Source organism: Amblyraja radiata, chromosome 7 (genome assembly GCF_010909765.2).
Source record: "Amblyraja radiata isolate CabotCenter1 chromosome 7, sAmbRad1.1.pri, whole genome shotgun sequence".
Classification (NCBI taxonomy): domain Eukaryota; kingdom Metazoa; phylum Chordata; class Chondrichthyes; order Rajiformes; family Rajidae; genus Amblyraja; species Amblyraja radiata.
Genome location: NC_045962.1, coordinates 51,004,915 through 51,065,880, shown reverse-complemented (window position 1 = coordinate 51,065,880; position 60,966 = coordinate 51,004,915). Strand labels below are relative to the sequence as shown.

The 60,966-nt window shown below is 43.9% G+C and overlaps 1 protein-coding gene across 2 annotated transcripts; it reads left to right on the top strand.

Moving 5' to 3' along the window:
* Window positions 1–12,781: 12,781 nt before the first annotated feature.
* kiaa2012 (KIAA2012 ortholog) lies at window positions 12,782–60,323 on the top strand. Of its 2 annotated transcripts, none has more exons than XM_033024446.1 (24): window positions 12,782–13,293; window positions 14,388–14,651; window positions 18,655–18,820; window positions 20,325–20,522; window positions 20,704–20,891; window positions 22,241–22,406; window positions 25,426–25,568; window positions 27,993–28,176; window positions 29,521–29,751; window positions 30,515–30,688; window positions 31,571–31,690; window positions 33,892–33,960; window positions 36,285–36,353; window positions 36,449–36,537; window positions 43,303–43,354; window positions 48,948–49,307; window positions 51,751–51,865; window positions 52,286–52,436; window positions 52,773–53,058; window positions 53,238–53,560; window positions 55,615–55,832; window positions 56,470–56,639; window positions 58,443–58,650; window positions 59,354–60,323. In XM_033024446.1, exons 1-24 carry the CDS (start codon window positions 13,207–13,209, stop codon window positions 59,496–59,498), a joined length of 4,176 nt encoding a protein of 1,391 aa, XP_032880337.1. In that variant the 5' UTR covers window positions 12,782–13,206; the 3' UTR covers window positions 59,499–60,323. The 2 variants fall into 2 exon arrangements, with proteins under 2 accessions (XP_032880337.1, XP_032880336.1); XM_033024445.1 differs by having other exon boundaries at window positions 52,283–52,436.
* Window positions 60,324–60,966: the final 643 nt, after the last annotated feature.

Genomic DNA, 60,966 nt, shown 5'->3' with positions numbered 1-60,966 from the left:
ACCTCCCTACTCTTGTGATCAATGTCCCTACTCAAGCAGGCCAGTAGCCCAAATGCCATTGTAACCACATTATCTACTTTTACTGTCAATGATCTTTGGATTTACACTTCAGTTCCTCTTTACTCCCTCAGTCCCAAACATGTATTTCCTAGCCTCCCGTAATGCATCAGCTCACATTTATCAGGGTTTAATAACCATCAACCGTTTATTTCTCAGTTCATTGCACCAACACATCAATATCACACTGTAGCAAAAATCACTCTCCATACTATCAACTCCACCAATGTTCATGTCATTTGCAAACTAAGTGATCATGCCTCCTACATCCACATCCAAATCATTGATATATATCACAAACAGCAAGTGTCCCAATACCAAACCCTGTGGAACACTATTAGTCATGGGCATCCAATCACACAAATAACCCTCTATCATCGTTCTCTGTCTGAAATTGGTAAGGCAATCAAGAACATCTACTGAACTGGCCTCATCAATATATATTTTTTAGTTCTTCAAAAATTGTAATAATTGATCAGACAGTGTCTGATATTGTTAAATACAGTGCTGGCTACCTCTCATTAGTCCAGTCTTTCCAAATAGGTATTAATCCTGTCATTAATAATTTTTTTCCAATAATATCTTTATTACTGATGTTAGGCTCACAGTTGTGCAATTACCAGGCTTTTCCTTATTGCCCCTTTTGAAAAGGGGGACCACATTTGCCATCCTTCACTAATCTTGTACAGCCCTTGCAGTCAGCAAAGATTTAAGAATGTCTGGGCAGACTTCTTTTGCCTCCCATTCAAGCCTGGAATAAGAAGATGTGGGGATATGACAGAAACATGGTGTGGTGGTTGAAGATCAGCTCACGTTAGGTGGTTAAGGAGGCACAAGGGACCAGATCATTCACTCCATCTTATTTCTTATATTCTTATGAAATACCCCAGATGATGAGCTTTTCAGCATCTGCCTCAAATTTTATATATCAATGAAATAACCTCACATTCTCTCAATGATGAAATCAAGGTGATTAATCTCCCTCTCCTTGTCAGCAGCCCTCTGCACTTAAGGAATCAATATACACTCCTCTAGTCTTGTGCAAAAAAGAGTTAACTGCCAGAGACCCAGGATCTACTGTTACAGGCTGAGAATCTGGAGATGACTTGTTTACTCCAACTCTGCTTCCTGCCTGTTAGCTGATCCTTGATCCAGGATAATTATAGTGTTAATGCTTCTTAAAATGCAAATAAATGATGTTCACTTGATCTGTTTCCCTTGATCTGCTCTGCTAGTTCCACTATCAAATGACCCCACTATTTTGTGAATATTGTTTCCTTTTCATTAAACAGTGGTGAATCTGCTAAATACCTTGAGATTTTTCAGCTGTCCCGCTCCCACATCTTGAACAGCAGATTCTAATGTTTTCTTGACTGCTGGTGTTTCTCCCCCTCCTATAATGCAAGGCAGTTAGATTTGCTGCCTTCCAATCCAGAGAGACTGCTCTATAACCAAGGGAATTCTGAAAGATCAAAACAAATGCATCCAGTATCTCTTCATTCAACTCCTTTAAAACCATTAGATATTCTAAACATTTAGTCTCATTAATTTCTCCTTTTGCATGCATAAATTTCTAATTTACATTGGACTCTCTCTCTTGCCACACAATTTCTTGAATGTTTCATTTCAATGTCACATTAAATACCTGTTTAACATCCTTGCAGTTTACATAACCAGTCCAAGTCCAGAGGTCTCTGAAAGTGGCAATGTAAGTAGATAGACGGGTAAAGTAGGCATATTGTATACCTGCCTTCATAGGTCAGGGTATTGAGTATAAGAGTCAGGAAGTCATTCGGAATATTGCATGCATTTCTGGTTGCTCCACTACAGGAAGTATGTGGACCCTCTGGAGCGGGTGCAGAAGATGTTTACCAGAATGATGCCTACATTGAGGGGTATTAGTTACATGGAGAGTTTTGGACAGACTTGGATTGTTTTCTCTGGAGCACCAGAAGTTGAGGGGGGACCTGATAGAAGTATATAACATATATGAGAGGCATAGATAGGGTAAGCAGTCAGAACCTGCTTTCCAGGGTGGAATTGTCAAAGACTAGAGGGCATAGCTTTGAGTGGAGAAGGACAAAGTTTAAAAGAAATGTGCAGGTCAAGATATTTACACAAAGAGTGGTGGGTGCCTGCAACATGCTGCCAGGGGTGATAGTGGAGGCATAAGGGTGCTGTCAGGAGTGGTGGAGACAGATACGATAGTTGTGTTTAAAAGGCATTTAGATAGGTACTTGGATATGCAGAGAATTGAAGGATATGGACCAAGTGGAGGCAGATGAGATTAGCTTATCTTGGCATAGTTTTCGGCACAGACTTTGAGGGTCAAAGAGCCTGTTCCTGTGCTGTTCTATGTAACCCAATCATACCTTCCCTCTCTCTTCTGCATGGTCGACACGAGGTCGTAGGAGGTCTTCGTAACTCTCCTTCATGCTCAAGAGTGGTATCCGCGTACTCGAGGCCTCAGCTAGGTTGCGGCGTTTTTTTTCAATGTTAAAAAATGCCCGCGAGGAAAAAAATGGATGGAATGGAAAAAATGGAAAATATTCGCCATGGAAAAAATCGATACTTTTTTTACTCGTAGGTTTAGTCGTAGTAGGTACTTAGTAGGTCGGCATGTTAGTCATAGGTAATCGAGGGTAGTCGAAGGTAGTCGTAGATAGTCTTCATCATAGTCGAAGGGAGGTCGAAGGAGGTTGTCTTCACTCTCCACTATTCAGTGTCCAATTTTCCCGAAGTTAGTCGTGCTATGTAACTCAATTATATCTTCCCTCTCTCTTCTAGTAAGGAATCCACATTTGTGAACATCTTTTGTTAACCATTCTCTTTGTACAATAATGAAAACAGAAAATTCTGGGAATGTTCAGGAGATCAGATGACATCTATTGAGGTTGGTAAAATGGTGGTAAAAGTTAGCTTTGTGTCAGCCAAGAGATTTTGAAATGCCATAATAAGTACATTACGTGGATGTTGTGCATCACATTAGTCATGCTTAAGGCCACAAATGAAACAGAGCATGCATTGGACTTTGTTAACAATGAAAAGATTGACCCTAGTTGGGTGTGAGAGGAATGGTGGTTGTGGCCCTGGGGTATTGGTTTGGCAAGCAATGAGTTGTTGTTCAGATTTGGGCCTCCATTGGAATCTCACCAGTTTGCTGCCCTCAGGAGGGTGGGTGGGGATACATTAATTGGTGAGAGATCAATCGATGTGGTAAGATCTAAGGGATAAACGGTTTCTAGTGTGAAACAACTGACGCAGATATTATTGTTACCACATTTCATTCTCAGCTAAATACATTTTCACATAGTGACCTAATCGTGCTATGGAATCTAATTTCCAAACCAAACAGTTTGGCAGATGGCAAAAACAAACAGCAAATAGTTTTAATTTGGGCTCTTCCATTTGATTTGAATATGACAAATGTAACTCCTTTATTCAAAAAAGAGGGAATCAGAAACAAGGGAACTACAGGAATTTGTAATGGAGAAAATAGTACGATCCGTTTAGACTCACATGATTAAACTGTCAGTGCAGTATAAATCAATAGTTTTGTATTGGTTCTTTATTGTAATATGAGCTGATTTACAGTGAAAAACTTTGTGAACAAACTCTCGCACCTCATGTAGATACCTTTGATGGAGGGGAGGACTTGTTCCCATGTGGACTGGGCTGTGTCCCCACTCTCTGCAACCTCTTGCTCTCTGGAGTGTTGGAAGTGCGATATCAGGCCATAACGCAGCTAACACGATACTCTTTACAGTACATCTGTAAACGTTTGTTAGAATATTCAGAGACATACCAAAGGCTGGAGAGGTGATGAACCTTGTTAGTGTGACACGAATGATACAAGGTAAAGAATGTAGTATGAAAGAGTGGCAGCTCAATAGATGATTTAAAATAAACAAAGAATGACAACAACAGTACCTAGGAAAGGAAATAAGATTTGCAAAAAAAACTGGCTGGGAATATAAGAACATTTTTTGGGATATTTTAAAAAGAGCTAACTGAGTGATCCTTGGTCCAATAGAAAATGAATCTGGGGAATTAAGAAGATAGCAGATAAATTAAATAGCTGTTTTGCATTAGTCTTCACAGTGGAAGTGTAACTTCTCAGAAATGTGTATAAATCAGGAATTGGAAGGAAAATTGCAAATACCAGGGATTTGGTACTGAACAAATGCACAGTGATATGGGCAGACAAGTTTCCAGATCCTGAAGGGGTTCTTCTGAGAGTCGTAAAATAATTGGCCAATGAGGCAGTAGATGCACTGCATTTAATTATCCCAAATTCCTAAGATGTGGACTAGTTCCATTCAATTGGGAAAATAGCAAATGTAACTCCTTTACTTAAGGGAGGGAAACATAAAGGGAGGAACTACAGGGATTTGTATGATGGAAAATATACTGTACGATCCTTTTAGAATGTGGTGATAAACTGTCAGCACAGCTCAAATCATTGTAATGTTTTGATATTAGTTTATTATTGTATGTGTATCGAGATACAGTGAGAAACTTTGTTTTGTCCAGGTAAATCAAACATGCACAAATACAATAAAGCAATTAGGTTATGAGAAATCTGGTCAAGAGTCTGATAACAGGAGGGGATAAGCTGTTCTTGAAACTGGTGGTACTTGCTTTCAAGCCTTTGTATCTTCTGCCTGCTGGAAGAGGGGAGAAAGTGGAATGACCGGGTGATTGAGTGGTTCTTGATTATGTTAGTTGATTTCCTTAGACAGCAGGAAGAACAGATGGAATCAATGGGGGTGGGGGTGGGGGTGGGGGGGAAACTGGCTTGTGTGATGGACTGGGCTGCATCCACACCTCTCTCCAGTTTCTTGCAGTTTTGCGCAGTGTTGCCCATTCTCAGTGATATCACCAGCGAGCTGTGTGGGAGCGGGTGGGGGGGTGGGGTGGACGGGGTTGGGGAGGGGTGGTCTGGTCCATGCCTCAACTTACAATGTTTAGTGAAGTAAATGCAAAAGCAAAGCTCATGAGACATAGAAACATAGAAACATAGAAAATAGGTGCAGGAGTAGGCCATTCGGCCCTTCGAGCCTGCACCGCCATTCAATATGATCATGGCTGATCATCCAATTCAGTATCCTGTACCTGCCTTCTCTCCATACCCCCTGATCCCTTTAGCCACAAGGGCCACATCTAACTCCCTCTTAAATATAGCCAATGAACTGGCCTCAACTACCTTCTGCGGGAGAGAATTCCACAGATTCACCACTCTCTGTATGAAAAAAGTTTTCCTCATCTCGGTCCTAAAAGATTACCCCTTTATCCTTAAACTGTGACCCCTTGTTCTGGACTTCCCCAACATCGGGAACAACCTTCCTGCATCTAGCCTGTCCAACCCCTTAAGAATTTTGTATGTTTCTATAAGATCCCCCCTCAATCTTCTAAATTCTAGCGAGTACAAACCGAGTCTATCCAGTCTTTCTTCATATGAAAGTCCTGACATCCCAGGAATCAGTCTGGTGAACCTTCTCTGTACTCCCTCTATGGCAAGAATGTCTTTCCTCAGATTAGGAGACCAAAACTGTACGCAATACTCCAGGTGTGGTCTCACCAAGACCCTGTACAACTGCAGTAGAACCTCCCTGCTCCTATACTCAAATCCTTTTGCTATGAATGCTAACATACCATTCGCCTTCTTCACTGCCTGCTGCACCTGCATGCCTACTTTTAATGACTGGTGTACCATGACACCCAGGTCTCGTTGCATCTCCCCCTTTCCTAATCGGCCACCATTCAGATAATAATCTACTTTCCTGTTTTTGCCACCAAAGTGGATAACCTCACATTTATCCACATTATACTGCATCTGCCATGCATTTGCCCACTCACCCAGCCTATCCAAGTCACCTTGCAGCCTCCTAGCATCCTCCTCACAGCTAACACTGCCCCCCAGCTTCGTGTCATCCGCAAACTTGGAGATGTTGCATTCAATTCCCTCGTCCAAATCATTAATATATATCGTAAATAGCTGGGGTCCCAGAACTGAGCCTTGTGGTACCCCACTAGTCACTGCCTGCCATTGTGAAAAGGACCTGTTTACTCCTACTCTTTGCTTCCTGTCTGCCAGCCAGTTCTCTATCCACATCAATACTGAACCCCAATACCGTATGCTTTAAGTTTGTATACTAATCTCTTATGTGGGACCTTGTCGAAAGCCTTCTGAAAGTCCAGATATAACACATCCACTGGTTCTCCCTTATCCACTCTACTAGTTACATCCTCGAAAAATTCTATAAGATTCGTCAGGCATGATTTACCCTTCATAAATCCATGCTGACTTTGTCCAATGATTTCACCACTTTCCAAATGTGCTGCTATCCCATCTTTAATAACTGATTCTAGCAGTTTCCCCACTACTGACGTTAGACTAACTGGTCTGTAATTCCCTGTTTTCTCTCTCCCACCCTTTTTAAAAAGTGGTGTTACATTAGCTACCCTCCAATCCTCAGGAACTACTCCAGGATCTAAAGAGTTTTGAAAAATTATCACTAATGCTTCCACTATTTCTGGGGCTACTTCCATAAGTACTCTAGGATGCAGCCTATCTGGCCCTGGGGATTTATCGGCCTTTAATCCATTCAATTTACCTAACACCACTTCCCGGCTAACCTGGATTTCACTCAGTTCCTCCATCTCATTTGACCCCCGGTCCCCTGCTATTTCCGGCAGATTATTTATGTCTTCCTTAGTGAAGGCAGAACCAAAGTAGTTATTCAATTGATCAATTCACCCGTTTCTGACTGCAAGGGACCTACATTTGTTTTAACTAATCTTTTTCTCTTCACATATCTATAAAAGCTTTTGCAGTCAGTTTTTATGTTCCCTGCCAGTTTTCTTTCATAATCTATTTTCCCTTTCCTAATTAAGCCCTTTGTCCTCCTCGGCTGGTCTCTGAATTTCTCCCAGTCCTCTGGTAGCCTGCTTTTTCTGGCTAATTTGTACGCTTCATCTTTTGTTTTGATACTATCCCTGATTTCCCTTGTTATCCACGGATGCACTACCTTCCCTGATTTATTTTTTTGCCAAACTGGGATGAACAATTGTTGTAGTTCATCCATGCAGTCTTTAAATGCCTTCCATTGCATATTCACCGTCAACCCATTAAGAATCAATTGCCAGTCTATCTTGGCCAATTCACGTCTCATAACCTCAAAGTTACCTTTCTTTAAGTTCAGGACCCTTGTTTCTCAATTAACGATGTCACTCTCCATCCTAATGAAGAACTCAACCATATTATGGTCACTCTTGCCCAAGGAGCCACGCACAACAAGACTGCTAACTAACCCTTCCTCTTGACTCAATACCCAGTCTAGAATAGCCTGCTCTCTCGTTGGTTCCTCTACATGTTGGTTTAGAAAACTATCCCGCATACATTCCAAGAAATCCTCTTCCTCAGCACCCTTGCCAATTTGATTCACCCAATCTATATGTAGATTGAAGTCACCCATTATAACTGTTTTACCTTTGTTGCACGCATTTCTAATTTCCTGTTTGATGCCATCCCCAACTCCACTACTACTGTTAGGTGGCCTGTACACAACTCCCACTAGCGTTTTCTGCCCCTTAGTGTTTCGCAGCTCTACCCATATCGATTCCACATCCTCAAAGCTAATGTCCTTCCTTTCTATTGCGTTAATCTGCTCTCTAACCAGCAACGCTACCCCACCTCCTTTCCCTTTCTCTCTATCCCTCCTGAATATTGAATATCCCTGGATGTTGAGCTCCCAACCTTGGTCACCCTGGAGCCATGTCTCCGTGATCCCAACTATATCATAGTCGTTAATAGCTATCTGCACATTCAACTCATCCACCTTATTACGAATGCTCCTTGCATTGAGACACAAAGCCTTCAGGCTTGTTTTTACAACACTCTTACCCCTTATACTATTATGCTGAAAAGTGGCCCTTTTTGATTTTTGCCCTGGATTTGCCGGCCTGCCACTTTTACTTTTCACCTTGCTACCTATTGCTTCTACCCTCATTTTACACCCCTCTGTCTCTACGCTCACACATTTAAGAAACCCTTTCCCTTTAACTCAATCCTCCACTATCCCATTCGACACCCCACCCCCCTTATTCAGTTTAAAACCACCCGTGTAGCAGTGGCAAACCTGCCTGCCAGAATGCTGGTCCCACACCTGTTAAGATGCAATCCGTCCCTTTTGAGACAAATCATGATCCCAAATTGGATTGATTTCTCTGGAGCACCAGAAGTTGAGGGGAGACCCGGTGGAAGTATATAAAGTATATGAGAGGCATAGATAGGGTAAGCAGTCAGAACCTGCTTTCCAGGGTGGAATTGTCAAAGACTAGAGGGCATAGCTTTGAGGGGAGAAGGACAAAGTTCAAAGGAAATGTGCAGGTCAAGATATTTACACAGAGAGTGGTGGGTGCCTGCAACATGCTGCCAGGGGTGATAGTGGAGGCATAAGGGTGCTGTCAGGAGTGGTGGAGGGAGATACGATAGTTGTGTTTAAAAGGCGTTTAGATAGGTACTTGGATATGCAGAGAATTGAAGGATATGGACCAAGTGGAGGCAGATGAGATTAGCTTATCTTGGCATCAATTTCGGCACAGACTTTGTGGGACAAAGGGCCAGTTCCTGTGCTGTTCTATGTAACCCAATTATATCTTCCCTCTCTCTTCTACTAAGGAATCCGCATTTGTTAACATCTAATTTAACCATTCTCTTTGTACAATAATGAAAATAGAAAATTCTGGGAATGTTCAGGAGATCAGATGACATCTATTAAGGTTGGTAAAATGGTGGTAAAAGTTAGCTTTGTGTCAGCTAAGAGATTTTGAAATGCCATAAGTACCTTACATGGATGTTGTGCATCACATTCGTGATACTTAAGGCCACAAATGAAACAGAGCATGCATTGGATTTTGTTAACAATGAAAAGATTGACCCTAGTTGGGGGTGAGAGGAATGGTGGTTGTGGACCTGGGGTATTGGTTTGGCAAGCAATGAGTTGTTGTTCAGATTTGGGCCTCCATTGGAATCTCAACAGTTTGCTGCCCTCAGGAGGGTGGGTGGGGATACATTAATTGGTGAGAGATCAATCGATGGGGTAAGATCTAAGGGATAAACGGTCAGGTATGGAACATGCTTGAGTGAGATCACAATCCAGCATCATACCGCAAAGACATAGTTGGCTTTTCAATGCGTATTGATGGGGCCAAAGGCAATGTTGCATGGGGTCTGATGAAATCTAATGTGCATTTGTACTGTAAATCTCACAAACATTATCTGAGTTGGCAGGTGCCTGGTTGAACTTCGAGAGTGAAACAGAATGATCTGAAAATTATTGTTACTACATTTAATTCTGTAGTATGCACATTTTCAACCGCATCGTATTGGTATAAATAGTGTTATGCGATGTAATTTCTACACCAACAATACTTAAGCAAGTGCAGAGGCAAGGGATGCATAAAGTAAAAACCTAATTCTGGTGGTAACACTCAGCAGGTCAGACAGTAAGTGTGGTAGGACAAACTTCATTAACATTCCATGCTTAAGAAGGAACTGCAGATGCTGGAAAATCGAAGGTAGACAAAAATGCTGGAGAAACTCAACGGGTGAGGCAGGATCTATGGAGCGAAGGAAATAGGCAACGTTTTGGGTCGAGACCCTTCTTCAGACTGATGTGAGGGTGGGGGTGGCAGGAAGACGAAAGGAAGAGGAGGAGCCAGTGGACTGAGGGAGAGGTGAGAAGGGGAGGAGAAAGTAGGGACTACCTGAAATTAGAGAAGTCACTGTTCATTCCGCTGGGGTGCAAACTGCCCAAGTGAAATATGAGGTGCTGCTCCTCCAATTTACGGTGGTCCTCACTCTGGCCATGGAGGAGGCCCAGGACAGAAAGGTCGGATTCGGAATGGGAGGGGGAGTTGAAGCCGTATTGTCTTTTTAGTTACCTTCTGTTGATCTTTAAAGGTTTTCCCAATCCTCTGGCTTCCCGTTCATCTTTGCTATGTTATACATCTCCTCTTTTATTTCTAAACTGTCCTTAACTTCCCTTGTCAGTCACGGTCGCCTGTTACTCCCCTTAGAATCTTTCTTCCCCTTTGGAATGAAATGATCTTGCATCTTCTGTATTATTCCCAGAAATGCCTGCCATTGCTGTTCAATACCTGTCATCCCTGCTAGGGTCCCTTTCCAGTCAATTTTGGCTAGCTCCTCCCTCATGCCTCCATAGTCCCCTTTGTTCAAATGCAATACTGCCACTTCCAATTTTACCTTCGCCCTCTCAAATTAATTAAAACATCATATTATGGTAATTATCTCCTAATGGTTCCTTTACCTTGAGTTCCCTCATCAAATCCACAATGGACTACATTCTATCACAAACTTAGCCTGATGCCACTCTCCAACATTGCCTCTGCTGTAAAAGGATGTAAAGGTTACGAGTCTGAACTACAAAGACAATTGAACTACAATTGAGTGCTCCACAATGGGTAAAGGTGCAACTTGATATGCACCTGACGTGGAAACGATTTAATGTATACAATGCATGTTAGAAAACGCCAGGATGAGTTTCACATAGTGACCTAATAGTGCTGTGGAATCTAATTTCCAAACCAAGCAGTTTGGCAGATGGCAAAAACAAACAGCAAATAGTTTTAATTTGGGCTCTTCCATTTGATTTGAATATGGCAAATGTAACTCCTTTATTCAAAAAAGAGGGAAGCAGAAACAAGGGAACTATAGGAATTTGTAATGGAGAAAATAGCACGATCCATTTAGAATCAAATGATTAAACTGTCAGTGCAGTATAAATCAATAGTTTTGTATTGGTTCTTTATTGTAATATGAACTGATTTACAGTGAAAAACTCTGGGAACAAGCTCTCTCCTCTCGCAACTCATGTAGATACTTTTGATGCAGGGGAGGACTTGTTCCCATGTGGACTGGGCTGAGTCCCCACTCTCTGCAACCTCGTGCTCTCTGGAGCGTTGGAAGTGCGATACCAGGCCATAACGCAGCTAGCACGGATACTCTTTACAGTACATCTGTAAACGTTTATTCAGAGACATACCAAAGGCTGGAGAGGTGATGAACCTTGTTAGTGTGACACGAATGATACAAGGTAAAGAATGTAGTATGAAAGTGTGGCAGCTCATAAGACTATTTAAAAAACCCCAAAGAATGACAACAACAGTACTTAGGAAAGGAAATAAGATTTGCAAAAAAAACTGGCTGGGAATATAAACACATTTGTTGTGGATATTTTAAAAAGAGCTAACTGAGTGATCCTTGGTCCAATAGAAAATGAATCTGGGGAATTAAGAAGATAGCAGATAAATTAAATAGCTGTTTTGCATTGGTCTTCACAGTGGAAGTGCAACTTCTCAGAAATGTGTATAAATCAGGAATTGGAAGGAAAATTGCAAATACCAGGGATTTGGTACTGAACAAATGCAATTGTTCTGATATGGGCAGACAAGTTTCCAGATCCTGAAGGGGTTCTTCTGAGAGTCGTAAAATAATTGGCTAATGAGGCAGCAGATGCACTGCATTTAATTATCCCAAATTCCTAAGATGTGGACTAGTTCCATTCAATTGGGAAAATAGCAAATGTAACTCCTTTACTTAAGGGAGGGAAACATAAAGAGAGGAACTACAGGGATTTTTTATGATGGAAAATATACTGTACGATCCTTTTAGAAAGTGGTGATAAACTGTCAGCACAGTTCAAATCATTGTAATGTTTTGATATTAGTTTATTATTGTATGTGTATCGAGATACAGTGAGCAACTTTGTTTTGTCTAGGTAAATCAAACATGCACAAATACAATAAAGCCATACATGAATCCAACATGTTGTGCAAAAAGAGAAAAGAAACAGTGCAGAATTCAGTGTTACAGCTACAGAGAAGAAGTTTCAAGAGAGAGCTAGATAGGGCTTAAAAATAGTCAGGGGATATAGGGAGAAGGCAGAAACGGGGTACTGATTGGGGATGATCAGCCATTGAATGGCGGTGCTGGCTCGAAGGGTCAAATGGCCTACTCCTGCACCTATTGTCTATTGTCTATTGCAGATAAAAATATGCAAGAGCCGCAAAGAAGTAGATTGGAAGATTAGGAATACTTTGTTAGGTTGTGAGAAATCTGGTCAAGAGTCTGATAACAGTAGGGAATAAGCTGTTCTTGAAACTGGTGGTACTTGCTTTCAAGCCTTTGTATCTTCTGCCTGCTGAAAGAGGGGAGAAAGTGGAATGACCGGGTGATTGAGTGGTTCTTGATTATATTAGTTGATTTCCTGACGCAGCAGGAAGTACAGATGGAATCAATGGGGGTGGGGTGGGGGTGGGGGGGAAACTGGCTTGTGTGATGGACTGGGCTGCATCCACACCTCTCTCCAGTTACTTGCAGTTTTGCGCAGAGTGTTGCCCATTCTCAGTGATGTCACCAGCGAGCTGTTTGGGGGCGTTCGGGGGGGTGGGGGGGGTGGTCTGGTCCATGCCTCTACTTACAATGTTTACTGAAGTAAAAGTCAAAAGCCAAGCTCATGAGACAAATCATGATCCCGACTACAGGGACTCTTTCTTTGAAAGATTATAATAGAGGGCAGGGAGGATGTGAACAAATCCATTTGGAATCGGATTTAATTTTCTAAGGTTGGCATAGAAAAGAATGTGCGGCTGGCCTTGAACGCATCGGTGTGTTGTTTGTTCCCTGGCAGCTATGGCTTTCTGCTTCCAAGGCAACAGACTAACACAAAGAGAGAGAGAGAGAGAGAGAGTGAAAGACAGCAGGTTGTCAGTCGGGACAGCTACAGCAACCAGGCCCAGGTTCGGACCTGGTGCCGGGATTTGATGTGCTCTGGGAAGTCGGACCCCAGTTCCACCATTATTTAAGATTTTCTACGATTCAGAATTCAGGATCCTCTGGGGTTTGTTCCGCCTGGATTTAGAAAATGCCAGGGTTTGGAATCCCAGAGGATTCAGTTATACTGAAATTAAGAATCTGATGGCATTCCGTGCCACAAAATCTCAGGATCAACTGGGATTTTATTTCAGAAGGATTCCGACAATTCTGCTCTTTCTAAGGCAATTCGCAGAGTAAAAATCTTCCCATCTGGAGGGAAGTGAGGAAGGTCAGGCAGTGGGAACAGGATGTGGAATTTGTCCCTACTGAGCCGAGGCTATGGAGAACCTGTGAACAAGGACCACGAGCGTCTGGACGTTTATTTTGAAGCGCAGGTGAGGACAAATGAGTGGCTGTCATATTGGATAGGTATCTGTGGGCCACTTGCACACTTCTCCTATGAGGTCAGTGAGAATGGGCAGGAGACTGGATGCCAGCCAGAAAGTTAAAGCACACCTTCCCATAGCTCCTAGGGGCAGAGATGAGGAAGGGACAGATTTGCATTGTTGTATAACAGGGGTTGTATGAGGAACCCTAATAATGCGTCTGTGCCTCTCCCCTCAACCACTGACCTTGAAAGGTGTGGTCTGAGATGGGCCTCTGGTGAAACTATCATCCAATGGCCTCTCCTTAACCTAGGTACTTAATTAGGTCTTGATACTTGTGTCAAGGTGGCGATCCAGTTCATTATCTGGGATCCACTTGTTACTTTCCGATCAATCACATTTAATAACAAAAAAGAGCAAATCCTTTCTCAGGAATGATGACCCCTACCCAGGAATAGGAACAATGATAGAATTGTTAGCCCTCTAAGAATGGGACCAGACAGAGATGCGTAGGAGTGAGCTGGTAGAATTATGTCAGGAAGGAAGGGCCAGGCAGGATGAAGAGGAGTTGAGGGTCAGGCTGGCTCTCCAGAGATGACAACTAGGGTCTGATTCTGAGCCACATGGTATGTCAGGATCACATAAGCAAGCAAGGGATGTGTGATAGTGAGAGGAGTTTTACAGACTCGATGGAGAGAAAGTATTTCCACTTGCAGGTAAATACAGATTTAGGATGCACAAAAGAACCAGAGTGGGTGAAGAATATTTTTGAAAAGGCACGCTGTATGATCTGGAATGCAAGGCCTGAAGGAGCCCTGAAAGTAAACATTAATAATCTAACAAGTTACTGATTCACTGCTTGAAGAATAAAATATTCCCAGGTTGCAGGGAAAGTGCAAGGAAGAGCAAAGAGGCAGCACAGGGACGATAGGCTGCAAGGCTTCATTTGTGCCTAATCACATACTGATGGATTCTTGTATGAATTAATTGGTCAACAGCGTTTGAATACTTCCAATCTCTAATCAGTGTATCAGGCCCAGATGAACACTCTGTTGTCCTGAGATTGCATTCCATTATTTTAACTTGTTTACCTGCTGTTCTAGGATTATTTTAACTGGAGATCTTGGAGTAATACTGACAGTATCTCCCTCGAGCTGAATAATTCAAAATATTTCCAGCATGATTACAACTCAATAGTTTCCAAAACCTTCAGCACACGAAGAGGAGCCTTGGTCATCTACTCTGAGAATTTGGCCTTGCAAGCATGGCAGCGCCAGCATGGAGTGAAGTGGAGGCGAGCAACCAAGCTTCGACTCAGCACCCTGAGTGACCTGACCAGGGCTGTTCTTGCATATGGACAGCGAGAGGTGGGTGTGAAAGTATCAGTGGAAATGAGATCACCTTTATTCAGAGGGACAATTAACCGAATCGGCCTTCTCTACATAAATTAGGCACCGGTTCAGCCATTGCTTGAGAAACTAGACAATCATGCATTATACAGCAGATCGAACAATTACAGGCACCACAAATAGTGGCAGGTTCAGGGCATTTAGATGTGCTAGGCAGCCAACTGTCCATTGCTGAGCGTCAAGCAGCGGGACAGACAGGGTCCAGGCTGCTGGACAATGGATTGAACAGTGGTCAGACAGGTCAGCCAGAGGTACAGACAAACAATAGACAGGCTAGGAATCAGATCAATCAGATCTGGATATTAGGTAGTTGATCGGACAGATCTAGGTTAGGTGAGGGTACACAAAAATGCTGGAGAAACTCAGCGAGTGCAGCAGCATCTATGGAGCGAAGGAAATAGCCAATGTTTCGGGCCAAAACCCTTCTTCAGACCGAAACGTTGCCTATTTCCTTCGCTCCATAGATGCTGCTGCAGCCGCTGAGTTTTTCCAGCATTTTTGTGTACCTTCGATTTTCCAGCATCTGCAGTTCCTTCATAAACAATAGGTTAGGTGAGGCATCATCTATGACACTGGTACTAGGAAAGTGGGACAAAATAAAATAAATAAAACAGTAAACTGGTGATGCTATAAATCTGATATTAAAATATAAAATGATGGCGAAACATTGTCAATCTGAAATTTAATACCTGGTCCTATCAATAAAGTTGCGTTTAATGTTTCCTTTCTGGAGTCTCTTTGTAATTAAAACATTGGCTACTTGATTTGATTGTCATATTCATAAATGTTAATGTGCAAATTCATTTTTTTGAATGATTTGGCTATTCTTCTAACAGTCTGGAATCTATCTGAGATGGGGTATCGTCAAGCTTTCAGAAGAAGTGTAAGTAAGGAATCCAACTAGTTGAAAGACAAGTGCATTATAAGGTCATAAGTGAGAAGAGTAGAATTAGGACATTCGGCCCATCAAGTCTACCACCATTCAATCATGGCTGATCTATCTCTCCCTCCTAACCCCATTCTCCTCCCTTTTCCGCATAACCCCTGACACCTGTACTAATCAAGAATCTATCTCTGCCTTAAAAATATCCATTGAAATATTCTTAAAAATAACTGCCATATACCTGCAAAAGTGAGTCTTTGTCATAACAAGAATAAGATTGGATGAAAGGTTGAAGTGGTGTGTGTATAGGATAGAGTGAACTAAATTGAAAAAAACAGGGTTATAGATAAACTAAATATTGGGACGGTTCAGGTAAGAGGAAAATGTAGAAAGATTAAGAGAAAGGACAAACAAAAGTGCAGAGCAGCAAAATGGCTAATGACAATGACAGTCAGCCAGGAAGGGCCAGAACATACTAAAATAATGCACATCCACTATTAGACTCGTAGTAGGGAAAAATGGCTCTTCATTTGAATGCATGCACTATTGGTAACATCATGAAGGAATTTAAAGCACAATTAGAAATAAATAAGAATGATCCAATTCCCTTTGTGCATACAAGGTTGCAAAGTAACCAAGGTTGAGAATAATGTAGAAACAAGGAACTGCAGGTGCAGGTTTACGAAATAACATACAATTGCTGGAGTCATTCATTGGGTCATGCAGCGTGTCTTGAGACCGTGGACAGGTGATGATTCGGGTTGTGACTTTTGTGACTGTTCGAAGACAGACCGCAAGACAAAGCCTAGCAAGTGATAGGTGGATATAGGTGAAGGGGGAGGGGGGAGGGGGGGGGGGGGGGGGTGCATTGATAGACGGATGGTGTTGTTCTCCCAATTTGCGTGTGGCCTCACTCTGGCAATGGAGGAGGCCCAGGACAGAAAGGTTAGTGTCAGAATGGAAATGAGAATAATATATTCCAATGTTTAAGACGGAACTGAAGGAAAGGAGCAGGCTGGAAAATTGAAGGTACACAAAAATGCTGGAGAAACTCAGCGGGTGAGGCAGCATCTATGGAGGGAAGGAAATAGGCAACGTTTTGGGTCGAGACCCTTCTTCAGACGATAGTTCAGACAATCAGTTTGAAGAAAAGTCACAACCCGAATCAACACCTATCCACGATCTCAAGACACGCTGCATTACGTAATGAATGACTCCAGCAATTGTATGTTATTTCGTAAACCTGCACCTGCAGTTCCTTGTTTCTACATTATTCTCAACCTTGGTTACTTTGCAACCTTGTATGCACAAAGGGAATACATTCTTCAGAATATATTCCAGGATACCTTCAGAACACATAGGTGTTACCCTGATAATAAAGCCTAACATAAAAGAACTAGAGAAAAGATCTTATTTAAGTAAAATTAAATAAGCAGAAACAGTTTAAGTCAAAGTATGAATTAGTGAAATTAGTGACTGTCTGTAGGTCCATACTGAATACTGGTAAATAGCATGGTATAAATCGGATAATTAGATTCCTATGTAATACAGGTATTGCAGTAATCACGAGGGACCTTAATCTATGTAAAGACCACGCCAACCGAATGAGTGGGAAGTGTTGAGGACAAATTTGTGGAGTGTAAACAAGATGGTTTTCCAAATGATCATGTGAGGGACCAACTAAGAAATAGGGTATTTTAGATCTAATTGTGAATTGGAATCATTAATTATCTGGTGTTTAAGAAATGTTAAGGAAAGAATTATCATAATAGGATATAGTTTCATTTAAGATTGAAAAGCATTTAAATGTCAAACCATGATCCTATGTCTAAACAAAGCAAGCTACGAAGGTATGAAATGTGAGTTGATGACAGTGGATTCAGAAACAAAATGACATAACGGAATACCTTACTACCAATTGCTTCCCTCCCCAATCTTCCCCAATGATTGGTGGAAATTCCGTATTGGTGGATATGTGTCAGCCTCGATAACAATCAGCACGGGAGCACCTTAAGGCTGTGTGCTCAGCACCCTGCTGTACTCACTCTATACTCATGACTGCGTAGTCGGTCATAGTGCGAACTCCATCATCAAGTTCGCTGACGACACCATTGTTGTGGGACGTATCACTGATGGGGACGAGTCAGAGTCTAGAAGTGAGATCGACCATTTGACCAAATTGTGCCAGCACAATAACCTGGCTCTCAACACCAGCAAAACCAAGGAACTGATTGTGGACTTTGGAAGGGGTAGGATGGGGACCCACAGTCCCGTTTATATCAACTTGTCGATGGTGGAGAGGGCAAGAGCTTCAAATTTCTGGGCGTGCATATCTCTGAAGATCTCTCTTGGTCCGAGAACACTGATGCAATTATAAAGAAAGCACATCAGTGCCTCTACTTCCTGAGAAGATTACGGAGAGTTGGTATGTCAAGGGGGACTCTATCTAACTTCTACAGGTGCACATAGAAAGCAGGCTGACCAGTTGCATTGTGGCATGGTTCGGCAACTTAAGCGCACAGGAGCGGAAAAGACTGCAAAAAGTTGTAAACACTGCCCAGTTCATCATTGGCTCTGACCTCCCTACCATCGAGGGGATCTAGTGCAGTCGCTGCCTCAAAAAGGCTGGCAGTATCATCAAAGTCCCACACCATCCTGGCCACACACTCATCTCCCCGCTGCCTTCAGGTAGAAGGTACAGGAGCCTGAAATCTGCAACATCCAGGTTCAGGAATAGCTACTTCCCCACAGCCATCAGGCTATTAAACTCAACTCAAACAAAACTCTGAACATTAATAGCCCATTGCACTTTATCTGCTTATTTATGTGTGTATATATATATTCAATGGTATATGGTCACACTGATCTGTTCTGTATTTATTTATGCCTACTATATTCTGTTGTGCTGAAGCAATAGAAAGAATTTCATTGTCTGGGACACATGACAATAAATTCTCTTGAATCTTGATTCTTGATTGAACACACAGTGATCACTGTCAACAAAACCTCAACTGTAATCTCTGTGAATGGTTTGTCTACAGGAATTAATGTTGACTTGTTTTATTTCCCCCCGCCCAGGATGGTTCAAGTCCAAACCATGCCGAACCGTATCTACACTTTCTTGTTGGGCACAAGAATCACCCAGGGAACCGTAAGATCCATCCTGGTTACTCAGCGAAGAGGTACCTCACCTGCCTGACGGAGTCCTGTGACCCTAGCCTCCTGCACCGGCTGCAAGGCTCAGGTGAGTCTGATTCACTCTGTGCAGGTGGAATCAGAGCACCAGCAAAGGAGATCAACCATTCCATGTAATGGACCAAAGACTCGGCAGTAAACCCCAAGAGAAGGTTTCTAATCCATTCCACAGTTGGGTAAATCTCCTCCTTATGAGAATTTCCTTCCTTTCAATTCAGTTCAGATTTTAGATGTTGCTGAGAGCATGTTTCGTGACCTGTAGGTTGGGCATTTTGTTGGTGTGTAACCTAACAATATAGAGTGCAAAACCTGATCCATCTGATGAACCATTGTTGTTTCTGCTGCGGAAGAATGCTAACAGTCCCTTTATCCTTATTGCCAACTTCCACTGCAGGGGCAAAAATGTATGAATATTGCGTTCCAGTTAAAGTTCATGGGGGCCAGTTACACTTGTCTACCATTCAATGCAGCAATAAATAGAGAGTGCAATTCTCCATTGGCACGAGAAGCTGATAAAACAGATAACAACTGGATAACAATAGAAGAATAACAGATGTGTGAGGTTGAGTTAAGGATGAGATACAGTGCCTCTGTGTGAAATGATGGATGAGACACAATGCCTGTGTTGATAATAGTGGAAATTTGGTCGAGGTCCATTGTCACTGCTTAAGGATTGAGAAATGGTTGGAACACAGTGTCTATATAATTGTGGAAGATATTTGGGGATTCTTGATTTTTCTATGTAATGCTGGGGAGTGTGATGGGATATTGTGTCTCTGTATTTTCAGCTGCAGAATTGATTGGAATACAGTGTCTGTATATATGTCTAGTGGAAGAGATTTGGATGGGGTACAGTGTCTCTGTGCGAGATGATTGGGAATTCGACTAAATACTTTTCCTCTGTGCACAATGGTGTTACTTTGGGTTAAATGAGTACTTTTGCTCCCTGGGTGACAAATGCCTGACTTACGGACGTCCCATACATATGAACAAGCATTTGGGAGACTGGTGGGATGGATGGAGAAGGATCTGCTCAGTGCAGCAGGACTGCAGCATCTTCAACCTGGTGGGAACGGGACATTTCCATGTGCCTCCTCTCCCCAGCACATCCTCAGCCCTTTGAGCTGCAACAAACAGCAGCTGGGGGGAGCTGAACAGAGCTGGAAGCACAATGTATCTTTCAGTGTGGGAATTGGATGTGTTACAGTGTCCCTGTGCATATAATGGTGGGGAATTTGGAGGGGTAGAGTGACTAAAGGTGAGCGTTTGGATGGGATATCATGTCCCATGTTACAGTGTTAACTTGGTGTGTCTGTCTAAGGCTGTGTCTTGAATGGGATATGTTGTGTAAAGGGGAGTTGGATTGAGTACAGTGGACCTTTGTTTAAGTGTGGAGAATTGGATGGGTTGCAGTTCCCTGTGTGACATGGTGTGGAGCTGGGTGAGGTATGTGTAATGAAGTGACACCTCACTGAATCATATGGACTGAACGTGACTTGCTATTTTCTGATTTACAATTCTAACTAAAATAGACATTTATTTTATCCCCACAGGTTGTATCCGTGACCTGAGTTTACTCAGAGGAATTTCCTTCAACCCATTTCTTTTCCACCAGACAAAATGTGACCTTTCTGAGGTGCCCAGACCATATCTGGTCCTTCCCTGCCTTCCATTTTCTCTCCGCTACCAGAACTGGTCAGGTTTGGATGAGGAGGAGAACGAGAATGGGGAAGAGGGTGGTCTTGATGCAGGTAATGAAACCCCCTCTTCCAACAAGAGCTAGTCTGTACCTTGAATCACAATGCCCAAAATTCAACTGTACATGTGATATATCATTCCAGCGAATGTCTTGCACTACTTTTGGAATCTGCTGGAAATTAAGAAAGAACGCCAACTTTTAAATAAAACAAAGTGCTTTTTCTCCTCATGAAGGTGAATCTTGTCCAATCTCCCATGTTGAGGGAGCATTGCAGCCTGATAGCAGCAGGTCAGAAAAAATTGAGAGGCGTTTAAAGAGGGAGAATGAAGCAGAGGGTGTAGCACTTCATCATTCTGATGTTTATCTTCTGATCGCTTTGCCACCCAGTGGCGAGGAATTGGATAAAGAAGAAACTGAACAGGTATAAAGATATCTGATATCTGATAAAATATATTTTCCAGACATTTCCTCTGTTGAACTTTACAACCATTTTGCACCACTTTATTGTCCCTCATACCTCGCTGCTTCCACATTTATACACCTGATATCTTTTGCTATTTTTGGCAGCCTTTTGTACGCATCTGATGATCATGCATGAAATTCTTGTTTCCTCTCTACTCTCTCCATTCAATACTCTGTCCCTTCATGTTTTCACCCCAGCTGTGTTCCTTGAACACTGTCCACGGGATATTTTTAATCCTAGTGACAGATTATTACCTAACAGCAGAGTTGGGTTGCACGGTGGCACAGCTAGTTCAGCTGCTATCTCACCTCTCCAGTAAGCCTGTGATAAGTATAGACTTTACACATTCTCCCAGTAACATAGAAACATAGAAAATAGGTGCAGGAGTAGGCCATTCAGCCCTTCGAGCCTGCACCGCCATTCAATATGATCATGGCTGAACATCCAACTCAGTATCCTGTACCTGCCTTCTCTCCATACCCCCTGATCCCTTTTGCCACATGGGCCACATCTAACTCCCTCTTAAATATAGCCAATGAACTGGCCTCAACTACCTTCTGTGGCAGATAATTCCAAAGATTCACCACTCTGTGTGAAAAATGTTTTTCTCATCTTGCTCCTAAAAGATTTCCCCCTTATCCTTAAACTGTGACCCCTTGTTCTGGACTTCCCCAACATCGGGAACAATCTTCCTGCATCTAGCCTGTCCAACCCCTTAAGAATGTTGTAAGTTTCAATAAGATCCCCCCTCAATCTTCTAAATTCTAGCGAGTACAAGCCGAGTCTATCCAGTCTTTCTTCATATGAAAGTCCTGACATCCCAGGAATCAGTCTGGTGTACTGTGAGGGCTTCCATTGTGTGTGTCTGTGTGGGCTTCCCTGAGGTGCTCCAGTTTCCTCACTTCTCTCTGTACAGGTTGGTAGATCAATTGGCTGCTGTAAATTGCCCCTGCACCCAGGTGAATGGTAGACTTTGTAGGGAATTAATGGGAATGTGTTGAAAGTAAAATAGGAATGGTGTACATGGGTGCTTGATGATTGCCGTAAACTCGATGGGCTGAAGTGCCAGTTTCCATGCTGTATGACTCTATAGCTCTTAAAGGAGAAATAGGAAGTCAAAACCAGGCAAAGAATATGAGAAATATGATTCTTTCCAATTGTGGTCTGCTTTGTATTCCCTTCCTACTAGATCCTAATCATTCCCCATTATCCTGACAATCCAGTACGTTCCCTTTGTCTGCTCCCATTGCAGTTTAGTATTTTTCCATGAATACCATTGATCCTCACACTGATTTCTTCTCCCATAGCCACAGAATAGTTATCTGATTAAACGTCTGGATGCTGAAGGGAAGGATCATGGAAGGTGCAGCATGCTGGGTCAGCCAGTCATTGATTCCTCACAACTCTTCAGTCAGAAATCCAACGTGACTTATTATGGGGGATCAATGACTGGGTTGAGAAGAGGCTTGTGTGGTAAGTGTCATTAAAAAGGTTTTGTGTCCTGGAAATTGTTACAGCCCTGGGGATCTATTCATTGAAGGGGACAGGGCCGAGAAGCTAAGAATACTTAGGGTGGGAGCCACTGAACTACATGGAGGAGAGTGTGACTGTGGCACCCTTCCACTCTACCCCCTCCCTCTCTACCCCCTCCCTCTCTACCCACCTCCCTCTCTACCCTCCTCTCTCTCTAACCCTCCTCCCTCTTTACCACCCCTCCCTCTCTAGGGAGTGGTGAGTATTAGGACCTCAAGTCAAGTCAAGTGAGTTTATTGTCATGTGTCACTGATAGGACAATGAAATTCTTGCTTTGCTTCAGCACACATAACATAGTAGGCATTTACTACAAAACAGATCAGTGTGTCCATATACCGTAATATAAATATATACACACATGAATAAATAAACTGATAAAGTGCAAATAACAGATATTTGATTATTAATAATCAGAGTTTTGTCCGAGCCATGTTTAATAGCCTGATGGCTGTGGGGAAGTAGCTATTCCTGAACCTGGTTGTTGCAGTCTTCAGGTAGCAGGGAGATGAGTGTGTGGCCAGGATGGTGTGGGTCTTTGATGATATTGCCAGCCTTTTTTGGGCAGCGACTGCGATAAATCCCCTCGATGGAAGGAAGGTCAGAGCCAATGATGGACTGGGCAGTGCTTACTACTTTTTGTAGTCTTTTCCTCTCCAGGGCGCTCAGGTTGCCGAACCATGCCACGATGCAACCGGTCAGCATGCTCTCTACTGTGCACCTGTAGAAGTTAGAGAGAGCCCTCCTTGACAAACCGACTCTCTGTAATCTTCTCAGGAAGTAGAGGTGCTGATGAGCTTTCTTGATAATTGCATTAGTGTTCTACCCCCACTCCCTCTCTGCCTCCATCCCTCTCTACCCTCTCCCTCCCTACCCTATCGGTGAGTGGTGCAATTTTGCATTTGGGGACCAGCCCTCCCCTGTGACGCCACGCGTCACCACCCACCCCGCACCCCCCACCCCCCGCGTTGGGGGATGGGACCCAACGGGTCCCACTTGGTCTAGTAATTAACAAAAGTCTTACCACTCTGTATATTAAGTTCCAAACAGATCATACATATCTGATGTTCCGTCCTGAACTCTAACTGTTACCTTAAAAATAATTGTCTTGATAACCATGTGTAAAATATGTTGTATTACACTTTAACCTAAATACCAAATATTAAAGTTAAACTTATCACCTGTTAAAAAGGTTTGTCAACTTCTATAGTATCTAAGTAATGCCTTGTATTTGGGTCCACTTTTTAAAATATGCCCATGATCACTCATGGAAGTTCCTGGCATCTTAACTGTGAAAGATAGTTGGACCCAGTGGCAATCGAACAGTTCATCGCTCCACACAGCTTGACGAGTCCTCCTGCATTGGTACACCACACCTATTTTGCTTTGCTTCAAAGCCAAGTGGTTTAGGTATTTTTAATACAAGTTCGGCAGACTGAAGATGCATGCACGTATCAATTTACTTATCATTGCTTCTCAATCAATACAATTGTCTTAAATGTACTCGCTGTATCATCTTGTTCAATTGATGGCATACAATATCCTTGTCCCCATTTCCCTGGTGTCCGATTTCCTGTGATGGAGACAGAGAGATCAATAAAGTGTCAGAGATAGTTCAAGTGAATTGAGGGCAGAATGAGTCAGTGGTAAAGTTAATGAATTTATGGAGTTCTGCACGGTTGCAGGAGGCAGCCCCGATGTAATCCTCGCTGTAAAACGGAGAAAGAGTTGAGAATGGTGCCAGTGAATGTTTAGAACAAGGACTTTGATACAACCATCAAAAAGGCAGACATAGCTGGGACACATGCGAGTGCCCATTTCTACACATTTAATGTGAAGATAGTGATAGGAGTCAAAAGAGAAGTTGTTGAGTGTGAGGACAAATTGTGCCAGGCAGAGGAGAATGTTAGAAGAAAGTAACTGATTGGGGGTACACAAAGTGCTGCAGTAACTCAGCAGGTCAGGCAGCACATTTGGAGAACTTGGATAGATAATGTTTCATAGAAACATAGAAACATAGAAAATAGGTGCAGGAGTAGGCCATTTGGCCCTTCGAGCCTGCATCGCCATTCAATATGATCATGGCTGATCATCCAACTCAGTATCCTGTACCTGCCTTCTCTCCATACCCCCCTGATCCCTTTAGCCACAAGGGCCACATCTAACTCCCTCTTAAATATAGGTCAGGTCAGGTCAGGACTCTTCTTCAGACTTATTGTGGTGGGGTGGGATGACTCTATGAGAAGACCTTACACTATACTGAATTGCAACCTTCCCTTCTTTTGCATTCACAAAACCCGTTGTAGTGTCATTCTCACTGCTCAACCCACGAAACACTCTTCTCAGCTAACTTAATGCTTGTTGGCTTTCTTGCTATTCCAAGCAGCAACAGTAACTGTGGGCTCTTTAGTCCTATGTAATTTGTCAAACGATAGGAGCAGAACTCTAACAAGACATCCTCATTGAAGCCAGTCGTAGCAGTAATGGCTGGTATGACAGTGATTTCAAAGTCACACCACAAGGTACGCTCAAGTCATAAAGACACTGTGCATCATATATACTGCAAGGGGGAACATATAGAGGAGCAGACAGGAAAGAGGCGCACAGTGTGGAATGGGTGAATGTTGTCCAGAGTACTCCGCTCTCCTGGATTTGTTCACCATTATCTTGTTTTGGCATTACATCCCATCATTTAAATGACAGTAATTCTGAAGTTACTAGATAGAAAGCAGTGTGCAGGTTAGACCAGCTTCAAGTTGATCCTGGATCCCTGTGGGTTTTGTGTGGGTTTTACTGTTCATTGCTGACCTGTCACATCTGCAAAGACCTGTCCTTTCATAATTGCAATAAACTGTCCTTTTCAATCATTTCTCCTCTCACATCTGTAATATTCTGTGCTCCCGCATCTATGGAGAGCTGATATCTCCTCTCCCATTTGCAATAATCTCCCCTCTTGCCGCAGGGAAAAGCAGACCCAGCAATCAGTGTGGCTCAAGACAACCATTGGAACCTGTTGACTCTAAGATTGGGCGGTTGCAGCTTCCACCCATCTCATCAGAGACTGAGGCAGAAGTATGGCCCATTGAGGAAGATAAGGATGGAGAGGTAGGATGTCCTACAGATCAACTATGAATCTCTTCTTGTAATACCTCCACAATGTTCCAGGTCTTTACTATTTCTGGATTGATTGAAGAAACACTACATACATTTATTGTATCCTTGTCGCAAAACAGCTAGTCCATGCAGGGGTATATGCCTGGGTCAATTATTTTATTTTTTTGATATCTTTTATTTCGAACGATTAAAAAAAAAAAAAAAAGAAGAAAAAGAAAAGATGAAAATGAATAAATAAAAGGAAAATTATATATATACATATATATATACATAAATACATACACACATACATACATATACATGTACATATATACATACATATACATGTACATATATACATACATACATATACACATATACACACATACACATATACATAACATATATGTATATATATAAATTAAAAAATCAAAAGCCAATTTCAACATAATACACATTAGACTCGTTCGAAAAGGGATAGGAAGAAGCCTATGCTTGTCAAGCCCTACCCCCATTCTTCACCATTAACAAATGCAAAATTCAATAAAATAAACTAAACAGACAATTCAAATAAAACTACTCCAATCAAGCTATTAAGAAAAAAAGAACAAAAAAAGAAAAGAACAAAAAGAACAACCACCATTAACATCTGTGAGATTTACATTCTCCTTCCTCATTACTGTACTTTTCAAAGATTATGACTGGGTTTGCTCAGGGATTAATATAACCCCTGATTCTTAATTGTAGCCTTGTTGCACAGCTCATAGATAGTGAAATACTGAGATACCAGGATGTCGAACACCAGACTGGGAGTGAATGCTTCCCTTTAATCCTGAGGTGCACATAAGGCAGACATTACCAGATAGAAGCTAATGGTTCCTTTTGACCACTTTACTATAACTATGTGCAGTAATTGATGTTTAGATACACGTACACCTTAGAAAACCAAGCAAAAATAAGTGCTTACATTTAAATCTCTATTTACTGAACATATAAAGGCCATGATACTGAGACACATTATTATGGATAGGAGCAAATCCTGCAGTTATGCTCACAGTAACTTGTGTAAAAATTCTCTTGCTATGTACTTCACAGTTGGTGCCCTCATTGTGTATGGTCACTATGCAAGTCTGGGTAAAGACAGGTACAGACACTAAAGTTTGCAAGGCTCATCTGTATTCATTTCATTTGTCGATGGAGAATGAGTGTAGGCCAGTTAATAGAATGGATGTGTCAACTTGTTGAAGGACTACATGTGTTGTTCAGTTATTGAAGTGTGTGTGTTGAAGATGAGCATTGGCAGAGTGAAGGTGTAGGCATGTGGATGGAGCATGTATTGGAGTAAGTAATATGGAGTGTAAGTATTGGCCTGCGAATGAGGGTGGGAGTTGTGTTGGTGCTCTATCAGTAAACTCTGTCAACAGACCCACACTCACAGTCCTTCTACAGGCCAATACTTTCATTGCGTCCACAGAGATGATGCCAGGCCAACTCATGGATTCCTTCATTAAACAAGCTCCAGCTGTCCATTAACTGGGCAAAAAACACTCTCCAACGACAAGCCACGTATGTTTCACAGTCTATCAAAACTATAAACAGGCCGGTTAAAGGAGTGCATGTGTGGCTTTTCAAGCAAATGTGTATATTTGCCTGTCAAAAATACATGCAGTAGGCTATTGAATGAGTGCATGCACTGACCAGTTTGGAGATACAGCGTAGAAATATGCCCTTCGACACACCAGGTCTGCGCCGACCAGCAATCCCTGCACATTAACACTCTCCTACACCCACTAGGGACAATTTTTACATTTACCAAGCCAATTAACCTACAAACCTGTACGTCTTTGGAGTGTGGGAGAAAACCGACGATCTCAGAGAAAACCCAGGCAGGTCACGGGGAGAACATACAAACTCCATACAGACAGCACCCATAGTCAGGATCGAACCCGGGTCTCCAGCGTTGCATTCTCTGTAAGGCAGCAGCTCTACCGCTGCGCCACTGTGACCATTGACAGTTGATTGAATGTATACATTATCTAGTAGATTGAATGCAAATGTTGACCTGTGTGTTGGAGGGATATATCAGCCTGTTGAAGCAGTATGTTCCTTTGCATGTTGATAGAGTGCATAGAAGGAGTATATTTGTTAGCCTGTTGTAAAGTGTGCTGATTGAATGTGGGCTGGTGAGTTCAATTACATGCATTAGTCTATTGTCCGTGCATGTTGTCTTATTGGGATATGTGTGTATTCCGATTGTATTGTATGTGTTAGCATGTTGAATGGTCTTGGACTTGACTATCTGTGAAGTCCTGTTGAGGTGCATGTGTTCATCTATTAAGCAGCATATATTAGTCCATTGACAGATTATGTGTGTGGGTTTGTTTCCCTTCCTGAGCCTGGTACTTTGACTAAAAAGTGTGTTCTGATGTTTTCCAGCCAGAATTGCTGAAACTGCCAGTGGTAAGGAGACGGCCTTTAGCAGCAGCTCGATGGGCTGGACGGGAAGGGGGAAGAGTAAAACCAGAAGAAGTTCAAATTGGGCAGAAATTGGTTCTGCCCCCATTGACAGATGGTGAACAACAAAATCAGAATGCAGAAAATGTCTACGATGAAGTGACAGGTAGAGGAACACCTGACGTAAACATGCTGAGTAATAGATCAGAATGTGGGAGACAGCAACTATTGTACACTCTGGAGTTTAGAAGGATGAGAGGGGATCTTATTGAAACATATAAGATTGTTAAGGGTTTGGACACACTAGAGGCAGGAAACATGTTCCCAATGTTGGGGGAGTCCAGAACCAGGGGCCACAGTTTAAGAATAAGGGGTAAGCCATTTAGAACAGAGACGAGGAAACACTTTTTCTCACAGAGAGTTGTGAGTCTGTGGAATTCTCTGCCTCAGAGGTGGAGGCCGGTTATCTGGATACTTTCAAGAGAGAGCTAGACGGGGCTCTTAAAGATAGCGGAGTCAGGGGATATGGGGAGAAGGCAGGAACGGGGTACTGATTGGGGATGATCAGCCATGATCACATTGAATGGCGCTGCTGGCTCGAAGGGCCGAATGGCCTACTCCTGCACCTATTGTCTATTGTCTATTGTCTATTACCTCCTACTCCAAATCTCAACCCCAGCCCATATAGAACTCCAGCCCATTTCCAATGAATCTAAAATCCTTCAGGTCATGCCTTCCAGCACACTACCATGTGCAATGAGTATTTCTGCCTCTAGCACCCTTTCAGAGAGTACGTTTTAAATCTCTACCATTTTCTCAATGAAAAATTCCCCTTTCTCAACCCCACCCAACCTCACCTGGCCCATAACCTTCCTATTTCAACCAAATGCCTAACCCCATTTCAATGCACTTCCTATCCCAAACCCCATCATCATCTCTCCATCGAAGCCTCCACTCCAACCTCCTCCAAAGAAGCCATTGTCCCGTTCCAAAACCAATCCACATCCCAATTACTGCCATCAAAACCGTCCACGCTACAAAAATCTTTGCCTCATCTCAACAACCCTTTCAGCTGCCATCCATCCCATCCTCCAGTCCATCGATAGTCCAGTCCTCCCGATCCATCAATCAAATCTCTTGTCCCAAACCATGTTCCCACTCCTGATTCCAATTTCCTGCCGCTCCTCAACTCCCAGCTCCATCACTCCCCTGCTATATTTCATCTTTAAGCACCAGCTCAACTCTCAATTCACCATCACTTGCACTCCTGAGCTCTCTGCCCACTCATCACCACAGCATCAACCCAAGCACCTTGGCAACCATCGTTTCATCATCAGCTCACCCTGTCTTCCCCTGTCCCAGTAGAACACAAATGGATATAAAGAAAGAACAGGTAGAAAGGATCTGAATAAAAATCTCCGGGTAGTACTGACAGAAGTGGGACAAGTCGAATGGTTTCCTTTGCCCTCTAGTTTCAGTATGTTTCTCTTTATGCCACATTGCCTTTAAGAGCATGAAGGAAAACTGGAGTATCCTATTAGCATAGAACCTTCCAAAATGGAAGGAATGGATGATATGGATCAGCTCAGTGTGAAGTATCCCATCAGCACAGAGAGGAGGTCTGGCCCGAATGGGGAAGAGACTGGATTTTTACCACAGATATCCATTCAGAGTGAGACAGAGGAAAGGACAGATGGATTTGTGGAGAAAAGATTGGAAGAAGATGCCATTCTATTGGAAGGTGAGAGATCAATTGTATTACAAGTGTTTGTTTTATCTGTCTGCCCCAGCGCAGAGCCAAGCCTCCTCCTGCCCCAGCGCAGAGCCGAGCCTCCCCCTGCCCCAGCGCGGAGCCGAGCCTCCCCCTGCCCCAGCGCGGAGCCGAGCCTCCCCCTGCCCCAGCGCGGAGCCGAGCCTCCCCCTGCCCCAGCGCGGAGCCGAGCCTCCCCCTGCCCCAGCGCGGAGCCGAGCCTCCCCCTGCGGAGCCGAGCCTCCCCCTGCCCCAGCGCGGAGCCGAGCCTCCCCCTGCCCTAGCGCGGTGCAGAGCCTCCCCTAGCCCCAGCGTGGAGCAGAGCCTCCCCTAGCCCCAGCGTGGAGCCGAGCCTCCCCATGCCCCAGCGTGGAGCTCTGTGAAGATACTCAGTCTGTTCCACTGTGAAGCTTCTCCTTGCCTCGGTGAGGATCTCAGTAAAAAACTTACATAAGTCACTTTGGGGTACATTGGCCTCTGAATTTTGTGGCCTACCCTGGTTCAGTCCCATAATTACCAACCTCCAAATAAGCTCTGAACTAATCTTCCTACTTAGAGGGTGCCACGGGTGACTGCTGTCTTCAGTAAGCTCAGAAGATTAGGTTAAAATTGCAGCGTTTGGTAAATGAGCAAAATGGACAAGGTTCAGACTTATCATTAATGTTTTAAGGTCGCTTAAGTTAATAATTTATCAACTGATATTTTGTTGTACCATAAAGACTAATTTTCAGAGTTTCTCTCTTCTCCCATTCAGAGGGTGTTATTCAGAACGAGAAAGGAAGACCAGTCCTCCAGTTGCTGCCTCCAATTCAAGGCATAAAGGGACCCGGAAAGCAGAGAAGCATGGCGTGCATTAAACGCAAAGCCCGTAAAACTAAGACTTCAGCTCCAGGAATTGTTCGAGGCACTGTGCCAGAGAAACTGAGGGGTAAGACTGGATGCCAGTACACGAAGGAATGTAGTACTCAAAGAAAAGAGTGAAAATATAATTCAAATCATTTATCTATACCTCTGGGTCCCTTGGATTCACAGTTCAATGCCCCTGGCCAACAAAACTTTATCCATATTTCTGGCATTTTCTCGTGACTTGCAGCTTCAGTGGTAATTTTGACACTGCCACAGAACTCCCCTGCCCCTTGCATGTATGAATGCTTCCTGGAACTTGCCCTGAATGCACTATTAGTACTTTCAGCGCTGTGTTCACTTGTTCTGAACCCCAGTCTTTCAATTCCAATAATCATCTTCAATATCTGCAAAAGATCACCATTTAATCTTCTCTACTTCAGGGAATGCAAATTCACTGCTACTTCTCCCTCTTTGTATTTCAACTGTAAAAGGCCAAAAATCCATCAGCATTTTTGATTTTTGGAACTGGTAGGTGGTTTCTATAATTGTAAGTCGCTCTACCCATACTTGGTTCATTGCCTCTGTAAATGCCAACAGCAACTGTAAATATCACCAGTGCCATGTCCTGGACCACCATATTGAAGCAATGGCTAATGGACTTAGAAGACTTAAGAAGGTCGTAATGGTCCCCTACAATTCTCATCAATTTCTACAGATGCACTGTAAAAAGCATTAACCTATTAATGCCACTTAGCAGCTTCTAATAAAGTCCCTCTTATCACTGTGTAATAATAAGATAGTTCCAATCATTTGGAATCGTTCTGATATTAAGGATGACCAGTATGTGGGATGCCAAAGTCATTTTGGTCTTGATCCCAGATGTGATACTGCCCTTTTTCTTTGGTTCATTAAAGATGTCAAAGTGTGTTGATAATGATCAGTCTGTTCCTTTTTCTTTCTCAAGTCCACAAAGATATTTCGGGCAGCCTTATCATGGCTCCTGATGGTGAGATTGTGCGACTCTCCATGTTGGACTACATTCAAGCTCCCAGTGGCAGCTTCCCAGGCTGCTCCTCCCATCCAGGTTAGTCACTGTCGTGCAGCATAGCTTTGGAAATGTTGGGTCGTCTCAGTGCTTTTTGCACATGCCCCTCCCTGCCTTGTGGAAAAAAGATCTGAAAGGATTTATTTGCCCCTATTTAATGTTGCCCAGCTGCAGCTTGAATTACATGAACGTAGATGATGCTGCTCACTTATTCTCACCAAGGATGTGGAGAGTGGCCACACATGCATTGTACTCTTGGGGTACCATCTTTTTGTTATGATCTTAAGACAAGGCTCTTCCTGGTTTCCTCAGAAGATATAAGATATCTAGTTTAAGCTCTTTCCACATAGATGTTGCTGGTTATTTCAGTTTAATTCTCTTTCTTCTCTCTTTTATCTCTAGCAGCTAGTGTTTAAAGTAGTTGTTGCCTTGACAACTGTGCCCTGCAAATTATCACAGACACCATCCCTTCTCCCATTTCCGCAGCTTTGAACGTAATTCCCCAGTTCTGGTGAAAGATCCCTGACCTGGAATTTTGGTATTTCCCACTCAACAGATGTTAGCTGACCTACTGAGTGCTTCCAACATTTTCTGTGTGTTTCACATATACCAACCAGGTTTTGCTCCAAACTCCAATAGAAGAGCTTACTAACTCTTAAGCAATAGAAGAGCTTACTAACTCTTAAGCAACTTAAGTTATTATGAATTGAAAAACATATGGTAATATATAACACCAATATAAAATCAAGCATCAAACATGAGATGGTACAGAACTTTAAGCTGTTGCTTAAAGTAAATCAGCAGAAAGAGGTTGCCATGAGCATGAACAGATTTAATGTGGAGCCCAGCCAGTTGTAACAGTAGACCACAGTGATGGCAGCTGTGCTCCCTCAACCCATCCCTCAACCAACTCTATCTGCCAAACATCTATCTCTCTCTCTGTCACTCTCTCTATTCATCATTCCCAATCACTGACCACTCCGTTCCTCTAGCCCCTTCTACCCCTTTCTCTGAGCCACTTCCCATGCCTCTTTTCCCACCATTTCTCTCCATCGCTGCCACCTCCACCATTCCCACCACTCCCACCCCTTACTCTTCTCACCCACTCTCCCAACATTCCTGTGCTTATCCTCTCTATCATGCAAGCTAAATGTTGTTGACATGATGTTGACAGCTTGGCCTTCACTCCTGAAGTTCCAGATGGTGGTGGCCCGACAAACTAACGATCATGTTGGTATTTGGGTTCCATGCATTCTCGCTCCTAATTCCTTCTTTCTAGATTCCTTTCATCTTCTTGCCAGTTATTCTCCTGCACTTTTTGATTTCATTATTTCTAATATTTATTCCTGATTCTAAACCTGGAATCCCACGAGCGAGTAGCCAATTATCACATAATGATTGGAGAGGGGCTCTGGATCTGGATTGCTGTAGAAGCAGGGTTTCCCTGTTCCCTGTGGCCGATTAGGAAAAGGGGAGATGCCACGAGACCTGGGTGTCATGGTACACCAGTCATTGAAAGTAGGCATGCAGGTGCAGCAGGCAGTGAAGAAAGCGAATGGTATGTTAGCATTCATAGCAAAAGGATTTGAGTATAAGAGCAGGGAGGTTCTACTGTAGTTGTACAGGGTCTTGGTGAGACCACACCTGGAGTATTGCGTACAGTTTTGGTCTCCTATTCTGAGGAAAGACAATCTTGCCACAGAGGGAATGCAGAGAAGGTTCACTAGACTGATTCCTGGGATGGCAGGACTTTCATATGAAGAAAGACTGGATAGACTCGGCTTGTACTCGCTAGAATTTAGAAGATTGAGGGGGGATCTTATAGAAACTTACAAAATTCTTAAGGAGATGGACAGGCTAGATGCAGGAAGATTATTCCCGATGTTGGGGAAGTCCAGAACAAGGGGTCATAGTTTAAGGATAAGGGGGAAGTCTTTTAGGACCGAGATGAGAAAATCATTTTTTATACAGAGAGTGGTGAATCTGTGGAATTCTCTGCCACAGAAGGTAGTTGAGGCCAGTTCATCGGCTATATTTAAGAGGGAGTTAGATGTGGCCCTTGTGGCTAAAGGGATCAGGGGTATGGAGAGATGGCAGGTACAGGATACTGAGTTGGATGATCAGCCATGATCATATTGAATGGCGGTGCAGGCTCGAAGGGCCGAATGGCCTACTCCTGCACCTATTTTCTATGTTTCTATGTACATCTATCTTAATTGTCAGTGGCTTTAATTTTACAGGAAGCAAGTCCCTTCATTATGCTTTTGGTGGTAAGAAGGATAAATCGATTACGACCCGGCGGCGAAAAGGTGAGTTGGTGAACAAGAACAAACAAAGATGTCCATCACCTTTGGCAAAAAGTTAGATCAGGGTCCAGTGACAGAACTGAATATCTACAGTGCTCATAGAAAAAGTGCCCAATAATATGTCCGACAAAATGCCAAGTATTATGCCAATCAGTACTTGAGTGCCTTGTATGGATCATCCAATGGCAAAAGATGTTTCTGAATTTCTCATTTTAATTTATGCTCACCTGAATTATTTCAAATGTATCCTCTTTCAGTGTAGATGGATCCAGCTCATTTAACCTTTCTTCATTTGCAAAGTTGCTGATACCTGAGATTCTCTTTGTTGACCACTTGAGGACAGATTGAGGACCACTTCCTACAGATGATAGACACAAAATGCTGAAGTAAATCAGCGGGTCAGGCAGCATCTCTGGAGAAAATGAATAGGTGACATTTCGGGTTGAGACCCTTCTTCGGCCTACAATTGGGTACCCAAAATGCTCCCATGGACCAACTATGCTAGTCAACCCATGAAGCCCATTCCCACTCATCCTAGCTCGAGTCCCAGCTTCACCTTTGCTCTGAAGTAATGTTCCAGTATCTGAAGGATTGATTTGGATACAGCAAATGTCTGAATCTGTCCCATTCAGCCTGATATGGTTACATATTTAACAATGAACTTACTTTTGCATTACATCATTCACATTATCAGAATGTTTCAAAGCAGTTCAGAGCAAAACTATTATTTTGATGTGTTATCACTGAGGAGACATGGCAGATAAATAGCACAAAGCAAGATCCCACAAAAAGACGTACAGGTTTGTAGGTTAATTGCTTTGGTAAATGTAAAAATAGTCCCTAGTGGGTGTAGGTTTGTGTTAATGTGCGGAGATCGCTGGTCGGCCCAGACCCGGTGGGCCGAAGGGCCTGTTTCCGCGCTGTATCTCTAAACTAAACTAAATTAAATCAGTGACGACCCATTTCCAGTGACGTCAATTGAGGGGTAAATATTTGCCTGGACCCATATTTTTTAAATAATGCCGTGGAATCTTTAATTTAAATTAAAGAGGGCACTTGGGATCATGATGTAATGCTAATTCTGAAGATTTCTGAAACTGTGGCACTAGAGAGTTAACCTAGATCAGATGTTCAGATTTCTAAACTGAGCTTTAAACTTCTAATCTTCTCATTCTCATCCCTGTCTAGTAATCTTTAGATTAGAGAAGAAGGATCAGCCAGGGCTCCTGCCTCCGGTCACTGCCCAATGACCCCTGAGCTAGGGTGATGGGAATGAGCAAGGGTCACTGCTCCTGGTCATTGTCTAAGGCAACATTGTATCATCCTATGCTTTGATGCCCTTTTCCTTAACTCCTGAAATTTCACAATTTGGAAAGCTGTTTACTCTATTATCCATCTCTGCTATAAATGATCATATAAAAAACTTTAAGTGATTTGAAGAAATGCCAAATGCACCAACGTCACCAGGTTAGTTATCACAACCTGTTCTGTGTTCCATATAAGTCAGACGCTCACTCATGCGGGGCCACATTTAACTAATATTTCCCAACTAACTGCCTAACCCTAACAGGGGAAAATGTAACCCTGTCTAGGTGTCTACTTAGCATAGGACGCTGAAACTAAAGTGACAAAGAAACAAAAACCCAAACTTTTTAACAAAGTAAAAGCAGTACACCCCAGGGTGTGTGCATGGAAATTCATTTATACAGAATGTTATAACGATTTGTAATGCATTGTCTGAAAGGATTGTTAAAACGGATTCACCAACAGCCAAATGAGAATTCATTCATTCATCATCGTTGAAAACATTAGCGACGCAGTGGTGCTGGTTTCCAACGGGAACAGTGACGGACGCACCACACGTCTCTGTCCTCCAGTTCCTACGGACATCCGCCGCTGGAAGTATAGGATTTTGGTGTATGCCTTATCATCATTCCTTACAATGCTATGTACGATAAGTGAAGTGTGGATGGCCGTTGGCTCGCAAGAAGCTCATCCGCCCTTTGACAGGTCTTGTTTTTGGTCCACAGCCCCCTCCTCACCTGGCAAACCAGGTGGGGGAGACGGTTTAGTCGCCGACTATCCGACCATGGAGCAGGTAGCACGGGATTACATGGTACCCGTGGCGGGGGGGATCTCCCCCCGACCTGGTGAGAATTGGTCTAGGGGAAAGAGATGGAGAATGGAAGTAATTGAAAACTCTTTTAAAGAGATGACATAGATGATGCCTGATCCGCTGAGTATTTCCAATATCTTCAATAGTCTTTCAGCTGAATGTTCTGTGGAATGGCATGTGCCTTTCTCTATGATTCTCTTTGTTCCTTTAGGAGGATTTCAACCCGATTCTTCAACAATAAGTTCCTTTCAAGAAGAGGACATCTATTCTACCTCAGATGGTTTGTGATTTTATCTGTCTATAGCTTCTTGATCGTATTGGGAATTCTGGCTGAGACAACCAGAAAGATGATTACACTTCCAATGACTATTACAGATGATGACCTTATTTGTGAGATTGATGGTGACTCCAGTCGATCCCAAACCCCAACACAACTCTCCATGGAACAAAGACGAGCACGGAAGGTCAGAGACGAATTTATTATTCCAGAGTCAGGGTTGAATTCCACTTTACTGAATCTACCGGTATTGTTGTTGGTTTTTTCTTGTCACATGTTCCAAGATACAGTAGAAAAACTGGGGTGGAAGATTGCAACCTTCACGTGGTCCGCCCTGTTTCGACTAATGCAATCAACCCAGCATGCACAATCAAATAAGTAGGTAAAGACCAAAGAAGGTAGTTGAGGCCAGTTCATTGGCTATATTTAAGAGGGAGTTAGATGTGGTCCTTGTGGCTAAAGGGATCAGGAGGTATGGAGAGAAGGCAGGTACAGGATACTGAGTTGGATGATCAGCCATGATCATATTGAATGGCGGTGCAGGCTCGAAGGGCCGAATGGCCTACTCCTGCACCTATTTTCTATGTGTCTATGTTTCTAAGATCAAATAGAACAAGTTGTCCTACAACTTTAGGCTGTGCACAACATACGCGAGAAGAGGTGAAAAACTTTGTTTGCGTGCTATCCAATCAAATGATAGCATTTGTACAATAAAGTCATAGACAAGTACAACAGGTAGCATAAAATGCAAAATAACCAGAGTGTAGAGTACCGTGTTATAGTATTACAATCTTGCAGCTGCAGAGAAAGACCAGATCAAAAGATGCTAGGGCCACAATGTGGTAGGATTGGGAGATTTGGATTATATTCTTAGATCATGAGGTCCATTCAGTAGTCTGATAGCAGCAGGGAAGAAACCAAATTTAGGAAGAAACTGCATTCTTCGCAGAGCGGGCACACCCCATCAGTGAAGGTGCGGAGCCTTATGGGTGGAGTCCTCTCCCAAAAGGTCCTGACTCCCAAACAGGTTAAAATTACTGATGTTGGTGTATGAAAAATTAAATGTCATCTTAACATAGCACAGGCTCATTCTAGAAGAGGCGTAATTTTAAAGATGGAATTTTACTCTCTAACTTGTACTGTACCTGCTTGGTGGAACAATATAAACACTCTACCTAACCCATTGTGCATCTGCTCTGGCAGTGTTTGGGAGAGTGTGAAGGAGTTTTAGCCAATATTTATTCTATGCTGCAACTGCTCTAACAGTGTCTGATGGGACAGTGAGGCAAAGATTAAAAATGCTAACAGGCGGTGGTGAAGAAGGTGTATGGTATGCTCAATGGCTGAGGCATTGGTCAAAGGAGTTGGGACATCATGTTACAGTTAAACAAATCGTTGATTAAGCCGTAGTTGGAGTATGGTGGATAGTTCTGGCAAAGGAAGTGATTGAACTAGAGATGGTTCAGAAAATGATTCACAAGAACGTTAACTGGACTGGAGGCTTGAGTTATTGTGGGAAACTATAGTTTGGAACTGTTTTCCCTGGAGCGAAGGAGACTGAAGGTATAGTTGAGGTTTATAACAATTATGAAATGCATAGACAGGATAGGAAGTCCAGCCCTTTCCCCAGAGTATGGGACCCTAAAACTAGAGGCCACAGGTTTAAAGTGAGAGTGGAAAGATTAAAAAGGAATGTGTGGCAGATTTTCCCACAGAGTGTTGTGGGTATGTAGAACAGGCTTAGAAACATAGAAACATAGAAAGTAGGTGCGAGAGTAGACCACCAGGTCCGTCGAGCCCGCACCGCCATTCGCTCATGGCTGAACACTAAACAGACACACTTACCCACAAACAGTAGACACAAGACACAGAACACAAGACACTACCCTCCCCTTTATACCGCTATCACCCCTCTCCACCCCAAGAACCTCGTGATCTCCTGGGGGAGGCAAAAAACCGGATAAAAACCCAGGTCCAATTCGGGAAAAAAATCCGGGAAATTCCTCTCCGACCCCAATCCAGGCGATCGACACTTGTCCAGGAGATCACTCAGGTCTTACTATACTAACCATACCTAGGTCCATATCCCTGCCCTCTCCCCGTAGCCCCTTATCCCCTTGGCAGCTAAAAAACCATCTATTTTAGTCTTAAATATATTTAAAGTTTCTGCTTCCACTGCTCCCTGGGGCAGTGAATTCCATAAATTAACCACCCTCTGGGTGAAGAAGTTCTTCCTCATCTCAGTTTTAAAAGAGCCCCCCCTTATTCTGCAACTATGTCCCCTAGTTCTAGTTTCCCCGATCATTGGGAACATCCTCGGTGCATCCACCCGATCAAGGCCCCTCACGATCTTATATGTTTCAATGAGATCGCCTCTCATTCTTCTAAACTCCAAAGAGTAGAGTTCCAGCCTACTTAACCTTTCCTCATATGTCAATCCCCTCATTGCAGGAATTAATCTTGTAAACCTTCGCTGCACTGCCTCCAGGGCTAGTACATCCTTTCTTAAGTATGGACCCCAGAACTGTACACAGTATTCCAAATGTGGTCTCACTAATACTGTGTACAGCTGCAGCAAGACCTCCGTGTTTTTATACTCAATCCCCCTAGCAATAAAGGCCAAAACTCCATTGGCCTTCCTGATTGCTTGCTGCACCTGCATACTAACTTTTAGTGATTCATGTACTAATACCCCTAGATCCCTTTGCGTTGCATTACAACGCAGCTCCTCCTCATTTAGAAAATAACTTGCCCTATCATTTTTTTTCCCAAAGTGAATGACTTCACATTTATTAGTATTAAATTTCATCTGCCAAGTTGTTGCCCACTCACCTAGCTTATCTATATCCTTTTGCAGACTCTTCCTATCCTCCTCATCCCCTACTTTTCCTCCCATTTTTGTATCGTCCGCAAATTTTGATATATTACACTTGGTTCCCTCCTCCAAATCATTTATATAAATTGTGAACAACTGGGGTCCCAGCACCGACCCTTGCGGAACCCCGCTAGTTACCGGTTGCCATCCCGAGTATGAACCATTTATCCCCACTCTCTGCTTCCTATTTGTTAGCCAATCCTCTACCCATGCTAATATATTACCCCCAATCCCATAATTTTTTATTTTTAGCAATAGTCTCTTATGTGGCACCTTGTCAAAAGCCTTTTGGAAGTCCAAGTATACCACATCCACCGGTTCCCCTTTATCCACCCGGGTTGTTACTTCCTCAAAGAATTCGAGCAGATTCGTTAAACAGGACTTCCCCTTCACAAAACCATGCTGGTTCTGTCCGATGAAGTCATGTTTATCCAAGTGCCCCGTTAGTGTTTCTTTAATAATTGTCTCTAACATTTTACCCACCACCGATGTTAGACTAACCGGTCTATAGTTACCCGCCTTCTGTTTACTTCCTTTTTTAAATATAGGTGTTACATTGGCCATTTTCCAATCCACTGGGACCGTTCCTGCCTCCAGGGAGTTTTGGAAAATTATCACCAATGCATCCACAATCCCCACCGCTATCTCCCTCAAGACCCTTGGATGTAATCCATCAGGCCCAGGGGATTTATCCTCCTTCAGTCTCATTAATTTCCCTAATACCACCTCCTTGGTGATCTTAATAGTATTTAGCTCCTCCATTCCTACCGCCCCCTGTTTATCCAGCGTTGGAATATTTTTTGTGTCTTCTATGGTGAAGACTGATACAAAATACTCGTTTAATGCCTTTGCCATTTCCATGTTCCCCACCAACAACTCTCCAGTCTCACCCTCCAATGGACCAACGTTCACCTTAGCCACCCTTTTTCTTTTTATATAGCTATAAAAACTCTTACTATTAGTTTTTATGTTGTTCGCTAAATTCCTTTCATAGTCTATTTTCCCCGTCTTAATTAATCTCTTAGTTATTTTTTGCTGACCTTTAAATGCTTCCCAATCCTCTACCCTCCCACTATCTCTGGCTACCTTATATGCCCTTGCCTTCAGCCGAATACTATCCTTTATAGTTTTACTGAGCCATGGCTGACTGTTCTTACCCTTACCCCTTTTTTTCTTCATAGGAATAAATTTTTCTTGAAGGTTATACAGTATACCCTTAAACGTACACCACTGCTCATGTACCGTCTTATTCTTGAGTCTGCTATCCCAGTCAACTTTGATCAGCTCAGTCCTCATACCTTCATAATCCCCCTTATTTAGACTAAGCACCCTAGCCTGAGTTTCAACCTGCTCCCCTTCTATTTGAATATGGAATTCGACCATATTGTGGTCACTTGTTCCCAACGAGTCCCTAACTATGACATTTTTAATTAATCCTGCTTCATTACACAGAACCAGATCCAAGATTGCCTCCCCCCTTGTCGGTTCTGTGACATACTGTTCTAGGAACCCGTCTCTAATACATTCTATAAACTCTTCCTCTAGTCTACCCTGCCCAGTTTGGTTTACCCAATTAATATGAAAATTGAAGTCCCCCATGATTACAGCAGTTCCCTTTTTACATGCGTCAACTATTTGCAGATTTATGTTCTGACTAACAGCGTCACAGCTATTTGGAGGTCTATAAATTACACCCACTAGTGTTTTTTTCCCCTTGTTATTCTCTATCTGTACCCAAGCTGTTTCACTATCCTGATCCTTCAACGCAATATCCTTCCTCTCTATTGCCGTTATTCCCTCCCTTATTAAAAGGGCCACCCCTCCTCCCTTTCTTTCCTGTCTATCTTTCCTAATTGTCGAGTACCCCTCTATATTTAACTCCCAGTCCTGATCCCCTTGCAGCCATGTCTCCGTAATGGCCACGATATCATAACTATATATACTTAATTGCACCGTTAATTCATTTATCTTATTACGAATACTCCGTGCGTTTAGATAAAGCACTTTCAGATGATTTTTACTACCCTTCCTTTCCATTTTTGCCAGACAAAGTTGTGTATTTGGATACAATTATGTTTAAAAGACATGTGGATAGAAAAGATTTAGAGTGATATGGGCCAAATGCGGGTAAATGGAATTAGCATAGATGGGTGTCTTGGTCGGTATGGATGAGTTGGACAGAAGGACATGTTTCTGTGCTATGCAACTTGCTTTGTAGTCTCCAGGCAGTATTTGGTGGATAAGACTTGCTTTGCATCCCATGTATGTTGATAATGAGATTTTCTACAATTTAGGTGCTGAGTAATACTGATACTTGTCTGAGGTTTTGATACAGCGAGAGGCATGCAACCCGTGAGATCCTCCCCCTGGCTGAAATTATTTAGGTGGAATCAGGGAAGGGAGTTATGATGGTAACAATAACTGGTGTTGAAGATACATTGAAAATCCAGCATCAACCAGCCAGTGGCATGGAGCAGTTAGAATACAGTACAGAGTGCTCAAGGTTCAATTAATTTGTCCTGCAGATGTGGGTGGTGGGTATATGGAGCGAGCTGCCAGAGGAGGTAGGTGAGGCAGATACTCTAACAGCATTTAAAAGAGATTTGGACAGGTACATGCATACAATACAATTAGGAAAGGTTTAGAGGGATATAGGCCAAAAACAGGCAGTTGGGACAAGTGTAGATGGGCCAAAGGACCTGCTTCTGTGCTGTCGACTCTATCTGGGGTAAGGCCACCATTTATGCTTAATTGTCTCCTGAGATGGTCTTTAATTTGAGGACAATTAAATTATACCACATTTGTTGTTTCAAAGCATGTGATAGTGCTGGAGAGGTGCAGAGGAGATTAACCAAGATGTTTCCTGGGATGGAGCATTTCGATTTTGAGAAAGACATCAGTTTTGAGATTAAGAGGGACCGTCATTGAGGTAGATAAAAGTATGAGGGTGGTAGATAGGATAGACATTAGATAGAGGGCATAGATTTATGGAAGAGTTAGGACATTTACTGAGAATCTGAGGGGGCTCTTTTAACAAGAGGGTGGTGAGTACCAATGCCTGAGAGAGTGGTGGAGTAGAGTCACAGACAGCATTTAAAAAGTATCTAGACAAGCACTTAAATCACCCAGACATAGAACACTGTAGGCCAAGGTGTAAGATAGGGTTAAAATACTGGTCAGCAGGGACGTGGTGAGCCACATGTCCTGTTTTCACGCTGTTGACTCTCTGCAGGCCATAAACAGGTAGTAATTGAAAATTCAGCGGGTGCAGCAGCATCTATGGAGTGGAAATAGGCAACGTTTCGGGCCGAACCGGGGTTTCGGCCCGAAACGTTGCCTATTTCCTTCGCTCCATAGAAGCTGCTGCACCCGCTGAGTTTCTCCAGCTTTTTTGTGTACCTTCGATTTTCCAGCATCTGCAGTTCCTTCTTGAACACAGTAATTGAAAATATCCTTCCCTGATACACATGAATGAACTAAGTGAATATTCACAAAACTCTCCATTATTCTGTTGTTTTGGTGGGTACAGCCCTTTCTCACCACTAGTTCGATGCCAGTACACTGTTGAGGAAAGGAAAGACATTTGAGACGGGTTGGGTTTTTCAGACAGTCTGGCAGATTTTACTGTCTTCTTCTTCTTGTGTATGGCGTGCACAGCTAAAGTTGCAGGTTAACTTGTTCTATTTGATCTATTTGTTTGTGCACATCGGGTTGATTTCATTAGTTGAAACGGGGTGGACCACGTGAAGGTTGCGATCTCCCACCCCGATTTTACTGTGAAGGGTCTCGACCCAAAATGTCACCCATTCCTTCTCTCCAGAGATGCTGCCTGTCCCGCTGAGTTACTCCAGCATTTTGTGCCTATCTTAGAATTTACTGTTGGTTCCTTGTTGATGGGTTTATGGAATTCATCTTTGGATTATACTCTGGTGAGAGTTGAGTCTCTGTGACACTGACCAGTTCATTGAGTTAAACCATGTTGTGACCAGAGGTTTTGAAGTTGCACCTCCCTTTCTGCATTCCCACCTATACTTTGAGTACCCTTTGCACCTCATTTACTTTCTGATCTCTTTTTAGGCTCTGAGAAGAAGGCGCAGGAGACAAGCATACCTTGATGGGGCCACTTCGGGTAAGGGGCATACTAATGGGTTGATATGTCTTTGCTTATCAGGTAGTCATGAGGTTTGATTGGAGTCCTGCCCAATCCAACCATACAGAGATATATATGAGGTACATTAGAAGGATGCCAGCGTTTACTATGGGATGAGTTGAACTGAGGTTTTGAAATATATTTGTGACTTTCTTGGGGATATATAGAAAATATACTACTGGTATCCTGGGTGTACAGTCGGTGTGAGTTAGATTAATCCTACGCTCTAATTCCACTGAATGTATCTTAGATTGAGAAATGGAGCTACCAAGGTGAACTGAGAATATGCGTACAAGGAATTTGGGAAATTGCAAGAACAGAAGACAATGGCTTCTGCACTTTCAAAAATGCACAAGGCAGGCCAATGCAGGAAATCCCAAACAAACATGGAAAAAGTTGGAGCACAGAGCCAGTTAATTGAGAGAGAAACCAAGTCCACATTTAAGGATCAGGTCCTGTTGTATGAACTGGAAAAATGAGAAATGAAGTGTATTTCAAGTTGCAGAGGGTGTAGATGGATGGAGGTCCAGATCAAAGTAACAATTAGTTTAAGAACTGGCAGATAGAGTAAGTAAATAAATAAGGCAAGTAAATAAATAAGAAACAAATTGGAACAAAATGTACAGCAATATCTGTAGACAATGAAGAAGAAGAAAAGGGGACTGTTTACCTCAATTTGTGTTACATTTTGAATCCCAAAGACTGTCATGTACTCCAACAGAAGATGAGATGATCCTTGAGCTTATAGTGGAGCACAAAGATTGAGAGGTCAGAGTGGGAATGGGACAGAGCATAAAGGTGCTGGATGGCTGGAAGCTCAGGGTCATCTTTATGGACTGAACAAAGGTGTTCTGCTAAGAGGTCATTTAGTCTGTGTTTGTTTTCTCCATTGTAGAAGAGATCACATCATTTTAGAAATGCAATTAAATTGCTGCTTCATCTTCATCTTTTCCCCTGCCCTTTTAGCATTGCTGTGGGACCACTCCCTGTGGGAAGGGAGTGAGATGTGGAATTAAAGAGAGGGTATGTTCCTGTGATGGCTTTGCATTAATAGGCATTCATTAACATTGCACGGTTGTGAGGATCTGCAGGACAGTTTGCGAATCTTACAAGAGTCTTTGGAGAAATTGGAGGGTATAAAGCTGGTGGAATGGAAGAGGGTCTTGGGGTATTATTGTTGGGGTGGAGATGCATGACTAGAATACAGAAAATAGACCTGAGGCTCTCCTTAACTAGGACAGCTGTGGTCTGAGTTGAGCCGAGATCGAAGATGGACCCAGCGAGGGGGAGGACGGAGGATGCAGAGAATGATGGGAGGACCCTGCTGGGGAGGAGGGGGGCTGCCGAGAATGAATGGGGACCCAGGGAGCAGATGAGGTGGGGGGTGTCTGTTACCACATGTGGCGGCAGGCAATGGAGAGGACCGTTTGGTGAACTTTTGTAACTTTGTCGGTGCCAAAGTGTGGCGACACTTGTGTACTGCCTAGGTGAGGTCTGCTCTACGATTTTATCAGGTTGTATGCCAAACAAAGCTTCTCACTGTACATCGGTACATGTGACAATAAAGTATCATTAAATTCATTGCAGGTGTTCTTATAGAGATTGCGAAGTGTGCTGTTATCCTCAGCAGGAAAGAAATCTGAATAATGAGAGTGGAAGTGTGATATCTTGCCAACCCTGGTGAACCTGTAGATGTTTGGATGGGATTCTGGGCGAGTTTGACTCAATTTCAAACCTGTGTGTGTGATCTATTTTATTCGCACGGGATGTGGATGTGTTTGGCTGAAGCTGTATTTATATCCCAGCCCAAATTGCCCTTGAAGAGATGGCGCTGAGCTTCAGCCTTGAACCCCTGCAGTTCTGCTGTTGCGTGGTACTATTAGCTCCTGAATTTTGACCTGGCAATGATAAATCAATGGCAATATTTATTTGCATGTCAGGGTGGGAACCCGATGCTGTTTTTGTTGTTGTTTTTTTTTTGCTGCATTTGTGGTGGGGGTTGTGTATTTGGGAGATGCTATCAGAATTGTTGTAGTTGCAGAATTGTTTATAGATGCCGCCTGTTGTGGCCATGATTGGCTGCATCTCATCAGAATATGTTGATGGTGTCAAACCTGATAGATGACGGAGTTTGTCAATTGTCAAGTGCCACATCCCAGGTAGTTCTTGCAATCTGGACTTCCCGCCTTGAACTTGAAGGGGCTCAGAGACTAACACTGAAGTAAATTGTTCAGAGAGATTATTGTAAAAGAGAAGTAAAAGAAAATAATCAGAGAATAAGAGAGGGTGGGTTTCTTAAATGTGTATATTTTAATGCTAGGAGCATTGTAAGAAAAGTGGATGAACTTAGAGCCTGGATTGACACCTGGAAGTATGATGTTGTGGCGATCAGTGAAACATGGTTGCAAGAGGGCTGTGATTGGAAACTAAATATTCCAGGATTTCGTTGCTTCAGGTGTGATAGAATTGGAGGGGCAAGAGGTGGAGGTGTTGCATTGCTTATCAGGGAAGATATTACAGCAGTGCTTTGGCAGGATAGATTAGAGGGCTCGTCTAGGGAGGCTATTTGGGTGGAACTGAGAAATGGGAAAGGGGTAGCAACACTTATAGGGGTGTATTATAGACCGCCAAATGGGGAGCGAGAATTGAAAGAGCAAATATGTAAGGAGATTGCAGATATTAGTAGTAAGCACAAGGTAGTGATTGTGGGAGATTTCAATTTTCCACACATAGACTGGGAAACACATTCTGTAAATGGGCTGGATGGGTTGGAGTTTGTAAAATGTGTGCAGGATAGTTTTTTGCAACAATACATAGAAGTACCTATTAGAGAAGGGGCGGTACTGGACCTCCTGTTAGGAAATGAGATGGGTCAGGTGGCAGAGGTATGCGTTGGGGAACAGTTCGGGTCCAGTGATCACAATACCATTAGTTTCAATATAATTATGGAGAGGGACAAAACTGGACCTAGGGTTGAGATTTTTGATTGGAGAAAGGCTAACTTTGAGGAGATGCGAAAGGATTTAAAAGGAGTAAATTGGGACAGTTTGTTTTATGGGAAAGATGTGGAAGAGAAATGGAATACATTTAAAGGTGAAATTTTAAGAGTACAGAATCTTTATGTCCCTGTTCGGTTGAAAGGAAATCGTAAAAATTGTAAAGAGCCATGGTTTTCAAGGGAAATTGGACACTTGGTTCGGAAAAAGAGGGAGATCTACAATAGTTATAGGCAGCATGGAGTAAATGAGGTGCTTGAGGAGTATAAAGAATGTAAAAAGAATCTTAAGAAAGAAATTAGAAAAGCTAAAAGAAGATATGAGGTTGCTTTGGCAAGTAAGGTAAAAGTAAATCCGAAGGGTTTCTACCGCTATATTAATAGCAAAAGGATAACGAGGGATAAAATTGGTCCATTAGAGAGTCAGAGTGGCCAACTATCTGCAGAGCCAAAAGAGATGGGGGAGATATTGAACAGTTTCTTTTCTTCGGTATTCACCAAGGAGAAGGATATTGAATTATGTGAGGTAAGGGAAACAAGTAGAGTAGCTATGGAAACTATGAGGATCAAAGAAGAGGAAGTACTGACACTTTTGAGAAATATAAAAGTGGATAAGTCTCCAGGTCCGGACAGGATATTCCCTAGGACATTGAGGGAAGTTAGTGTAGAAATAGCAGGGGCTATGACAGAAATATTTCAAATGTCATTAGAAATGTGAATAGTGCCGGAGGATTGGCGTACTGCGCATGTTGTTCCATTGTTTAAAAAGGGGTCTAAGAGTAAACCTAGCAATTATAGACCTGTTAGTTTGACGTCAGTGGTGGGCAAATTAATGGAAAGGATACTTAGAGATAATATATATAAGCATCTGGATAAACAGGGTCTGATTAGGAACAGTCAACATGGATTTGTGCCTGGAAGGTCATGTTTAACTAATCTTCTTGAATTTTTTGAAGATGTTACTCGGGAAATTGATGAGGGTAAAGCAGTGGATGTTGTGTATATGGACTTCAGTAAGGCCTTTGACAAGGTTCCTCATGGAAGGTTGGTTAAGAAGGTTCAATGGTTGGGTATTAATGGTGGAGTAGCAAGATGGATTCAACAGTGGCTGAATGGGAGATGCCAGAGAGTAATGGTGGATGGTTGTTTGTCAGGTTGGAGGCCAGTGACGAGTGGGGTGCCACAGGGATCTGTGTTGGGTCCACTGTTGTTTGTCATGTACATCAATGATCTGGACGATGGTGTGGTAAATTGGATTAGTAAGTATGCAGATGATACTAAGATAGGTGGGGTTGCGGGTAATGAAGTAGAGTTTCAAAGTCTACAGAGAGATTTATGCCAGTTGGAAGAGTGGGCTGAAAGATGGCAGATGGAGTTTAATGCTGATAAGTGTGAGGTGCTACATCTTGGCAGGACAAATCAAAATAGGACGTACATGGTAAATGGTAGGGAATTGAAGAATGTAGGTGAACAGAGGGATCTGGGAATAACTGTGCACAGTTCCCTGAAAGTGGAATCTCATGTAGATAGGGTGGTAAAGAAAGCTTTTGGTGTGCTGGCCTTTATAAATCAGAGCATTAAGTATAGAAGTTGGGATGTAATGTTAAAATTATACAAGGCATTGGTGAGGCCAATTCTGGAGTATGGTGTACAATTTTGGTCGCCTAATTATAGGAAGGATGTCAACAAAATAGAGAGAGTACAGAGGAGATTTACTAGAATGTTGCCTGGGTTTCAGCAACTAAGTTACAGAGAAAGGTTGAACAAGTTAGGGCTTTATTCTTTGGAGCGCAGGTTAAGGGGGGACTTGATAGAGGTTTTTAAAATGATGAGAGGGATAGACAGAGTTGACGTGGAAAAGCTTTTCCCACTGAGAGTAGGGAAAATTCAAACAAGGGGACATGACTTGAGAATTAAGGGACTGAAGTTTAGGGGTAACATGAGGGGGAACTTCTTTACTCAGAGAGTGGTAGCTGTGTGGAATGAGCTTCCAGTGAAGGTGGTGGAGGCAGGTTCGTTTTTATCATTTAAAAATAAATTGGATAGTTATATGGAAGGGAAAGGAATGGAGGGTTATGGTCTGAGCGCAGGTATATGGGACTAGGGGAGATTATGTGTTTGGCACGGACTAGAAGGGTCGAGATGGCCTGTTTCCGTGCTGTAATTGTTATATGGTTATATGGTTCCTGAATGGAGCCTTCTCCCACAGCCCTTGGGGTTCAAGTGGCCCTAACACTGATTGAAACTAAAAAAATGACAGAGCTGTCCAGCAATTAGCATTTGACCTGAGAGAGACAAGCTATGACTCTCTTTTTACTTGGTTGTCCATCATCTACATGTTGGGCAATGCTGACTAAATTGTCTGCCTAGAGGATGTTTGAATAATTCCACTTCGTTCATCTATTTTATACCAGCTGAGGAAACTAGCTTCAAATTCCCTTTAAACACTGCTGGTAGGGGCGTTCCTTTGAAGTGGTGGTAGCAGAGTAGCTCATCATGGTGAAATGTTAGGTCAGAGTTTATACAGATGGCTTGAGTCTTTGATCTACTTGAGCCTAATGAATCTCAAATTGACAGGACCAGTGAGTGAGTCAGCCGAAGGAGCAAAGGTCAACAGCGATCGAAGGGCCAAGGAAGGGGCAAAGGTCAACACCAATCGAGGGGCAAAGGTCAACACCAATCGAGGGGCAAAGGTCAACACCAATCGAAGGGCAAAGGGAGAGGCAAACAGCAACAGCAACAGCAATAGAAGGGCCACGGAAGAGGCAAAGGTCAGCCGTCGACAGCGGCAAGCCCCTGGTGACGTGGAGGAGGTGATACTGGGGGAAGATGGCAATCTGCACCAATTTCACCAACCTGGGCGTGCCCGTCACAGCAGTGACTACAACTCCGTACATGAGAGGGAGCTTGCTCACGACACCAGACAAACCACACGTGGTAAGAGTTTGACTAAACCAACAGCTTAAAGTTATTTGAATACCAGAAAGTAGTCTTAAGGGCCTGTCCCACTTTCACAACCTAATTCACGACCTCTGCCGAGTTTGCCCTTGACTCATACTCGCAGCATGGTCGTCACAAGGCCGTAGCAGGTCGTAGCAGGTCATGCTGCTAGACGTAGGTACTCGTGGCATCAAGTAGGTCGCGGCGTTTTTCTAGCCTGATAAAAAAATGTCCACGAGTAAAAAAAAAGGTCGGCATGGAAAAAATCGATACTTTTTACTTGTAGGTAGGTCGTAGGTAGGTAGTAGTAGGTCGTGATGCTAGTCGTAGGTGGTCGTAGGCAGTCAAAGGTAATAGCTCCGGGGGGAAAAAAAGGTTATTTAAACAGCAGAACGTCACCTCTGTCACTCCAAGGCATGTTCATTCATAGCTGGAGCGTTTTTTTGGAGAGGAGACTTGTGTTTTAGAGAAGGCACCAAAAAGCCAGCAGCGTAGGGGGAGGGCACAACCCTAAAAAAAACCTGCCATGCAGGTGTTGCCCACCCAGGAGGAGGAGTGGCAGGGGGTGATGCCACATGAGGTGATAGTGCAGGAGGAGGTAGCTCTACATGAGAGACCCCTGGAGGAGGAGACCAGGGTGGTAGTATATGACCCCATCCTTCACGGCCTCATTTGAAGGCAGCAAAGCAACCCTTTCTCCTGTGTCTGACACAGCATCAGAGGCAGATGCCCCATTGGTGGTGAGGGAGGGCTGGAGGAAGGTTATGCCCTACACCTTCACCAGGCAGCAGGAGGGGGACCTTGAGGAATGGTTCCAGCAGAATGCCATCCTGTACAGGGACAGGGACAAGAATGACATGCTTGCCATCCACTGCCCCACATGTGTGCTTCAAGTTCCATCTTTTGTCAAAGCCCAGCACCACTCTCTTCCAGTCATCTGGTGTACTGGGACAGTCCATCACATCATCTCCATTCACCCATTGAGACCTCTTCTTGTGCTTCCTCTTCACCCTTGCTCTTCCCCTTCTGCCTTTCTTAAAAGGCTGCTGAAGCAAAAGGGGCTACTGCAAACAGCAGTAAAACGTACATGGTCGAAGCCAGTCTTCAACAGTCGAAGGAGGACTTCTTCATAGTTGTGGAAGGTCTTCAACATAGCCGTGGGAGGTGCTCAACATAGTCGTAGGAGGTCGTAGACATAGTCGTGGAAGGTTGTAGGAGGTCGTAGGTTACCGCAACCTTGATTTTTTTTAAGGTCGTTTAAGGTCGTCAGAGGTCATGAATTAGGTCATGAAAGTGGGACAGGGGCTTTAGTAAGCTTCTTGTCTCGTGCCTTCATTCAACGGGTGATTTAAAGAATTAAAAGCACAGAGAACATTTAATCTCCCTATTGTGCCACAGTAATGACCCTCATCTGCCTTGCTGCAGTTTAACCAGTCAAACTGAATGTTTTTGGGTGGAAATTCTGCCTTCAATTTCCACATGTTCAGTTCCATTCTTTTCAAAGTCCCAAGGGTTAGTAACGTTGTGGTGACCCTGCTATTCCAATTCTAATGAAATCAGTTTCAACTGGTAACTCATTAGCTCTGAAATCACTTGATCTTGGCGTGATCATCCAAAATCAGTACCCCGTTCCTACTTTTTTCCCCATATCCCTTGATTCCGTTATCCCTAAGAGCTAAATCTAACTCTCTCTCTTGAAAATATCCAATGAATTGGCCTCCATGGCCAATTACGTACCTTGCAGTCATGACAGAGAATAAAATAACAGAACACACAATGAACACAATGAATATTGATTTATCTCACTTCAGGTTGCCCCGTCTCTCTATCCGTGGCAGAGAATTACACAGATTCACGACTCTGGTTGAAAAAGTTTTTCCTCATCTCAGTCCTAAATGGCCAACCCCTTATTCTTAAACTGTGACCCCTGGTTCTGGACTCCCCTAACATCGGGAACATTTTTCCTGCATCTAGCCTGTCCAATCCCTTAAGAATTTGATATGTTTCGATAAGATACCCTCTCATCCTTCTAAATTCCAGTGGAAGAGGGGCAGGCAACTGGCTTAGGCAGATCCCCCGAGTACTCACCACTGCCTTGACCTATGAATGACCTCCTTGGTCAGGTCCATGAGCAGACATATGTGGAACTCCCTGAACTGACACCCCCCCTCTTCCCTCCCTCCTTTGCACTGAGTTCCCCTATATCAGGAAAGCAGGGCTAAAGTGTAAGCAGAACTTGAGAGTAGCCCCTTCAAGTACTCTTTCAGGAGCTGCAACCTCTCACATTCTATAAATACATGGAACACACACACCTCGTGCATGTTGAGAGAGTAATGGAGGGTGCCTTAGCTACCGGTAATTACATTAACTAACTGCTTGGAACTAACTCTGGGCTGCCTGTAACCTTCTCCTGATAAACACTACTATTGTCTGCTCACAGGTTCCACCTACAGGACATCTGCTGCTGGCTCTATCCTGACAGGCTGGTCCCAGAAAGAACACAATAGCTTGGGTGAAACTGATGAGCTGGGGTCACCGCTCGGCTTCCATGAAGTGTGAGTTGACTGCGTTATTGCACATTTGCTCAGTCTGGGCCACCCATTCCTCATTACAAGATGCTCTCCTGTTTTTTTAGTTCCCTGTCTTTATGTCTTTGTTAAAACCATCAGACCTGTGCCTCACCTTTCAGAGGGAAATAACAGCAACTGGACAGATCCAGCATAACTTTGATACAGCTGTTGATATCGTTGATTAATGTTACATTCATTCATTAGCGGGTAGGAGCTTCTCTGCCAGCATGGTCACAAAATTAAGGTAAATTAGTGGAGATCTGGAGATATTTTTCTGACTTGCCAGCCAAGCATTGTATGACAGGACTGTTGGTGAATGAATGGTCTGACATCACACCCAGCTGGGCAGGAGGCTCTTGTGCCTGCAGGTAAGTGTAACTGTGGACCATGCTCTGTTCCTAGCAGTGAAAGTGGGCATCATCCCAATGCCAGGCGGAGGAGGAAGAAGCTGCGAAAGGATGGCCTTGTAGTTGAAGAAGATCCTGAGGCGGATGCCGAAGATTGGGAGGCTGAGCGATGGAGTGAAGGAAGCGAAGGAAGGACTGGAGTCAAAGCTGTAAGTTGGACAAAATCCTCTCCCTCAATGTCAAAACAGTAGCTTCAGCCAAGATCCAAGATATACCTCGAGCGTCTGCAGGCCTTGACTGGTACTGAAAGGCAGTTTTTCTCAGGAATATCTATTCTCCTGGATCATCCTGGAGTCTCCAAGAATGAAAGATCAACATTCTGTCCCATTAGATAATCCACAAGCATTGAAAATACATGCTAGCCTGGGCCCCAGGGTTAGGACATGTGACTGTACAGTTTGGTTGCGGTGGCTCCTTGGCTTGAGATTGGTGTCTAAGAATAATGAGAGATTTTTTTTTAAATCGCAAATTGTTTCGTCTCGCAGAAAAAACAAAAAAGCAAAAGGAAAGGAAGGAAAAGTTCGAACCAGGATCCAAATATCCAAGATGGCTACGCAGAACTGAGCAGCGAAGATGAGTGGAGAGAATCATCAGGATCAATCCTGGCACCAGGAGAAAATTCGCCATTTGAGCAAGAGAGCTCACTGAAGTCTCAGAGAAGACAGGGAGCAAACTATCCGTCAGATACAGGGAGCTCCCTGAGGCCAGGCCAGGCACGAGGAGCAAATAAAGAGAAAAGCAAGAACAATGGACGTGCGGAATTTGTTGTAGGTGAGCCATCTCGTAACAACACCTTTCAATAGGCGTCACACACGCCTACCGCTGGGGGTCACACATGTGTATCGCATCCCCGGCACGTCTGGATGTTGACTCCCTCACCCTCTCAAGTACTTTAGAGAACTGTTGAATAAAACTTAATAGCAATTAATCTCTAACTTTAATTTCTTCAGGAAGACCCAGGGAGAAGAGAGCTCAGCAACAGTATCTGCCTCCGGGTAAACATCAGAAGGATGCAACTTCCCAGCTGCAGAGGAAGGCAAAGAGAGGGAGTGAGGTTAAGGAGGAGGGGGAGGAGGAGGAGGATGATATCACCACGCAGATTGGGATGCGGTCGGACGGCGTCCTGCATTTCCACAGCGGCAACAGCACCCCAACCTCAGAGATGGCCACAACAGCCGAGCAAGGCCCTAACTCCAGCTCCACTCAGGTCAGAGCCAGAGGCCCGCGGGTAGGTGGAGCATGGAGCAAAGGACAAGCAGAAGGACAAGCAGAAGTAAGTAACACAGATGAAGCCAGTCAGTGGAAGTTAAGCCAATTTGGTGATGTACAGTCTACATCTGAAAGGGAAGGCACACTGCAGGACAGGGTGGCTGTGAGAGCTTTCCTGATGAAGTGGATGGAATGTGAACCCTTAAACATGCATTAAAAAAAAATCAATCCTCAACCCCGTCTTTCCAACCCACAAGAGGAGGGAGCATAGCAGAATCATGCAGCCTAATTATTCATCTTATTTCCTCTCATTTTATGCACCTCTATAATTTTAAAAAGATTTAATAGGAACCTGAGGGTTAACTTTTTTTACACAAAGTGTGGTGGGTGTATGGAACGAGCTGCCAGAGGAGGTTCTTGAGGCTGGTACTATTGCAACGTTTAAAATACATTTAGATAGGTACATGGATAGGATACGTTTCGAGGGATATGGACCAAATGCAAGCAGTTAGGACTAGTGTAGATGAGGCATGTTGGGCCGAAGGGGCTGTTTCCATGCTGTATGATTCTATAAGGCTATGCTCGAAGGACTAAAGTGTTAGCCTGACAACCTCTCTCTATAGCCCAGGTCCTTGAATCCTGGCAACATCAACATAAATCTTCAGTGCACTCTACCCATCTTCATGGCATTTCTCCTATAGCACTGTGTCCAAAACAGAACACAATACTCCAAAAGTGCAGCCTCACCAACATTTTGTATAACTGTAAGATAAAGTTCAGACTTCTATACTTAATTTCCTGACTGATGAAGCCCAATGTGCCAAATGCCTTCTTCATCTCCCTATGTAGCTGTGATGCTACTTTCAGGGAACTGTATGGTTGTACTCCCTGATTACTCTGCTCTATAACACTCCCTAGGCTCCTACCATTCACTGTGAAGATCCTGCCTCGTTTGACTTCCCAAAATGCAACACCTTTATTAAACTCCTTTATTTGCCATTCCTCAGCTTATTTGTTACAAGCTTCCAGTCCAAAATGCAACATTCCTGCACCACCCTCTGTTTTCTACCTATAGCTTTTCACTGTACCTCAGTACACGTGACAATAAACAAAACTACCATGAGGCCAATTCTGTATCTGGTTGAAGTGCTCATGAACATTGAGATGACCTCCTTCAGTAAACTTGGTTTCTCCCCTGGTGCAGCAGGGCCGGCCCTGTGCTGCAGTGAAGGAAACGATTCATGAGGCGAAAAGATAAGATAAATAGCCACATTCTTATTCCCAGGGAAGGGGAGTTTAAAACTTAAGGGCCTGTCCCACGAGCATGCAACTGCATGCGGCAAGCGCGACCAAACCGGAAGCGGGGGCCGCGCGGAAGTCGAGTGATCCCGTACGAGTTGACGTGAAGTTCGCGCTAGGCGTACGCCGTCAAGACGCTGCATACGGCGTCGAGACGCTGCGCACGGCGTCGAGATGCTGCGCACGCCCGTCGAGGCGGTGCATACGGCCTCAATGCGGCTGCGGGCCAGCAGGCCGTTGCCGTGCGGAATTTTTTGGACAGTGTCAGTTTTTTGGAGCCCCGATGTTGGGACCAGCTCCGCATAACTCCATACGGCTCCGGCGATCGAAGTGGGACCGGCCCCGCGAGGCTGTATGGCTCAAGCGACCACGTTAGGTCGCGCTTGCCGCATGCAGTCGCATGCTCGTGGGACAGGTCCTTTAAGGGTGCAGGTTTAAGGTGACAGGGGAAAGATTTAAAGGGGATCTGAGAGGCAATTGTTTTCACAAGAATCTGCAAGAGGAAGTGGTAGGGGCAGCTACAAATACAATGTTTAAGACATTTGGACAGGTTCATGGAAAGGAAAATAAAAGTTTAGAGTGATATGGCCCAACCGCAGGCAAATGGGACCCGTTCAGGAAGACACCTTGGTCAGCATGGATGAGTTGGGTCAAGGGGCTTGCTGAATAGTTCTGACTATAAACATGACGTATAATATTCTATTCAACATTAGAACTGTTGGAAGGTCCACGTCCTTCCTGAGCCCTCCATCCTCCTTCCACCCACCGCTTCTCCTTACTATCGAGGGAAGTTCCTCACTATCTGCTTGTGTCCATTAGGAAAGCACCGAGTGGTCAGAGCGTGCAACAGCTGTACCAGGATCAAAGCATCCCAGGCAGCTTGGCAACAAGAGGCTGGAAATGGGCCAGAGGTCAGATGAAGAGTCACAGAATTACAACGAGCAACTGGATCCCAGCGAACGGAGGCGCCGGAGGCTGGAGCAGCAAATCCAGCAAGAATTGGATGAAGAGCAGAGGAGGAGGGTGGAAAAGATAAGGTATGAGCAATGTGGGTAAGACACCATGGATAATGGCTGCTTTTGCTCAATCCACACATCTGAGAGGCTCTTGTTACTTGTGGGTACAGTGGAAATTCAAGGAACGTTTCTCACAAATGGCAGAGGTGGGCAGGGTTGTGATGAGGAAGGTGATGACCTGAAGGTCAGTTGCAGAATGGCTAACCTCATCTGCACTGCTTGCAGAGTTTAGATATTTTTGACCTGAATGGTTGAGAGATACTGGTAGACGTTTTTACCCCCAGCACTCTGGTTCAGGCCTATTTGTCGTGGTGATCCTGCTATTCCTTCAACTACTGCCTCACAGTTCCAGCAACTCAAGTTCAATCCTGATCTGGAGTGGTTCTGTTTCTACCCACATCCCAGAGACACGCAGGTTAATAGATCCCTGTCAATTGCCCCAGGTGTGTGTGGGTTGTACGCGAGGGTAAAGGGACAATGTTATTTCGCTGAGAGTAAGCATAGTCTTCAGCGACTGAACAGCCTGCAGGTTTGTTCACAAATAGGCTCTACAGCCTGTACCGCTGGCATCCCACTCAACCGAATGCTGGACCAATCTAAACATCATCTCGATCACAGTCTGAGCAGGGACATGACTCACTCTGAATGTGGTTGCCAGGGTTAAAAAACTGCAGCAGGAGTCTGAAGCAACAGAGCAGGAAAAGGATGAGCAGAGGCAACAAGGGGAGCAGCTGGACCGTGAACGCCGCCAAAAACAGCAGCAGGAGTTTCGAAAGAAGGTGCAAGAAATGCAGCAGGTTAAAGAAAGAGTCCTGGCGGAGCGAGCAAGTATGGATACACCAGTTACTGTAACATTACCCTGAATGGGAGGGAGGGGAAAGGGGAGGGGACAAGGGGTGAGGGGCAGGAGGAGAGAAATGGATGGGTGTGGGCGTGGAGGCGGGAGGAGAGGAGGGCAAGAACAGGCAGGAGATGAAGGGAGAGTTACTTGTCAGCCCTCTAGCACTGAAATAAGTGCAATTCATTCCAGCTGTCTTTCCTTGCTGCCTGATCCTGCCTATCCTGTCTACTGATCTTGTTATCATTACCTTCTGTACGGACTTCCAGCCTCCCACCTGCCTCACTACTGCATTTGATCCTGTTCCACTGCTAATCTAATTTAAACCTTCTAGTTTAAACTTCCAGAATAGCATAAGCAAACATGCCCTACCAGGATATTGGTTCCCTTCCACTTCAGAGGACAGTAGGATGAATAATGGAACTGAATGAGGGATGATAGCAGTTGGGAACAACAAATAGAGGGGTGAACAGTCAGGGGGAGGGGATACAGGGAGAAGTTGTGGGTGAAGGGGTGAAAATAAATGGGGTATTAGTGAGCTGGGGGCAATGTGTGAAGAATGGTGAATGTGAGGAATGACCAGAGTAGATAGGAGGAGAGAGAGGAAGAGGCAGAGGGGAGGTAGGTTACCCAAAATTGGAGAATTCAATGTTCGTGCCATTGGGGTATTAGTGCTGTTCCTCTAGTTTGCATTTGGCACCTGGCAATACAGGAAGCCAAGGGCAGGACAGTCGGAGTGTATGAGGAGACTTGAAATGGCTGGCAACTGGGAGAACCAGATGAGCACAGCAGACAGGGCACAGGTGTTTGACAAAGTGGATGCCTAGTTTGCGTTTGGTCCCACTGATATAGAAGAGGGCACGTCAAGAGCAGCAAATGTAATACACAAGTTTGCAGGAGGTGCATGTGAACCCTCAGCCTCAACTGGAAGGGTGGTTCAGGAATCCTGGGTGGAGGTGGGGAAAGATATGCAGGTTTGGTTGCAGGGATAGGGGAGAGGGATGGCTAATAGAAACATAGGTGCAGGAGTAGGCCATTCGGCCCTTCGAGCCTACACCGCCATTCAATATGATCATGGCTGATCATCCAACTCAGTATTCCGTGCCTGCCTTCTCTCCATACCCCCTGATCCCTTTAGCCACAAGGGCCACATCTAACTCCTTCTTAAATATAGCCAATGAACTGGCCTCAACTACATTCTGTGGCAGAGAATTCCAGAGATTCACCACTCTCTGTGTAAAAAATGTTTTTCTCATCTCAGTCCTAAATGATTTCCCCTTTATCCTTAAACTGTGACCCCTTGTTCTGGACTTCCCCAACATCGGGATCAATCTTCCTGCATCTAGCCTGTCCAACCCCTTGAGAATTTTGTAAGTTTCTATAAGATCCCCCCTCAATCTGGATGAGTGAATCAGGGAGTCTCAGAATTGTACTCTAGTGTAATCAGGGACCTTAACACAGCAGCGCATTAAGGGCCTGTCCCACTTGGCGATTTTTTTCGGCGACTGCCGGTATCATTGACTGACGTATCACTGAGGTCACCGAAAAATTTGAGGCATGATGCGGCGGTGATGCGCCGTGTTGCCGTTTGATGCGCGGTGTTTTTTCAAGTGTCACAACATTTTTTTGTCGCCGCTAGATTTTGAAATGTTCAAAATCTTTTGGCGACACTGATATGACGCCGACAGTCGCCAAAAAAAATCGTCAAGTGGGACAGGCCCTTTAAGCTTAGGAGGAGCAAGTTAGGAGTTTCAGGAGCATAAGGAGTAAACAGTGCCTTGTTCTGTCTTCAGAGGAGAAAGCACAGCTGCAAAAGTTCCACCAGGAGCAACTGGAAGAGGAGCAGCGGCTCCTGAGTGAGATGGATGAACCACAGCGTCAGGAGTACCTGAGACTGAAGCAGATCAGAGAACAGCAACTGAAGGAGCAGTGGCAGAAGGAGGGAGAGAGGAGGAAGGTGCTACTGGAGGAGGCGACGCGGGAGGCAATGTCCTTCCTACGGTAAGTGGCACGGTTCACATACACTAGCTAGACCCGTGTACACACAGCATCACTACACGCATCACAGCGTACAGACTAGATCCGCACAGTGAAAGCAGATTAGCCCTGTATACACATGGCACCGCGCACTCAAGGCTAGCCTTGTGTGCACATTTCCAGGTGTATACAAACTAGCCCACTATGCACATATCACGCACACAGACTACACACTACACACATACTACATGCACACTACGTACACAGAATTGACCCACACACAAAGCACAGTGCAGACAAACTACAGCTACAAGATAGTGTGCACACAGGCTAGACCCATACACACAATACTGCCTACATTGATTAGACACATATACACACAGTACTGCATACACAGGGTGGTCCCATATACTTCCATGACACTGCATGTAGACTAGACCTATATATACACGCTGCTCCACGTATAGAGTAGACAATATACACACAATACGGCCTACAGACTAATCTTGTGTACACATAGTACCCTGTACACAGATGAGTGTCTCACACAGTCTCATACAGACTCAACCTGCACACATGGCACTATGTTCACAAAGCCTCATGCACTCAACATACAGCCCGCCCTCCCATAACCGTTTTGCATGCTTCCCCATTGACCCAGCCAAATCCCTGCCTCACTCAATTCTTCCTCCCACTCCCTGTAACTCAGTGCACTGTCTCTCTACAGCCAGAAGGGGCTAATAGGCCCAGGCCTGGTGCTGGTGGAGTTGATGGAACTGGAGCAGGCCCAGAGCATCACCAGGCCCTGGGTATTCTCCTACTTTGAAGTGATGGAGATTCTGGGCCTGGAAGCAGCAGGGGAGAGTGAATGAAGGACAGTTGGATGGAAACTGGGAGCCAACGAGGTACCTTGGTTCACACTGGGAGCGCGAGACGTCAACATATCTGCCTGGCAAGGAAAGACTGATTCAAAGTGCAAAGACATTTCTTCATAAACATGCAAAGATAGACTTCCAGAAATGAATACACCCACCCCCCCTACACACAGAAGTGACACATACTTTTTTTCCCCCTTATTTTTTCCTTCCAAGGACTTTATTCAATGATTGCATATTACAGTGTAGGGGAAGGTACACAAACGTTCAATAGTCACATTGCATCAGGAAATCATTATAATACAATAGTGGCATCTTTATCTACAATGCACTCGACCCCCCTGCGACATCCGGCATTCACGGAAGGTCTCCAGAGTCCCCGTGGACACTGTGTGTGTTCCCTCTACATGGTGTCCACGAGCATGGACATAGGCCCGGTCTATAGAGGAGCATGCAGCCGACTCTGGCGTGACCATCGACTACCCGCTGCCTGGACCCGCGAATGGCCATCTTGGCCAGGCCAAGGAGCAGACCGACAAGGAGATCCCACCCTCCCAATTGACCCTCCCCACTCCCTGCCTTGTGCCCAAATACCAGAATCGTGGGACTAAAATGAAACCTACACTTAAGGAGCAACCCCTCCAGATATTCGTACAGGGGCTGCAGCTTCTCACACTCAATATACACGGGGAACATGGTTTCTTCCTTGCCACAGAAGTTACAGGCGGCTGGCGAGTCCGTAATCCGACTTAAATATCTGTTACACAGTACGGCTCTGTGCAACACTCTCCACCCCAGGTCCCTGATGTAAAGGGGGAGGACTCCCTTCAAGTTCAAGTTCAAGTTCAAGTTAGTTTATTGTCATGTGTCCCTGTATAGGACAATGAAATTCTTGCTTTGCTTAAGCACACAGAAAATAGTAGGCATTTACTACAAAACAGATAAATGTGTCCATATACCATGATATAAATATATACACACATGAATAAATAAACTGATAGTGCAAATAACAGAAAGTGGTTGGTAATAATCAGAGTTTTGTCCGAGCCAGGTTTAATAGCCTGATGGCTGAGGGGAAGTAACTATTCCTGAACCTGGTTGTTGCAGTCTTCAGGCTCCTGTACCTTCTACCTGAAGGTAGCAGGGAGATGAGTGTGTGGCCCGGATGGTGTGGGTCTTTCATGATACTGCCAGCCTTTTTGAGGCAGCGACTGCGATAGATCCCCTCGATGGAAGGAAGGTCAGAGCCGATGATGGGCTGGGCAGTGTTGACTACTTTTTGTAGTCTTTTCCTTTCCAGGGCGCTCAAATTGCCGAACCAAGCCACGATGCAACCGGTCAGCATGCTCTCGACTGTGCACCTGTAGAAATTAGAGAGAGTCTTCCTTGACAATCCGACTCTCCGTAATCTTCTCAGGAAGTAGAGGCGCTGATGTGCTTTTTTGATGATTGCATTAGTGTTCTC

Coding starts and splice junctions, on each gene's coding strand:
- kiaa2012 (XM_033024445.1), top strand. CDS start 13,207: ATGTGGAATTTGTCCCTACTGAGCCGAGGCTATGGAGAACCTGTGAAC. Junction 18,821..20,324: donor GCACCGGCTGCAAGGCTCAG/GTGAGTCTGATT, acceptor TTATCCCCACAG/GTTGTATCCGTGACCTGAGT. Junction 52,437..52,772: donor GAAGGACTGGAGTCAAAGCT/GTAAGTTGGACA, acceptor TTCGTCTCGCAG/AAAAAACAAAAAAGCAAAAG.